Source organism: Nicotiana tomentosiformis, chromosome 11 (assembly GCF_000390325.3).
Source record: "Nicotiana tomentosiformis chromosome 11, ASM39032v3, whole genome shotgun sequence".
In the NCBI taxonomy this organism is placed as follows: domain Eukaryota; kingdom Viridiplantae; phylum Streptophyta; class Magnoliopsida; order Solanales; family Solanaceae; genus Nicotiana; species Nicotiana tomentosiformis.
Genome location: NC_090822.1, coordinates 25,452,852 through 25,505,440, shown reverse-complemented (window position 1 = coordinate 25,505,440; position 52,589 = coordinate 25,452,852). Strand labels below are relative to the sequence as shown.

General features: G+C 37.3%; 1 protein-coding gene and 2 long non-coding RNA genes across 3 annotated transcripts; all 3 read right to left on the bottom strand.

Moving 5' to 3' along the window:
* Positions 1-1,793: 1,793 nt before the first annotated feature.
* Positions 1,794-3,713, bottom strand: LOC138900724 (uncharacterized). The gene is made up of 2 exons (XR_011411946.1): positions 3,287-3,713; positions 1,794-2,168 (listed from the first exon to the last, which is right to left on the bottom strand). It is a non-coding gene; the product is annotated as an uncharacterized lncRNA (long non-coding RNA).
* A 9,612-nt stretch (positions 3,714-13,325) lies between these two features.
* On the bottom strand, positions 13,326-14,357 carry LOC138901161 (uncharacterized). Its single transcript, XM_070188904.1, has one exon. It carries the CDS (start codon positions 14,355-14,357, stop codon positions 13,326-13,328), a length of 1,032 nt encoding a protein of 343 aa, XP_070045005.1.
* Positions 14,358-17,061: 2,704 nt separating this feature from the next.
* On the bottom strand, positions 17,062-19,000 carry LOC138900721 (uncharacterized). The gene is made up of 2 exons (XR_011411922.1): positions 18,553-19,000; positions 17,062-17,437 (listed from the first exon to the last, which is right to left on the bottom strand). It is a non-coding gene; the product is annotated as an uncharacterized lncRNA (long non-coding RNA).
* Between the last annotated feature and the right edge of the window lie 33,589 nt (positions 19,001-52,589).

Below are 52,589 nucleotides of genomic sequence, written 5' to 3'. Positions count from 1 at the left end.
CAATATTAGAAACAACAACAATAATAGAAATAAATTAAATAACTCATTTATAATAATTGAAGCCAACTCAACAGTCATAACCAATTATCATTTCCATCAATTCAGTTGCAGCGTGCAACCCGCTCTCACAATATATTCACATTCAATTCTATTGCAGTGTGCAACCCGCTCTCACAATATATTCATTTTTAATCAAGTCTGTTGCGGCGTGCAACCCGATCCTCCAATATGGACTCTTAATAAGTCTGTTGCGGCGTGCAACCCGATCCTCCAATATAGACTTTTAATAAGTCTGTTGCGGCGTGCAACCCGATTCTCTAATATAGACTTTTAATAAGTCTGTTGCGGCGTGCAACCCGATCCTCCAATATATTCATTATAATCAATTCTGTTGCGGCGTGCAACCCGCTCCTCCAGTATATTCATTTACCAATTCTTATAGAAGAATTTTTTTCAATAAATGCAATAATTAATATGAAATTATAAGACAACAAGCATACAATAATTATGATTTACTCATGAAACAGACAATGTCAAATAGCAAATTATGATAGAAATCAGGGAGAAAATAGGTAGTTTAATATTTAATATGTTAAATATCAAATAACAATTAAGACACATAATTCAAGTAGCATGTAACAATTAATGCAGGAATTAAAAAATTAATATTGTCACACCCCCTTTTCTACCCGCAAGGTAATATTGTGGGGATTAAAGAGTTTTTTCAATTAAAGTGACAAAATTGAGTAGCGATTATTTTATTTACAGAGTCGCCACTTGAAATTGATTTTTGTTGGTGTTCCAAGTCACCTTTTATTTGAATCCCTAATCAAAGGAAGATTTGACTCTATTATTATTGGTCTGCGAAAACAAAGTCCGGGTAAGGAATTCTGTTAACCGGGGAGAAGGTGTAAGGCATTCTCCGAATCCGTGGTTCTAGCACGGTCGCTTTTATTGACTAAAATTTGGCTTGAATTATTTTTGGATAAAGTGTGTATTATTTGCCTTAAGTTACTATTGTCTAGTACCGCTTAATAATTAATAATTTTGGCCTAGGAGCGTGCAAGCACACAAGGTCCTTATTTGATTATATGTATTAAAACAAAGAACGTGTCGGTACACATGGTTTAAATACAATTAATATTGAAGAGTCAAGGAGCGGGAATGCACATATGACTACTTTATTAATATAAAAATTAATAATAACGACCAAGGACCGTGTATGAACACATGGTCTATATCTCAAACGTGCCTAAAATTGCCTATCGCTTAAATTAATTAAAAAAAGCGCTTCTTTTTTATATTTATTACTTGTTCGACTGAAAAAATAATAATATTATTATTAAAAATAATTTTCACTAATGCAAGACTTTAAACCCGGGTAAACTTATGTTAAACTTTTATGGTATTGGGCCACTTATTTTATTTAACAAAAGACAATTTATTGGTTTTAAAGAAAATGCCCATCTTACTTTCTATTGTCATTGGGCCTACAAATTTTAGCTTATTTGGTCCATGTTGCTTAAGAGCCTCGATGACCGAGACAACACAAAATAACAAGTATTCTTCTAAGCCCAAATTGCTTCTTACGTTGATGTCCAAACTAAAAATTATTTTTTTCATAAAAGAAACTTACATGCTAATTATTATCTTTTATCTTCTTAACCAACTTATTTCTTAAAGACTAACATAATATTTCTACTCACCTACACCAACATGGCACTAATCAAACTACACTCATTAACAACATAAAAATCATGACTAAATATAAAAACTACAAAAAACGGTAATACTTCAATGCTAAAGAGAAGAACTATATTAAGTATAACATTATGTTGACTATAATTTAAAGCATCAAAATATTTGAAGTTAGAAGTTTTTCTTAGATAATTATACATGAACCATGAAAGTAACTCACGGAAAAAAAAAGATGCCCAAACTAAACAAACATGGTTAAAAGTGGGGTCTTTATCTTTTCCTTAAACTAAGCAATCTTAACCGAATGCAATTTCAATCACATATATAAAGAAGAAAACGATAATTTAACTAATCTTTAACAGATTTACATAATGATAATACTAATATAACATTCATCTTGAAATAAAATCAGATCCAATATGTTCCATCAACCAAACCGGGATCAAATCCTTCTTATTATCATCAAGAATCTGCAATATAAGAATTTGAAAGTTACCTGGTTTGTAGAATAATAAAATACAGCAGTGCAGCAACAAAAAATTCAGCAGCAAATACAGTAGAAACAGCAGCAACTCAAGTGTTAAGACAACCCAGAAAACTCAACAAAGATGCTTGAAACTGGTAGCTATCAACTTCACAAATTGCCTAAGGGATCTTTTTATTTTTCTCGAGGTTTTTGCACTAAAATAATCCTCACAAAACACTGAAATTTCAGCTTGTTATATGTATTAAGCTGCTGATTTTTCTCAAAGATATATATTTTTTTTGCAACTCTCCAAGATGTGTTTAAGTATAAGATAGAGTGTCCCCCTTTTCAGTGAGTAAGGAACTCTACATTCTAAGTGTAAGACAGTCCCTTTTATAGGAGAAAAATAGCCCTTTCAATAGGCAAATAAAGTTAGATTTTTGGACAGATTTTGGTTCACCAAAAATCTGTCTAAAAGACTGACTTTGTGTGCTAAACACTGTTCAAGGTCTGTCCCAAAGATGAAAGGACAACCTGAAAATCTGCTGTGTCAGAAGCAAGGAGAAAAAATATCCTTTCAGCCACCCTACTAGTAAAAGTAAGCTACTATTACCCTATTTTGTGATAAAATAAACTAAACTCCAGATTTTAAACATCAACAACAAACTACTTGCTCAACACAAATCAAACTTGGACAACTATGAACTGACAAAGCATAGACGAGACTAAAAACGTAATTGAACTAAGTATTAAAACCAACTTGATGGGAATGAATTGGATTTGTGCAAACTAATTACTAAACAAATAACTAAATTCACAAACTAATTCTCAAAACAGAACGAGCATCGTTAATAATCGAACAACGACTAACAACAACTAAATAATCGACTAACTAAGTGAACGATTTAATTAATACACTAAAGATCATATTTAAATCAATAACGAATCTAACAAACCACTAAACTAAATAGAGATAGCTAATTAAATAAACCTAACTTGAAACTCTAATTAACAAGAAATAACCAAAACAGAAAAAATAAATAAATAAATATATAAAAAAATCAGAAACTAATCTACTAAATAAAAAAAATCAGAAATTAATTAAAGAGATGACGATTATACCTAACAAGTATGCTTGAAGCCGAAAAATAGCTAAAATGGGGGTTCGGGGCATTTTGGCGGTGGTGAGGCGGTGGAGCCGTGGCGGCGACGGGGATTTTGGGGGTGAAATGGGTAGGAAAAGATAGGTCTCGTGGAGCTCTATCCATTCATGTATGTGTTGTAGGGTGATGTTGGCCGGAGCTTCAAGAATTTGGACCAAAAAGTGGCGGCTAAAGTTTCTTAGATCTAAAATTCAAGGAGTTTGAGGGTTTTTTGAAGGAATTGGTTTGGAGATATGGGAAGAGGAGGTTGTGGAGATTATATGGTGTTAATTTGGAGGTGTTTGGAGGTGGTCCGCCGTCGGTGGGTGATTTCCGGCGGCGGCGGCGACGGTGGAGAGAAGAGAGAGAAGAGAGAGAGAGAAGAGAGAAAGAGTTATGGGTGAAATGAGGAAAAGTTTCAGATTTTTGAGGCTTTAAATACCTCTTGAGAGATCAAATACGGACCATTAGATCAATGAGTGATCAATGGGTGAGATTTGATCTTGGGTCACTTAATGAAACGACGTAGTTTTGAGGCAAAACTACGTCGTTCCGGACCCTTTCAAAGGCAGCCCCTTATCTTGCACTTTTGGCCACTTTCTCTTTCAAATTTGGCCTAATTTCTTTCTTAATCCTACTTATTAAACTAAATTTACACAAACAAATAAATTAATTAAGTAACTTATTCAAATGATCAATTAACTAGATTAATTCACCAATTGAATAGTTAGTTAATTCCTAAAATGCACAAATAAAGAAAGAACTATTTTTTGGTATTTTTATGATAGGAAATATGCAATCAAAGACACAAAAAATTGGAAAATATAATTAAAGCAACAAAACACTAATGACTTTAGGAGGTGTTAAAATAGTACAAAAATTAGGTATTCACAGCTGCCCTCTTTGCTCGAGAATATGAAGAGTTTTCGTGCAAAGAAAAGTGAATGCCATGGCTAATTTTTGCTCACATATTACTCCAATGAAAGCATTTTTTTAAATGGTGACCGAACCCTGCTTCCGAGGTAGCCTACATATCCTTATTTAGAGGAATCAGGTCAGTGTAGTTCTGGGAAAATTTGGTAGCTGGGACTACCAGACACTAGATTTAAGACTGTTGTTGCTGCTGCTACTGTTACTTGCTGCTTGCATCAAAAGGAAAAGAGAAAGAACTACATATGTTTGGAAACTAAGAGTTACAAAATTCCTAATCTATGTGTCTTGTGGAGTCAAATCTTGATTCTTGACCTGCTCGCTTGTGTTGACCTTAGATTGGATCTTGATGCTCTTTGAGGAAAGGATCATGGCCCATTCTCGATTGCTTGCTTTCCGGATCAGAGTTCGGGAAAATGAAACTCGAGAAGCTGGGCTGCTGACACATTATCCAAGCTAACTCCAACTATCTTGTGACCGAAAACTTCTTTATTATGATGAGAAAGCTGAAACTGCAAGCTTTAATCGTCACAACATGTGCTCTACGGCAGGGCCTGCAAAGCCATCAAAGACAAACAAAACGAACAAAATTTTCTGCCCCAGTTTGGCACTGAGAAAATTTTGCAAGTTATTGGGTAGAACTGCAAGGCATCTTATTTTATTTGAAAAATTCAAAAATGAAACTAAAGGCTCCGAAAAGGATGTTCTTATCTTAGGTATAAAATTGATATAACTTGGATTTAGGAGGTGCGTGCCCAATGGGTATCGTTGGAATGGCTGTGAGATTGAAGGACTCGAACTAGGAATTGCATCTCCTTGGAATAATGACTCATATTAGGGAGTGCATCTCCTATTAAAATGAATACGGTTGACTCAAGCTAGGAAGTGTGTCTCCTACGAGTGAGGTTGAAAGACTCGGACTAGGAAGTGCGTCTCCTAGGATTAATGGTTCAATTCAACCCATACCCTAAAAGTTCGATTCACAAGAACAAATCGTAAACCCTAGATTCTAACTAAACTATTCATGACAATACAAAGTTAATAATTCAATTCTAACTAAACTATTCAAGATAATACAAACTCAAAATTGAAACACTCATCAATTAAAACTAATTCATAACTAATTGACTAATTAACAAAACTAATTAGTTAATAAAATTAATTAACAAAACTAATTAAAATAAAACCTAAACCCTAATCCTCAATAAAGTGTGTCTCCTATTGGAATGACTCAAGCTAGGAAGTGCGTCTCCTACGAGTGAGGTTGAAAGACTTGGAGGGAATGTAACCAGGGGTTGGCGCCCTGTATCACTGAGAACGAATGTAACCAGGGGTTGGCACCCTGTATCACTAACAAAGAATATAACCAGGGGTTGGCGCCCTGTATCACTAAGGGGGAATATAATCAAGGGTTGGCGCCCAAACTAGGAAGTGCATCTCCTACGAGTGAGGTTGAAAGACTTGGAGGGAATGTAACTAGGGGTTGGCACCCTGTATCACTGAGAACGAATGTAACCAGGGGTTGGCGCCGTGTATCACTAACAAAGAATGTAACCAGGGGTTGGCTCCCTGTATCACTAATGGGGAATATAATCAAGGTTTGGCGCCCAAACTAGGAAGTGCGTCTCCTACGAGTGAGGTTGAAAGACTTGGAGGGAATGTAACCAGGGGTTGTCTCCCTGTATCACTGAGAACGAATGTAACCAGGGGTTGGCGCCCTGTATCACTCAAAAAGAATGTAACCAGGGGTTGGCGCCCTGTATCACTAAGGGGGAATATAATCAAGGGTTGGCGCCCAAACTAGGAAGTGCGTCTCCTACGAGTGAGGTTGAAAGACTTGGAGGGAATGTAACCAGGGGTTGGCGCCCTGTGTCACTGAGAAAGAATGTAACTAGAGGTTGGCGCCCTGTATCACTAACAAAGAATGTAACCAGGGTTTGGCGCCCTGTATCACTAAGGAGGAATATAGTCAAGGGTTGGCACCATAACTAGGAAGTGCGTCTCCTACGAGTGAGGTTGAAAGACTTGGAGGGAATGTAACCAGGGGTTGGCGCCCTGTATCACTGAGAACGAATGTAACCAGGGGTTGGCGCCCTGTATCACTAACAAAGAATGTAACCAGGGGTTGGCGCCCTGTATCACTAAGGGGGAATATAATCAAGGGTTGGCGCCCGGTATCACTAGGGGGAATATAATCAAGGGTTGGTGCCCAAACTAGGAAGTGCGTCTCCTACGAGCGAGGTTGAAAGACTTGGAGGGAATGTAACCAGGGGTTGGCGCCCTGTGTCACTAAGAATGAATGTAACCAGGGGTTGGCGCCCTGTATCACTAACAAAGAATGTAACCAGGGGTTGGCGCCCTGTATCACTAAGGAGAAATATAGTCAAGTCCATAACTAGGAAGTGCGTCTCCTACGAGTGAGGTTGAAAGACTTGGAGGGAATGTAACCAGGGGTTGGCGCCCTGTATCACTGAGAACGAATGTAACCAGGGGTTGGCGCCCTGTATCACTAACAAAGAATGTAACCAGGGGTTGGCGCCCTGTATCACTAAAGGGGAATATAATCAAGGTTTGGCGCCCAAACCAGGAAGTGCGTCTCCTACGAGTGAGGTTGAAAGACTTGGAGGGAATGTAACCAGGGGTTGGCACCCTGTATCACTGAGAACGAATGTAACCAGGGGTTGACGCCCTGTATCACTAACAAAGAATGTAACCAGGGGTTGGCGCCCTGTATCACTAAGGGGGAATATAATCAAGGGTTGGCGCCCAAACTAGAAAGTGCGTCTCCTACGAGTGAGGTTGAAAGACTTGGAGGGAATGTAACCAGGGGTTGGCGCCCTGTGTCACTGAGAATGAATGTAACCAGGGGTTGGCGCCCTGTATCACTAACAAAGAATGTAACCAGGGGTTGGCACCCTGTATCACTAAGAAGGAATATAATCAAGGGTTGGCACCCTGTATCAGTGAGAAAGAATGTAATCAGGGGTTGGCACCCTGTATTACCAAGAGAGAATATAGCCAGGGATTGGGCACCCTTTATCGCTGAGAGAATATAACCAAGGGATGGCGCATTGTATCACTTAGAGAGAAAGTAAGCAGGGATAGGATACCTTGTATTAAAGTGGAACCTCACTAAGGATTAATGTACCTTAGGTTGGAAAATACATCTAGGAATTGGTGTACCCTATACTGAACATGCGACTAGGGTGTGGTGTGCCATATATCAAAATGGGACCTCAACTAAGGACTGATGTACCTTATGCTGGAAAATGCAGTGGTTGATGAAGTAGTTATGGGCATGCCTAGAAAGCAGAAGTAGAGTCTTTGAATAACTTACATTTGGTACATTCGTACTTTGAGAACTTCATTTCTACGCTACTTTGTTTCCTGCTTCAAACAAAGAAAGATTTGTGAGTTTAACAGTGGTGGTCGGTTTGTGGCCTTGATGCCCTGAGTAGTTTGAATTTGCGGCTACCTTGCTGAAAAAGAACTGATTCTTTCAGCGCGATATCGAGTTGCTCGGATACTCTGTATTGCTTTCTCGAAATCTTGGTTTTCCATCGTTGCCCTCGACTATTTTCATACCCGAATGTCTAAGGTGATGTTGAACCTTGTCTATAAAGCACGTCTTCACTTTGGAGGTTTTTTCGTTTAAAAATCAAACTTGATTATCTTGCACCCGATATCAGTTTGTGTCTGTGGTGCTATCAGCTTTGCCCATGAAGCAAGTCTTACTTAGTGACTTTTTCGATTTCTTCGAAACACTTTGTTCGGTTTATCAGAGGAAATCAGAGTTGGATTTGTGCCTTTGTCAATACCGTGTATGCCTTACATCATTTATTTTGCACTTACGGGGAACGATGACCAATTTTGTGTCCCTTTCTTTGTTGGCTTCTAAGCAAATAGACCAACAAAGTTTTCTCTTTGGAACTTTCGTCTTCATGAAACCTCAGATATCGTTTAATCTCAACAACTTATTGTGCATGTTGCCTTCTAGATATGTCCTCTTTGATGTGCTAGGATAGAACTCGTTTTGTATAGTTAGAAAGCTGGTAACAGATTTTGAAATCATTTCTCTTTTGTTTTTATAAATACTGACTCAAAATAATAATGCAAATGAATAAAATGACGCGATGTGAAAATGAGAAAAAATAGTATTTAACTGAAAAATGACACTTTACGAGGAGAGAAACATAGAATGGGCTCTTTTGAATATGGTAGTCAAGCTTTAATGATCATGACATGCATTTTGGATTGAGCGGCCAAATCTATCCAGCCAATCTACCCTTTTTACTTATTGTTCCCTTTCGTCTTTGAAGTTGGCCTCTTTGTGCCAATCATTTGCATAAAATCATAGCTCACCTTCGACAGGTAGTGCCCCGGAAGGTTTTCACCAACCGATCTCTCTCATTTATTTATCTCTACTTACCATCACCTTACAGTGCCCATGAGGGTTTTCACTAGTAAAACTCTCTCATTTTTTTTGTTTTTTTTTTGTGAGCAACTTGACATTGTTCTATGTCATGTGACAACTGTTGCTTATAACGCGCTTCACTTGGCATTCTTAGAGATTAATTGGGAGGTCTTTATTTGTATGAATTTTGGATAAGGTTAAAAAGAAAGGGTTGTATGAAGGCTCAAAATAGACTCAAGATGATGGGGTTGTATACTTACAACTCTTGGAATCGACTCTTCATAAAAACATAAATAAAAAATAAAAACTCCCGCCCCAGTTTCAGATACTGGGGAATTTTTATTTTTTGATTTGGTTGGACTGAACCCTAGTATAGAGCTGCCTACGTATCCTTTAAAGGAATCAAGTCAAACGTAGTTCAAACTAACACGAAAGATTTCTTTGTTGTCTTTTTTTTTTCATTTTTTCATTTTTCTTTTCTCCTTTCCTTTTCTTTTCTTCTCTTTTTTTTTAAACAACAAATTGACCTAGCTCCTATTTTCTGGTGGCATTTTTTTTTGTGTTTTTTTTTTCATATTTTTTTTTTGACCTTTGACTCTATAGTTGATTCCAAAAGAGGGGGGTCAAAGAAAAATAAAACAGGTTCAAAAGGAGTGACGAAGGGTATAAGTATTTAGGTAGCAGAAAAATGGTCTCCCGCCTCAAGAATGCCAAACATACTATCTCTTCACAGGTTCGACATTGATAGACATGAATGTCTTCTTGATTTTGTTAGTTGTACAGCTTCGTAGTCAATATCTTGTTCGCAACAAATGATCTTTCACAAATTGGAGCCACATTTTATTGGTCTTTGCCTTGATGTGAAATGATACATTTCAGTACCAACTAATCTATTTTAAATTTCCTGGAATGCACCTTCTTTGGAGATTTGGGTCATCTTTCATGATATGATTAGATTATGGCAGGTCGTGGCCAAAGAGCCCTTCATCGATTACTCCGACTAGGCTTCAAAACTTTCAATTATCCTTAAGCCGGTATTCATGATAGGTTTGAGATAAACATCTTTAATCTCTATGGATATAACTATATTGGTTCCATGTGACACAGGCTTATCATCAAAGTTCTTCAACTTCTTATTTATCCTTCGAGTATTTTTTCTCGATTCAATTCAAGATTAGACAGGCTTTCTAAAATCTAGCCGAAAACTCTGCATGCATGTCATGTCACTAAAATTGGCGTGAAAAAAACTATATATGCAAAAGAACCATACATAGTGGATTAAAATGAGACAAAGCGAAAAGTTGCATTTTATTGATTAAAGGATAGAGAGGTTTGATGACACGACAAACAAACAACATCTGGATCACCACCTCGAAATAATACGGATGATAGAAATTATGACAAAATAAGTTACCAAGACTCCTTCCTGGCAAGGTGGGGAGTGTCTTTCCAATTATCAAGCTCAAACATCTTAGCTACGAATTTGCGCATCAGCATCAAACAGGACCTTCAACAATTTTGATTGCCTTGCATTCAGCGGACAGGTTCTTGACATTTTTCACCAAACCGTACCCATATTCTTTATCATTGTAAATCATATGAACATTGCGTGCTTGTTCATGACGTTTAGGATGCCATTATCTTGAACCACGATCATTACTTCTTGAATTATCATTTCTATTTCCTTTTTCAAAGCCCGACAATCCTCAATGCTATGCCCATATGTTGGCGATTGGATGTCTTGGCATAAGACTGAGCATTGAATGTTGCATACTGTGGAGCAACTGAGTATCGTGGATCCGGGGGTTGAGATGTTCCCCTTTGGCCTCTTTTTGCCCGTGATGCCATCATGGCCTCCTCATCTTTCTTCTTTTGATTAACAAGGTTGTCCGGCCTATTCTGGATTTCTTGGGTGGCTGCTTTGAGAGCTACTTGACTTATAATCCGGCCAGTATTGAGGCCATTCTCGATCATTTCTCCTATCTTGATTGCGTCAGCAAAAGGTCTGCCCATTGCGGACATCATATTTTGAAAATAATCAAGATCCTGAGCCTGAAGGAAGACAGTGATTAACTCATTGTCATACATGGGTGGCTTAACTCTAGATGCTTGCTCTCTCCACCTAACGGCATACTCCATGAAGCTTTCAGTCGGCCTTTTCTTCACATTGGACAGGGAATTGCGATCTGACGCAATGTCAATGTTGTACTGAAATTGTTTGATGAAGGCTTGGGCCATGTCATCCCAAATGTGCCAGTGAGAGACATCTTGGTCAATGAACCATTCAGAGGCTACCCCCACAAGGCTCTCCCCGAAATAAGCCATCAACAACTCTTCTTTTCCTATCGCGCCCCTCAGCTGGTTGCAATACTTTTTCAAGTGGGCGATAGGGTCACCGTGTCCATCATATTTCTCAAATTTTGGGGTCTTGAACCTGGTGGAAATTGGATGTGAGGAAACAAGCATGAATTACTAAATGAGACATTTTTGTGACCACCTAGTCCTTGTATGTTCTTTATGTTCTGCTCAAGACTTTTCATTTTCCTGACCATCTCATCTGGCTCTCCTGTCTTGAGAGCCTTTTGATTTTCTGTAGGTGACTCATACTGTAGGGTCTGATTGTGTGGAGTTGAAACCTTAAAAGCCATATCTGGAGAGTAGCACTGGCCATCATAAGCATGATATAATGGCTCGATGTTTGGTCTCGTCATAGGATTTGGTGGCGGGATTGTATACACTGGCACACCAGACATAACGAGAAGGGTGTTCCTAACCGGTGCGGCAGGAGGTCGTACATTGGAAGTACCAGGGGCGGCAGGGAAATTGTAATTTGGCACATACCCCGGAGGCAGAATGTGATCACTCATTGTGGGGAGCAGTGGTTGAGTATCCTGGGGTAAGTGTAAGTTCCCTCTGAGGGACCCAAGCCTGATACACGTCATACAGTTGTCGTTTCAATCTTCTTACTTCCTCCGACTCTTGCTCAACTGATTGACCTTGAGGGTCGTCACTAACCACCTCGATTTCATCATTGTTAGCCATTGCGACCTTCTTCTTAGATCGGATAAAGTAATGATGTGTTACCAGTTTCACCACAAACCAACCACCTTAAACTTACTAGATAAGTGACAACAAACGTGTTAGGGTTAAGCATTTTACAAATATGAATCAGACGTAATATGCCATGATCCTACCAATATCACCACTTCTAACATGCTTTTGGAAGGCTTCATATTTTATTCCGGCTTATAAGGTTGCTGCATATTATTTTCTCTCTTTCTTCTCTTTTCTTCTTCTTCTTCTCTCTCTTTTTTATTTTTATTTTTTACTCCTTTTATCTTCTTCCCTTTATTTTAGAATTATTGAGAAATATTTCGATCGAACCTTTTGGGGATTGCCTACGTATCATGTCGCCGCATGAATCAGATCGTTACGTAGTTCAGGGACATGCCGATTTTTTTTTTTTACAAAACAAAGTTTTCCTCTCTTCCTTTTTCTTTTTTTTTTAAATGTACAAAAAACAACATTTTTTTGTTTCATTTTCGAATTTTTCTAAAACAAAATCTTTTTCATTGATTTTCGGATTTTTTTTTTTGATACAAGACAAAGGAAAATTACATAAAGATACAACCTAAAAGACAAATATTTAAATAAGACTAGACCCGACTCAAAACAAACTTTTTTTTTAAAAAAAGAAAAGAAATTAATAAAAAAAATAAAAGGCAAAACAACAAGACTCAAAACACCAAAAGACTTTTACAGTTTCGATGACTACAAATGAACAATCAAAGTGGACTGCCAACTAAAAGAAGACTCTAATCTCTGCATGAGAATCCACCGGCATCATTGTAGTCAAAGTGCTTATTCCTACGGCTGATCTCCCATATCATGGTATATGCGCTTCAAGTCTCTGGCAATGTGGCGTGCAAAGTTGGGCGCTACCGTAGCAAATTGCTCTCGGGTCAAACCCTAACAAGTCACACACCCTCGAGCGGTATAAGTAGCCACTTCATAGACCCTCCTTCTAACATGCTCCTGGCTCTGACTTAAAAACTGGATCTGTCGCTCATGGTTATTGGCTATGTCCGATATATCCGCCTCGTGTTGTAATGCTAGATTTAGCTGGTTCTGGACCTTTGCTAGCTCATTCTCTACCTGGTTCTTACCTGGTTCTGCAACCTTGGCCCGAGCCCTTAGATCATGAATGATAGGGATGTGATGCATTTCTTCGTGCTTTGGAATGGCTGGTTTGCCGAAGTTGTTCTTGAAGCGCTTGAACCTCATGTGTCAGTCTGATTTTCACCTCTTCAAACTCAATGCACTGCAAATCCATATTCACGTTGGCGATACTTATATCCTTACGTAGAGCCCGGATGATGGATTCATAATCTCTTGTTATTTCTTCCTTGGCATGCCCTACTCTTGTTCTGATTTCAGCCTCCCATTCTGTCGTGCTCTTCAGAACTGTCTCTTGCCTGGATCTAAAAGCATCTTGGTCATAGAACCACTCAAAATATGCCGGGTCTAACTCTCCTCGATCCTGATCTTCCACCATAGTGTGAGATTCAAGCACCTTAATTTCATCCCAAACCTGTTGAGCATAAGCCTCATGAACAAGATCCTCTGATATTACCTCCCATGTGAATCTTTGCATGTGCTCCACTGTGGGCACTACTTATTTTCGACCTAACTGGCGTAGGGCTCTCATAGGCACATACGGTTGAAAACCCCGAAGACCCATCAAAAACGAATGGTGGTAAGATCTGTATTTGACTTCTTTTGGTGAGAACCAGTGGTAGTTCCATGTGATTTCAGTAGCGGTCAACTTTTGAAGATGCCCTCTCCATGCTTCGACTCCCTTGGGAAAGCTACCGTATTCAGTCAAATCTTCAAACTCATCTCCAAGCTCATTGTAGCTCCAATGAACACTAAAATTTACCCGTGTTCGATGACTGAGAAGGTGCTCTAAAAACCATATTTGGAGTATGATGTTACAGCCTTCAAAGAAATCTTTTCCTTCCTGACACTTGGTCAGGGCAGGGTAAATATCAGACAATACCATAGGAATGATAGTGACGTCCTTTCGATGCAATAAAGTGGTGACTATGCCAGATAATCGAATATCAATATTTTTGTCATGCCTCGGGAAAACCATTATCCCTAGAAATGCCACTAGGAATGCTTTCCGCCCATGGCTTTGCCAAGCTTTGTATCCAATTTTATTATCAAGCTCCTTTCCGTGCTTTGAAAATCCACTTGGACACCCATACCTGTCGTACAAGAAATCCAATCGGACGTGCCCTCGTTCCACACTTGCTATTTTATTTTGGCTGATTGTCATCTGATCAAGGAACTCACTGCCAGTGACATCCCTTGAGGCCAAAGGTCTCTTCTTCCGAAGCTCATCACCTAACCTTGTGTATCCAGCTAACTCCTCCAAAGTGGGAGTCATTTCAAAACCATTAAAACGGAATACGTTGTAATTAGGATCCCAAAAATGCACCAATGCCTCGATTAAGTCCCTCCTTGGGTTGATCTCCATAATGTTCATAAAGTGACCCAGATGGTCCTTTATCTTTTCCTGCCCACAAATGCCCATATTTTCCCACCACTGTCTCAACAACCGGGGTGTTTTATGCACAAGCCAAATCTGTGAGGGCTCGTCATCTTTCGGTCTTTTGTCAGATCTTCTTTTCATTGTATCCATATCGCTCCTAAGTAGTAGAATATGAGGTTAGGACCGATGCAAGCTTAGATAATACAAAATTCTCTGATGCCTTGGGGTTTGACTCATGAAAGTTAGAAATGGCAATGTGGGACTCAAGTAACCGACCCTAACCATGTTTTGAAGTGAGGGTTTACTGAAATTGAGCGGACACTCTCGTTGGGAGATGATACAATTTCGAAAGATCATTCAATTGTGACCATAATGGCAAGACTTGACCAATTTGGACGGGGCACCGAACCATAAAAGGGTTGCTTACATATTTTACATAGGGTCAGGAATCGAGTGCGCGTAGTTCGTACAAGAGACAAAACTGGACTACAAAGCCTTCTTACAAAAATGAACCTTTCGCACTTCCAAAGAAGCTTTTGGGGCAGTCACAGCAAAATAGCCGAACATAGGGACAAAATGATAAAAAGTTGATAAAATAAATAAAATGGTTATTTTTACGAAAACGGCCCAAGCGATACTCCCGAGAGAGGCTTAAAGGTTGTCTCGGCAAATACTACAACCACAGGGACAAAATAATAAAAGGTAGACAAAAATAAAGAAAATGGCTATTTTTTCAAAAATGGCCCTTCGGTACTTCCGTTAAAGGTTTTAAGGGTGTCTCGGCAAAACGTCCAGATACAAGGGCCAAACAGTAAAAGCTGACCAAAAATAGCAAATTTGTTTTTTTGAAAATTTTATGCACATGCGTAATTTTTATGTTTTTTTTTTTTGAAAAATGTGGGCTGAACCCGATGGAGGTTGCCTACGTATCTCACATCCCGTGAGAATCAAACTCGCATAGTTCGGTGATAAAATTTCCAATGAAACTAACTATATTTTCTCTCTTTATGAAAATTTAATCATGGACACCAAACGCACCAAATCACTTCGGGCTTTTTTTTTTTTTTTTTTTAATTTTAAAAAGAACGAACATTTGTATATAAATCGGGAGCATGTTTTTATTTTTTTTTATTTTTCTCTGCTTATTCAACTAATCCACCCTAAAGCCGGTCAACATGCAAGCCTCCCAAATAAAGTAACATGTAGCCTGTCTTATACGGATCCGGCCCCTGTGCCGAGTTTCGCTAAGTCAAATGCACGTGATGCAAATAAAGCGAACCTACTAGGGATATCCGGCATGAGGTATGTTCTTCTAGGTTTAAATCCTGATGGAGAAGGTGTCTAGACTGACTTACTCGAGCGGACAACCCGAGCCGAGGAGCGTCAAGCGTCGCCAGTAGTAGAACAGCACTGACTAGCTAACGGCTCTCCCGCCTAAACACGTGTGAGTAAATCCTTCACCAGAAGCTGGTAGGCTAACTGGCTTTATCTCAAGACAGAAATTTTGTGATGCTGGTAGGCAAACACAACATAACTAATTATCAGAAGACTCAGAGGGATGCGAGAGAAGATACAATTTATATGTACAGTTCAACAATATCAAAACGGTAAAAACTCGACAAGTAACACATTAGGCCCAAATAAATCACAATATATACAAAAATTAATTAAGCCAAATAAAGTCAATGTACAAGCTCGAATTCTTGAATTTTCCAGCAGAGTCACCAGAGCTGTCACACCCCTTTTTCTACCCACAAGGTAATATTGTGGGGATTAAAGAATTTTTCCAATTAAAGTGACAAAATTGAGTAGGGATTATTTTATTTACAGAGTCACCACTTGAAATTGATTTTTATTGGTGTTCCAAGTCACCTTTTATTTGAATCCCTAATCAAAGGAAGATTTGACTCTATTATTATTGGTCTGCGAAAACAAAGTCCAGGTAAGGAATTCTGTTAACCGGGGAGAAGGTGTAAGGCATTCCCCGAATCCGTGGTTCTAGCACGGTCACTTTTATTGACTAAAATTTGGCTTGAATTATTTTTGGATAAAGTGTGTATTATTTGCCTTAAGTTACTATTGTCTAGTACCGCTTAATAATTAATAATTTTGGCCTAGGAGCGTGCAAGCACACAAGGTCCTTCTTTGATTATATGTATTAAAACAAAGAACGTGTCGGTACACATGGTTTAAATACAATTAATATTGAAGAGTCAAGGAGCGGGAATGCACACATGACTACTTTATTAATATAAAAATTAATAATAACGACCAAGGACCGTGTATGAACACATGGTCTACATCTCAAACGTGCCTAAAATTGCCTATCGCTTAAATTAATTAAAAAAGCGCTTCTTTTTTATATTTATTACTTGTTCGACTGAAAAAATAATAATATTATTATTAAAAATAATTTTCACTAATGCAAGACTTTAAACCCGGGTAAACTTATGTTAAACTTTTATGGTATTGGGCCACTTATTTTATTTAACAAAAGATAATTTATTGGTTTTAAAGAAAATGCCCATCTTACTTTCTATTGTCATTGGACCTACAAATTTTAGCTTATTTGGTCCATGTTGCTTAAGAGCCTCGATGACCGAGACAACACAAAATAACAAGTATTCTTCTAAGCCCAAATTGCTTCTTACGTTGATGTCCAAACTAAAAATTATTTTTTTCATAAAAGAAACTTACATGCTAATTATTATCTTTTATCTTCTTAACCAACTTATTTCTTAAAGACTAACATAATATTTCTACTCACCTACACCAACATGGCACTAATCAAACTACACTCATTAACAACATAAAAATCATGACTAAATATAAAAACTACAAAAAACGGTAATACTTCAATGCTAAAGAGAAGAACTATATTAAGTATAACATTATGTTGACTATAATTTAAAGCATCAAAATATTTGAAGTTAGAAGTCTTTCTTAGATAATTATACATGAACCATGAAAGTAACTCACGGAAAAAAAAAAAGAAGCCCAAACTAAACAAACATGGTTAAATTGGGGTCTTTATCTTTTCCTTAAACTAAGCAATCTTAACCGAATGCAATTTCAATCACATATATAAAGAAGAAAACGATAATTTAACTAATCTTTAACAGATTTACATAATGATAATACTAATATAACATTCATCTTGAAACAAAATCAGATCCAATATGTTCCATCAACCAAACCGGGATCAAATCCTTCTTATTATCATCAAGAATCTGCAATATAAGAATTTGAAAGTTACCTGGTTTGTAGAATAATAAAATACAGCAGTGCAGCAACAAAAAACTCAGCAGCAAATACAGTAGAAACATCAGCAACTCAAGTGTTAAGACAACCCAGAAAACTCAACAAAGATGCTTGAAACTGGTAGCTATCAACTTCACAAATTGCCTAAGGGATCTTTTTATTTTTCTCGAGGTTTTTGCACTCCAATAATCCTCACAAAATACTGAAATTTCAGCTTGTTATATGTATTAAGCTGCTGATTTTTCTCAAAGATATATGTCTTTTTTGCAACTCTCCAAGATGTGTTTAAGTATAAGATAGAGTGTCCCCCTTTTCAGTGAGTAAGGAACTCTGCATTCTAAGTGTAAGACAGTCCCTTTTATAGGAGAAAAACAGCCCTTTCAATAGGCAAATAAAGTTAGATTTTTGGACAGATTTTGGTTCACCAAAGATCTGTCCAAAAGACTGACTTTGTGTGCTAAACACTGTTAAGATCTGTCCCAAAGGTGAAAGGACAACCTGAAAATCTGCTGTATCAGAAGCAAGGAGAAAAAATGTCCTTTCAGCCACCCTACTAGTAAAAGTAAGCTACTATACCCTATTTTGTGATAAAATAAACTAAACTTCAGATTTTAAACATCAACAACAAACTACTTGCTCAACACAAATCAAACTTGGACAACTATGAACTGACAAAGCATAGACGAGACTAAAAACGTAATTGAACTAAGTATTAAAACCAACTTGATGGGAATGAATTGGATTTGTGCAAACTAATTACTAAACAAATGACTAAATTCACAAACTAATTCTCAAAACAGAACGAGCATCGTTAATAATCGAACAACGACTAACAACAACTAAATAATAGACTAACTAAGTGAACGATTTAATTAATACACTAAAGATCATATTTAAATTAATAACGAATCTAACAAATCACTAAACTAAATAGAGATAGCTAATTAAATAAACCTAACTTGAAACTCTAATTAACAAGAAATAACCAAAACAGAAAAAAAATAAATAAATATATATAAAAAATCAGAAACTAATCTACTAAATAAAAAAAATCAGAAATTAATTAAAGAGATGACGATTATACCTAACAAGTATGCTTGAAGCCGAAAAATAGCTAAAACGGGGGTTCAGGGCATTTTGGCGGTGGTGAGGCGGTGGAGCCGTGGCGGCGACGGGGATTTTGGGGGTGAAATGGGTAGGAAAAGATAGGTCTCGTGGAGCTCTATCCATTCATGTATGTGTTGTAGGGTGATGTTGGCCGGAGCTTCAAGAATTTGGACCAAAAAGTGGCGGCTAAAGTTTCTTAGATCTAAAATTCAAGGAGTTTGAGGGTTTTTTGAAGGAATTGGTTTGGAGATATGGGAAGAGAAGGTTGTGGAGATTATATGGTGTTAATTTGGAGGTGTTTGGAGGTGGTCCGCCGCCGGTGGGTGATTTCCGGCGGCGGCGGCGGCGGTGGAGAGAAGAGAGAGAAGAGAGAGAAGAGAGAGAGAGAGAGAGAGAGAGAAGAGAGAAAGAGTTATGGGTGAAATGAGGAAAAGTTTCAGATTTTTGAGGCTTTAAATACCTCTTGAGAGATCAAATACGGACCATTAGATCAATGAGTGATCAATGGGTGAGATTTAATCTTGGGTCACTTAATGAAACGACGTAGTTTTGAGGCAAAACTACGTCGTTCCGGACCCTTTCAAAGGCAGCCCCTTATCTTGCACTTTTGGCCACTTTCTCTTTCAAATTTGGCCCAATTTCTTTCTTAATCCTACTTATTAAACTAAATTTACACAAACAAATAAATTAATTAAGTAACTTATTCTAATGATCAATTAACTAGATTAATTCACCAATTGAATAGTTAGTTAATTCCTAAAATGCACAAATAAAGAAAGAACTATTTTTTGGTATTTTTATGATAGGAAATATGCAATCAAAGACACAAAAAATTGGGAAATATAATTAAAGCAACAAAATACTAATGACTTTAGGAGGTGTTAAAATAGTACAAAAATTAGGTATTCACAAATATTTGGCAAAGAATATGGGAGAAATAATTATTATAATAATTAATTTATGATTTAAAATAATTTATGATTTTTCAATTAATTATGCAAATAATTAATTTGACGACGTATAGACACTCGTCACCTCGCCTATACGTCGTTCACACGCATTTCACAGAACAAATAATTTAAGGATTCTATTCCCTCAAGTCAAGATTAACCACGACACTTACCTCGTTTTGTAAATTCCAATCAATTATTCAACCACAACTTTTCCTTTTAAATTTGCCTCCGAAAGCTTCAAATCTATTCACAAACAATTCAATATATTCAATACTAATCATAGGAAATAATTCCATATGAATTTACACATTTTCCGGATAAAAATTCGAAATACATTAAAATATTTGACAATGAGACCCACGTCTCAAATCCCGAAAAAACTCACGAAATCCGAACACCCGTTCCGATACGAGTTCAACCATATAAAATTTGTCCAATTCCGATATCAAATGGACCTTCAAATCTTAAATTTTGGTTTTTGGAAGATTTTTAAAAAATCTGATTTTTCTTCCATAAATTCACGGATTCATGATATAAACGAGTATGGAATCATAAAATATAATCAATATAGGATACGGAATACTTACCCCAATATTTTTCCGTGAACATCGCCCAAAAATCGTCTTACCCGAGCTCAAAAATGGGAAGGAGTTGAAAATGGGTCGAAACCCCATTTCTAGAACTTAAGTTCTGTTTCTAGGATTTTACCCTTTGCGAACGCGGTCAGTGCCTCGCGTTCGCGAAGCACAAATTTGCGCTGTCCAATTTTATTCTTCGCGAATGCGAGGGCTACCTCGCGAACGTGATGCTTGTCTGGCTTGGCCTTCGCAAACGCGAGATGCTCTTCGCGAACGCGAAGGCTAATTTTCCTGGCCAACCTCTTTCCCTTCGCGAACGCGGGGATTCGATCGCGAATGCGAAGCTTTGCACCTCAACCCTTCCCGAACGCGTTCCCTTAGTCGCGAACGCGAAGCACAAAAAGTGCCAGTCCAAATTTCCTCTTTGCGAATGCGAGACTCCCTCGCGAACGCGAAGAAGGAAACCAGAAACAGATTTCTGCAGTTTTCTTAAGTCCAACAATGATCCGTTAACCACCCGAAATCAACCCGAGCCCTCGGGGCTCCAAACCAAACATGCACCCAAGTCCTAAAATATCATACGAACTTGCTCGCACGATCAAATCGCCAAAATAACACATAGAACTATGATTCGGACATCAAATCAAAGGAAGTTTTCAAGAAAACTTTAAAAGTTATATTTTTTTAAAACCGGACGTCCGGATCACGTCAAATCAACTTCGATTCTCACCAAATTCGGCAAACAAGTCATAAATATTATAATGGACCTACACCGGGCTCTGGAACCAAAATACGGACCCGAGGTCAATAAATCCAACATCAATAATTTCTTAGAAATCATTAAACTTTCAAGCTTTTAATTTTTCTTCAAAATTCCATATCTCGAGCTAGGGACTTCGGAATTCGATTCCGGGCATACACCCAAGTCCTAAATCATGATACGGACCTACCGAAATTGTCAAAACACTGATCCGGATCCGTTTGCTCAAAATGTTGACCAAAGTCAACTCAGTTGAGTTTTAAAGCTTTATTTCACATTTTAATCCATTTTTCACATAAAAACTTTCCGGAAAAATTTATGGACTGCGCACGCAAGTCGAGAAATGATAAATGGTGCTTTTCGAGGTCTTAGAACACATAATTACTTATTAAATTTAAAGATGACGTTTTGGGTCATCACATTCTCCACCTCTAAAACAAGCGTTCGTTCTCGAACGGAGTTAGAAAAAGTACCTGAGTTGGAGAAAAGGTGTGGATATATACTCCGCATGTCCGACTCGGACTCCTAGGTAGATGCCTCTACCAGTTGACCTTTTCATTGCACCCGAACCGAAGGATAACTCTTAGACCTCAACTGTCGGACCTGCCGGGCTAGAATAGCCACCGGCTCTTCCTCGTAAGTCAAATCTTTGTCCAATTGGACTGAGCTGAAATCTAACACATGGGACGGATCACCATGATATTTTTAGAGCATAGACACATGGAACACCGGATGAACCGCTGATAAACTAGGTGGTAATGCAATCCTGTAGGCTACTTCACCCACCCTTTCAAGAATTTCAAAGGGTCCGATATACCTAGAGCTCAACTTGCCCTTCTTTCCGAACCTCATTACACCTTTCATAGGTGAAACCCGGAGCAGTATTCTTTCTCCAACCATGAATGCAATATCACGAACTTGACTGTCGGCATAACTCTTTTGCCTAGATTGAACTGTGCGAAGTCGATCCTGAATAATCTTGACCTTATCCAAGGCATCCTGTACCAAATCGATACCCAACAACCGAGCCTCTCCTAGTTCAAACCAACCAACTGGTGATCGGCATCGCCTTCCATATAATGCCTCATATGGAGCCATCTGAATGCTCGATTGGTAGCTATTATTATAAGCAAACTCCGCAAGTGGCAAGAAATGATCCCAAGAACCTCCAAAGTCTATAACACAAGCGCGAAGCATATCTTCCAATATCTGAATAGTGCGCTCTGACTGTCCGTCTGTCTGTGGATGAAATGTTGTACTCAACTCCACCCGTGTGCCTAACTCACGCTGTACAGCCCTCCAGAAATATGAGGTAAACTGCGTACCTCGATCTGAAATAATAGACACGGGCACACCGTGAAGGCGGACAATCTCACGAATGTAAATTTTAGCTAACCTCTCTGAAGAATAGGTAACTGCCACTGGAATAAAATGTGCTGACTTGGTCAACCTGTCCACTATGACCCAAACTGCATCAAATTTTCTCTGAGTCTGTGGGAGCCCAACAACAAAATCCATAGTGATACGCTCCCACTTTCACTCAGGAATTTCTAACTTCTGAAGCAAACCACTAGGTCTCTGATGCTCGTGCTTAACTTGCTGACAATTCAGACACCGAGCTACATATGCAACTATATCCTTTTTCATTCTCCTCTACCAATAATTTTGCCGCAAATCTTGATACATTTTAGCGGTACCTGGATGAATAGAATACCTGGAACTGTGTGCCTCTTCAAGAATTAATTCACGAAGTCCATCCACATTAGGCACACAAATACGGCCCTGCATTCGTAGAACACCATCTTCCCCTATAGTAACCTGTTTGGCATTACTGTGCCACACCGTGTCCTTAAGGACAAGTAAGTGAGGGTCATCATACTGCCTCTCTCTGATGCGCTCATATAAAGAAGACCGAGCGAATGTGCAAGCTAGAACCCGACTGGGTTCTGAAACATCTAACCTCACGAAATGATTAGCCAAAGTCTGAACATCTGCAGCTAATGGCCTCTCACCGACCGGAATATACGCAAGATTGCCCATACTCACAGCCTTTCTACTCAAGGCATCGGCCACCACATTGGCCTTTCCGGGGCGATACAAAATGGTGATATCATAGTCTTTCAACAACTCTAACCATTTTCTCTGCCTCAAATTAAGATCCTTTTGTTTGAACAAATACTGAAGGCTACTATGATCAGTAAATACCTCACACGAGACACCGTAGAGGTAATGCCTCCAAATCTTCAGCGCATGAACAATGGCTGCCAATTCTAAGTCATGAACAGGATAATTCTTCTCGTGAACTTTCAAATGCCGCGACGCATATGTAATTACCTTGCCATCTTGCATTAGTACTGCACCAAGCCCAATGTGGGATGCGTCACAATATACCGTATACGATCCTGAACCTGTGGGTAATACCAAAACTGGCGCCGTAGTCAAAGCGGTCTTGAGCTTCTGAAAGCTCATCTCACACTCGTCTAACCATATGAATGGGACAACTTTCTGGGTCAATCTGGTCAATGGGTTTGCTATGGATGAAAACCCTTCCACGAACCGACGATAATAACTTGCTAAACCTAGGAAACTCCGGATCTCTGTAACTGAAGTAGGTCTAGGCCAATTCTGAATAACCTCAATCTTCTTAGGATCCACCTTTATGCCTTCTGCCGATACAACATGCCCCAAAAAGGCAACTGGGTCTAACCAAAACTCACATTTTGAAAACTTGGCATATAACTGATTATTCTTCAAAGTGTGAAGCACACTTCGAATATGCTGCTCATGCTCCTCTCGACTACTGGAGTAAATTAAGATATCATCAATGAAGACAACCATAAAAGAGTCCAAATAAGGCTTAAACACCCGATTCATCAAATCCATAAATACTACTGGAGCATTTGTCAACCCAAATGACATCACTAGGAACTCGTAATGCCCATACCGAGTCCGAAAAACTGTCTTAGGGACATCAAATGCCATAATCTTCAACTGATGGTAACCAGATCTCAAATCAATCTTCGAAAATGCCTTGACACCCTGAAGCTGATCAAATAAGTCATCAATTCTTGGCAGCAGATATTTGTTTTTGATAGTAGCCTTGTTCAACTGCCGATAGTCTATACACATCCGCATAGAGCCATCTTTCTTCTTTACAAATAATACCAGTGCACCCCAGGGCAAGACACTGGGTCTAATGAATCCCTGATCAAGCAAGTCTTGTAACTGCTCTTTTAATTCTTTCAACTCTGGCGGGGCCATACGGTATGGTGGAATAGAAATGAGCTGGGTGCCCGGAACCAAATCAATATAGAAGTCAATATCTCTGTCGGGTGGCATCCCTGATAGATCTGCAGGAAATACTTCTGAGAATTCACGAACAACTGGTACTGAGTCCATAGAAGGGACATCCGCATTGGGATCGCGAATATAAGCCAAATAGGCTAGACACCCTTTCTCTACCATACGCCGAACTTTCATATAAGAAATAACCCTACTGGCAGAATGGCCAGGAGTTCCTTTCCACTCTAACTGAGGTAACCCCAGCATAGCTAGGGTCACTGTCTTGGCATGACAGTCCAATATAGCATAATAAGGAGACAGCCAATCCATACCCAAGATGACATCAAAATCTACCATATCAAGAAGTAGAAGATCCACACTAGTCTCAAGATTACCAATAGTAACCACACACGAATGATAGACATGATCTACTACAACAGAGTCTCCCACCGGTGTAGATACACACACAGAAGCACTCAGAGAATCACAAGGCACAACCAAATATGAAGAAAAATAGGAGAACACATAGGAATAAGTAGATCCTGGATCAAATAGAACTGAAGCATCTCTATGGCAAACTGGAATAATACCTGTGATCACAGCATCAGATGACTCGGCCTCAGGCCTAGCTGGAAAAGCATAAAATCGAGGCTGGGCCCCACCACTCTGAATTGTATCTCTGGAACGGCCTCTAACTGGCTGGCCTCCACCTCTAACGATCTAACCTCTACCTCTAATGGCCTGACCTCCACCTCTAGCTGCTTGACCCCTACCTCTAGATGGCTGAGCATGCGGTGAAGTAACCGATGCCGGTATGATGGAACGAGAATCCTGCCGAGATCTGTTACTCGCCAATCTAGGGAAATACCTCCTGATGTGACCAATGTTCCCAACCTCGTAACACCCGTCCTGATGCCGTGGCTGCTGAAGCTGAAGCTGACCCAAATGGGCCGGATAACCACTGTAGTAACTCTGGAGTGGTGGTGCTCTGATAGGAGCTAAATGTGCACTGAATACTGGCTGCCCAGAGTAAGGCATAATAGGACAGTGACTCCCTGAAGCACCGGGAGATGCATGAAGTGCTGAATGAAACGGTCTGGGAGGATGACCCCTACCAAAATTACCATTGTCTCCAGACGAGGCACCGCTGAAACCACCGAACTAACGAGGCCTCTTATCAGACCTCTGCCATCTCTCCCGTGCAAGAACCATCTCGATCCTCCTGGCGACATTAGCAGCCGCCTGAAAAGAAATCTCACTTCCGGTTTCCTTGGCCATTTGAAGTCTGAGAGGGTGAGTGAGTTCCTCAATAAACCTACTCTCTCTCTCTCTCTCTCCGTAGGTGGTAAAAGGAGAGCATGACGGGCCAAATCCACAAAACGGGACTCATACTGAGTAACAGTCATACTGCCCTGCTGTAGACACTCAAATTACTTGCGGAATTCCTCTCTCAGTGTGATAGGGAGGAACTTCTCCAGAAATAGCTGAGAGATCTGCTCCCAGGTAAGTGCAGATGATCCGACTGGTCGGGTCAATGTGTAATCTCTCCACCACCTCTTGGCGGACATACCACAAGTACCAACCTTATCCTCTACAAAATCTCAGGCTTTAAGCATGTGTAAATTTTGGGAGAACCTTTCAGTACCACATATATACATTTCAGGCCAAAACTGATATAACACATGACTCGCAATCCATTCATTGATAGTGGACTTCCCCACTCAGCGCGAAGTCATAGTTCACCAGGTCCGATGGTCCACAATATTAACCTTCACAACTCGTATAAATCAACCAGATGCCAAGGTACGTTGCACCCCCCACATTATTCACTGGGTGATCTCTTTATACGTCCGCATCTTCAGTCAGAAACCACACGTTGAGGCAATGTTTGAGTATCTCTGGCTCCCTTGTAGTTCATCTGCGGCATCACGAACCATCGACGCACAACTGATACCGAGTGCGCAATGTCATACACGAGTAGATACAAAGGAATATGAGATATAGGTTTCAAGCAAAATAAATGCTGCACGATAAGGAATGAAAGAGGTGATATTATTCCTAAATTTCATAGCCTCTGAGAGATAAGTACAAACGTCTCTGTATCGATCCTTCAGACTCTACTAAGCTTGCTCGTGACTCGTGAGACCTATGTGACCTAGTGCTCTGATACCAACTGTCACGACCCAAAATTCCCACATTCGGACAGTGATGGTGCCTAACATTTCACTTGTTAGGCAAGCCAATGTTAGAATAATATTAACCATTTTAAAAATAATTTTAAATTTATTAATAACAAGAAAATAAATGCGGAAGCAAAGTTTGAAATATAGTAAAATAATCCATCAAAACAACGGTGACTAAATATCATCCCAGAATTGGTGTCACAAGTGCACGAGCTTTTAGAATAAATATAAATAAAGGTCTGAATAAAATAAAGCTGTCTGGAAACAAACACACAGCTAAAGTAAAGTAGACGGGGACTTCAGAACTGCGAACACCGTGCAGTTATACATCAAGTCTCCTCTGAATAGCTGAAATCCGAGCAAGTCTACGGTACGCCGCTGGGACCAACTCCAAAATCTGCACAAGAAATGCAGAGTGTAGTATCAGTACAACCGATCCCATGTACTGGTAGGTGTTGATCCTAACCTCGACGAAGTAGTGACGAGGCTAAGGTAGGTCACTTACATTACCTGTACACAATATTAGAAATAACAACAATAATAGAAATAAATCAAATAACTCATTTATAATAATTGAAGCCAACTCAGCAGTCATAACCAATTATCATTTCCATCAATTCAGTTGTAGCGTGCAACCCGCTCTCATAATATATTCATATTCAATTCTGTTGCGGCGTGCAACCCGATCCTTCAATATGGACTCTTAATAAGTTTGTTGCAGCGTGCAACCCGATCCTCCAATATAGACTTTTAATAAGTCTGTTGCAGCGTGCAACCCGATCCTCCAATATATTCATTATAATCAATTCTGTTGCGGTGTGCAACCCGCTCCTCCAGTATATTCATTTACCAATTCTTATAGAAGGAATTTCCCCCAATAAATGCAATAATTAACATGAAATTATAAGACAACAAGCATACAATAATTATGATTTATTCATGAAATAGACAATGTCAAATAGCAAATTATTATAGAAATCAGGGAGAAAATAGGTAGTTTAACATTTAATATGCTAAATGTCAAATAACAATTAAGACACATAATTCAAGTAGCATGTAACAATTAATGCAGGAATTCAAGAATTAATATTTAGCAAAGAATAGAGGAGAAACAACTATTATAATAATTAATTCATGATTTAAAATAATTTATGATTTTTTAAGTAATTATGCAAACAATTAATTTGACGACGTATAGACACTCGTCACCTCGCCTATACGTCGTTCACATGCATTTCACATAACAAATAATTTAAGGGTTCTATTCCCTCAAGTCAAGGTTAACCACGACACTTACCTCGCTTTGTAAATTTCAATCAATTATTCAACCACAACTTTTCCTTATAAATTTTCCTCCAAAAGCTTCAAATCTATTCACAAACAATTCAATATATTCAATACTAATCATAGGAATTAATTCCATATGAATTTACATATTTTTCGGAAAAAAATCCGAATTTATTAAAATATTCGACAGTGGGACCCACGTCTCAAATCCTGGAAAAACTCATGAAATCCGAATACCCGTTCCGATACGAGTTCAACCATATAAAATTTGTCCAATTCCGATATCAAATGGACCTTCAAATCTTAAATTTTCGTTTTTGGAAGATTTTTGAAAAATCTGATCTTTCTTCCATAAATTCACGGATTCATGATATAAACGAGTATGGAATCATGAAATATAATCAATATAGGATAAGGAACACTTACCCCAATATTTTTCTGTGAAAATCGCCCAAATATCATCTTACCCGAGCTAAAAAATGGGAAGGAGTTGAAAATGGGTTGAAACCCCATTTCTAGAACTTAAGTTCTGTTTCTAGGATTTTATCCTTCGCGAACGCGGTCAGTGCCTCGCGTTCGCGAAGCACAAATTTGTGTTGTCCAATTTTACTCTACGCGAACGCGAGGGCTACCTCGCGAACGCGATGCTTGCCTAGCTTGGCCTTCGCGAACGCGAGATGCCCTTTGCGAACGCGAAGGCTAATTTTCCTAGCCAACCTCTTTCCGTTCGCGAACGCGGGGATTCGATCACGAACGCGAAACTTTGCACCTCGACCCTTCGCGAACGTGTTCCCTTAGTCGCGAACGCGAAGCACAAAAAGTGTCAGTCCAAATTTCCTCTTCGCGAACGCGAGACTCCCCTCGCGAACGCGAAGAAGGAAACCAGAAGCAGATTTCTGCAGTTTTCTTAAGTCCAACAATGATCCATTAACCACCCGAAATCAACACGAGCCCTCGGGGCTCCAAACCAAACATGCACCCAAGTCCTAAAACATCATACGAACTTGCTCGCGCGATCAAATCGCCAAAATAATACCTAGAACTATGATTCAGATACCAAATTAAAGGAAGTTTTCAAGAAAACTTTAAAACTTATATTTTTTACAACCGGACATCCGAATCACGTCAAATCAACTCCAATTCTCACCAAATTCGGCAGACAAGTTATAAATATTATAGTGGACCTACACCGGGTTCCGAAATCAAAATACGGACCCGAGGTCAATAAATCCAACATCAGTAATTTCTTAAAAATCATTAAGCTTTCAAGCTTTTAATTTTTCTTCAAAATTCCATATCTCGAGCTAGGGACCTCGGAATTCGATTCCGGGCATACGCCCAAGTCCCAAATCACGATACGGACCTACCGGAATTGTCAAAATACTGATCCGGATCCGTTTGCTCAAAATGTTGACCAAAGTCAACTCAGTTGAGTTTTAAAGCTCTATTTCACATTTTAATCCATTTTTCACATAAAAACTTTCCGAAAAAATTTACGGACTGCGCACGCAAGTCGAGAAATGATAAATAATGCTTTTCGAGGTCTTAGAACACAAAATTACTTATTAAATTTAAGGATGACTTTTTAGATCATCATAGAACCTTACAATTTAATGTGCAAGTTAGGTTAATCAAGGTAAAAGTACAGATAAATAATTCTATTTTGCTGTAGGCAGCTAAATATTTTAGAAGAAATAAGACAAAATAATTTTATTCAATTTTTGTCTGCCAAGTACTATATCATCATTTCTTGGAACACGTGGCAGTCTAATGCATAAAAGAGAGCAATGATCCATTCATTTGTCCCATAAACTGGGCCAAGCAGTCTGCAGTGAAAATCTATAGAGCCCAATTCCGACTGTATCCAATTTCTTCTCCGCGAACGCGAGACCCCTCTCGCAAACGCGAAGAAGGATACCGGAAGTAGATTTTTGTAATTTTTCCATGTCCAAAAATGATTCGTTAATCCTCCGAAACTCATCCGAGTTCTCTGGGTTTCTAACCAAACATGCACACAAGTCCAAAAACCTCATACGAACTTGCTCGCCCGATCAAATCCCCAAAATAACACCTAGAACTATGAATCGGATACCAAATCAAAGGAAGTTTTTATGAAAACTTTAAAACTTATATTTTTACAACCGGACGTCCAAATCACGTCAAATCAACTCTGATTCTCACCAAAATCGACAGACAAGTCATAAATATAATAGTGGACCTATACCGGGCTCTGGAACCAAAATACAGACCCGAGGTCAATAAATCCAACATCAGTAATTTCTTAAAAATCATTATGCTTTCAAGCTTTTAATTTTTCATCAAAATTCCATATCTCGGATTAGGGACCTCGGAATTCGATTCCGGGCATACGCCTAAGTCCCAAATCACGATACGGACCTACAAGAATTGTGAGTATTTTAACAAAGTTAAATACATAAGTTGTCCCTGACTTTTTCGTTCAGCTTCTTGTTCAAAAGTTGAAATTTAGGTACTATAAGGATAAAAACTAATGAGTTTTTCACTCGGTTAATATAAGCTAAAAGTGTGATTTATCTTTACGATAGCAAAAATATTTAAATAATAAAATATTTCTTTCGAATTTATATGCAAAAAATAATATAGTTTAAGTAATCATATCTATATTAATGTAAATATTGCGTTCATATTATTTTTTTTTAAATATTCTTGATGTGCACACTAACGGGGAAAAAGATGTTCCCTTTTTATTTGAGTAGAAACGAAATACTTGTTTTATTAGCATGAGTAGAGAACTTAATATATTATAACCATTTAAACTGTATCATAGAATAAGAATATTTATGCTATAAATATAACTATTTAAACTGTATCATAGAATAAGAATATTTATGCTATAAATATATTTGACGTGAATCTACGATCTATACTCAATTTGATTAATTCTAAAGTTAAACAATTTAAATACGATTTTTCTTTCAAATAAAATTATATAATTTTAAAATTTCAGTGAGCAATCATTTTGTGTAATATCAAATGGCAAAATTTGTTTTGAATGTTTTCTTTAATTCTACTTAAATCTGTACAATTTTTTTGCCTAACATATTCCAATTTAGATTTAACAAAATAAACTTATAAGATGAAAGGGGTACACTGGTGTGGCCCGTTAATGGTGAACCTTACAATTTAATGTGCAAGTTAGGTTAATCAAGGTAAAAGTACAGATAAATAATTCTATTTTGCTGTAGGCAGCTAAATATTTTAGAAGAAATAAGACAAAATAATTTTATTCAATTTTTGTCTACCAAGTACTATATCATCATTTCTTGGAACACGTGGCAGTCTAATGCATAAAAGAGAGCAATGATGCATTCATTTGTCCCATCAACTGGGCCAAGTAGTCTGCAGTGAAAATCTATAGAGCCCACAATGGCAAAAGTGTCTTCACAGCCTAAAACTACAGTATCTACACAAGCTAAACCAATCATAATAATTGAATCACTTAAAATTATCAAAGAAGCCCTTGGTCGGCAAGCTAGCATGACGACCTCCAGCTGCTTCCAAGGCGCTTCTATATATATATATATATGATAGTCGAGCATTAAATTTCCTTGTAAGACACATGCATACATTTCCTAGCACATTCTTGAAACTTGTCTAGGAAATAGATGCATGCATGCAAAAATATGTGTGCGTGTATATATATATATATATATATATATCGGGATAATAAATAAGATATTCCCTCAACTTATCCCCAAAAGTCAGTTTCTCATTCAATCTTTACGGATGTTCCTTTACCATCCTATACTTGTCAAAAAAAAAAATTCTTAGCCTCCCTCATATATATATATATATATATATTGGAATAATAAATAAGATGTTCCCTCAACTTATCCCCAAAAGTCAGTTTCCCATTCAATCTTTACGGATGTTCCTTTACCATCCTATACTTGTCAAAAAAAAAAATTCTTAGCCTCCCTCATATATATATATATATATATATTGGAATAATAAATAAGATGTTCCCTCAACTTATCCCCAAAAGTCAGTTTCCCATTCAATCTTTACGGATGTTCCTTTACCATCCTATACTTGTCAAAAAATAAAAATTCTTACCCCCCCAAAAAAAACCCCTCTTTCTTCTCCATCTCAACACCATTTCTTTCTTCTCCATTTTCACTCCACTCTTCTTTTTAAGAGCAGATTTTCTTGCTCTTTTCCCTTTCCTTTTCTTTCTTCAACTTTTCCTCTCTCCTTCTTTTATTTTTCCATCAGCAAAACCTCCATTGCTGCCTATCACCCTTCCTCTTTTCGGCAGAAAATTAAGATGAAAAAATCAAAGGTTGTAAAAATCATCAGTTGTATTCTCACTTTTGACTATTGAAAACCCATGAAAATTCATTAACATGGAAAAACTCAATTAAACTATAAAATCTCACCAGATGTTGGCCGAAAAATTTCTTGCGGTACCGCCGATCCTCTATTTTCTCATGTCAACCTCCAACCACAGTCATATCTTACTTCTCAACTCCTTTTCTATTGGTATTACAATGCCAAAAAACTCAATTAACTTGAAAACTAATTTATCTAAATCTAAATTTTATAATTGGGCCGAAGGATTGCACTGTACGAAGGGAGTCTGAGAGAAGAGATTTTCAGAATAAATATAAGGAAGGAAATGCAAATTTAAAAAAGAGAAATAAGTAAAATGAGTAAAAATTTAAAAACAAAGTCAAAAAAGAAAAGGTAAAATCAACTTGAATATGTTGGGATAATGCGTGGCCAAGACATAGGGAGAGTGTGCAACACCTTCCACCATGAGACTGGTTGTATATGTCTCAGGGAGGTATTAAATTTATTTCGGACAAGTATATGATGGAAAAAGAACACCCGTAAAGGTTGAGTGAGAAACTGACTTTTGGAGACAAGTTGTCACGACCCAATTTCACCTATAGATCGTGATTGCGCCCAACACTACGGCTAGGCAAGCCAACTTAATAAATTAAGCATACATTGACAAAATTTAAAACCAAGAGAAATAATAAAACTCAAATTCTACCAACGGGTGTGCCAAGACCTGGTGTCACAAGTGTATGAGCATCTAGTAGATTATACAAAACCTCAAATTCCGTCTGAAATAAAAATAGACAGAATAAAAAATACAAGGAGAGACACTAGTAGCTGCAGAACGGATCAGAAAGGCAGCTCACCTTTTAAACAAGGAATACAATTTACAAAAGTAATTCATGCTTTGAGTCCTAAACTACCCGGACTTTAACATTAATAGTAGCTACGCACGGACTCTCATCACCTCGTGCGTACGTAACCCCCACAATTATCAACAATTATTCAATTTAATCCCTATGTGGTAATTTTTCCCTCACAAGATTAGACAAGAGACTTACCTTATCTCAAAGTCCACTTTCCGATTACCACGTCACGTTAAATTCATAATTTGGTGTCGAAAAGCCGAAGCTATCCAAATATTATACAAAATAACTAATACATGTGTAATAATTCTAATTTAGGCAATTGAATAAATTACCCTAACCAAAATAGTAAAATTCTTAAAATTTACCCCGGGCCCACTTGCCCGGATTTTGAAATTTTTCGGATGAAAACGTTACCCATAATCTCAAGAACTCAAATATATAATTTCTACCCAATTTCATAACCATTTTCGTGGTTAAAATCTCATTTTTATAAAATTTAGGTTTTTCATCTAAATCTTTGATTTCTAAGATTTACTAGTTATAACTACCTATAATCTATGTATTTAACTCAAAGAGTGTAGAATTAACTTACCTTTCAATTGCTAGTTGAAACCCCGTTCTCAAAAGCTCTGAAATCGTCCAACAATGGATGAAAAATAGAAAGAAATTGTTCTTCCTCCCGAATTTATCTTATAATAAATATACTCTCCTTCCGGAGGTACATAAGAAAATGTCCTCCTTTCTTGTGGAGCGGGCCGAACACCTCGGCAGGATAGATGTATCTATGGATCGCGCCGCACGTCCCTCGACAGAAATCGTGCTTAATAATAATAATTATACGATACCTTAATAGTTTATTTCAGCTTGCGAAGCTAATTGATAAATTGGAGAATCTTTGGAATTTAATGAATTATTATTCCTGCTTGTTAAGGAATTAATTATTATTCCTATAAATGAGATTAATTGATAAATTGAAAATTATTTGAATTGAAGGAATTTAAGTAATATATTGAGAATTGTTGCATTTGAAGGAATTTGATTATTTCTGCTGGTTAAATAAATTATTGTAAATTCTGTGAACCATGCTGATTTAGATATTCTAGTTTTATTTCAAATATTATTATTGACCCATAGTGAGTGTCAAAGTCGGCTATCTCGTCTCTACCACTTCGAGAATAGGCTTGATACTTATTGGGTACACGCTGTTTTCGTACTCATACTGCACTTGCTGCATATTTTATTATGCATGTACATATATGTATAGTGGCCTTGTGGGCACAGAGGTATGGTTAATAATTGTGGGGACATAGGTGAGCTGCATTCTATATTATGATCCGCAACTAATAGAGTCTCCTTCAGGGTTATTATATTTTCCTGTCTAATTTGTATTCTAGACAGATGCTGTATTTTATTTTTAATTCCCTACTAAATGCTCATGCACTTGTGACACCGGATTTTGGGAATGGGTGTGAATTGTTTAGAAATTTAGTGTCACGACCCAAAATCCTAACCTGTCGTGATGGCGCCTAAATCAGTACTGGGCAAGCCGACAATATCAATAACCTACGATTTCCTTTAAATTTAAAAACGTACCGTTTAATACAATACCAAAAATCTAGCAATTTCCGATACAACACTCCCAAAACCTGGTGTCACTGAGTACATGAGCATCTAATATGAGTTCAAGTCTGGAAAATACGGTCTATAATAGTATGAGACCAAATACAGTAAACAAGGAGATAGAGAAGGAGAGACAAGGTTTGCGGAACACGGCAACTACCTCAAAATCTCTTAAAAATCAACTGCGCGAAATGATCAATACCTGCTATATTCAGGAACACCTGGATCTGCACACGAAGTGCAGGGTATAGTATAAGTACAACCAACTCAACAAGTAACAATAATAACTAAGGAACTGAAGATAATGACGAGCTACACAGTCATAGTTCACTTTCAATAGTTCTAGCAAAGAATAGACATGCTTTCAAATCCGGCAGTTTAAGTCAAATCAATTTTATACAGTTCAATTTCAAGTAATCCGGATATAAATTCTTTCAGAGATTTCACAACAATGACAAATAGCAACCAAGTACAACAACTTATTCAAAGCAAGTACAACCTCTTAGGCAACAGTCACTCAGCTCATCACAACAACTCAACCACTCGCTCCTCAGCACTCAGCACTCACACTCAATGGGTACCCGCACTCACTGGGGGTGTGTACAGACTCCGGAGGGGATCTTACAACCCAAGCACCATAATCTGCACGGACAACTCACGTTCTGCACGGATAACTCACGTGCTGCACGGACAACTCACGTGCTGCACGGACAACTCACGTGCTATAATATCCTGCACGGACAACTCATGTGCCATAATATCCTTACCTCACCGACAGGCCCTCGGCCTTACTCAGTCCTCAAACTCTCAAGTCTCTCGGGCTCTCAGAAATCATAAAGATCAACCCAAACAAAGATAACATAGTATATCAACAAATATCCAGAAAGAGTGAGGTATAATACGCAAGAAAAATTATGACTGAGTACAAGACAACAATTAGCAAATAATTCAACAAGTACGTGACCTCTACGGGTCTCAACAGTACTATAACATAGCCTAAGCATGATTTCTAATATGATTTATAGTCAAATTTCTTCAACATATAGAGATCATATAACTAACAATAAATTATTCAACTACAATTTTCCGGGACGGACCAAGTCACAATCCCCTCGGTGCACGCCCACATGCCCGTCACCTCCATGTGCGCCACCTCCAAAATAATCACATGATACTAAAATTTGGGGTTTCATACCCTCATGACCAGATTTATAATTGTTATTTACCTCAACCCATATAATTATTTATTCCGCTATGCCCTTGCCACGAGAATTGATCTCCGAAAGCCTCGTATCTAGCCACAATTAATTCGATTCAGTCAATACAAACTATTTTAATTAATTTCATAAGAAAATACTAATTTTTTCAATAAAATCCGAAATTAACTCAAAAATCGACCGTAGGGCCCACGTCTCGGAACCCGACAAAAGTTACAGAATATGAACGCCCATCCAACCACGAGTCCAACCATATAAATTTTACCAAAATCCGACATCAACTCGACCCTCAAATCTTCATATAAAATCTATAAAGATTTCTACCATTTTCAACCCAATCCTTACCCATTTGAACTTAACAATCCTTCCACAACCTTATTGGTATGTATACATAATAGTCTTACACCCAAGAATCATACTATTAATCACCCATCTTTACTCCAAACCCGAAATTGAAGAATTGAGAAAAGAAATTCTTACCTCTTTGAAGCCCTAGCAAGATCCTTGTGAAATCTTCAAACCTTGAACAAGAATTGATGGATAAATGACTAAGTCTTCACTTTCTCTGTCTAAAATGCTCTCACCTCTCTCTAAAATATCAGATTTTGGCTAAAAAATGAGCTTCAAGGGTTATAAATCGAAGTTGGATCGGGTCAAAAATTAGAAAGAATGGAAGCTCTGACGCAGTTATGCGGTCGCATAACAGGTATGCGGTCCGCATACCGGCCGCATAATTTGGCCTCCAAAGCTGGGCGTTACTGACCCGGTCTGTGGTCATTATGCGGTCCGCATACTTGTTCTGCGGTCGCATAATGCACCACAAAACAGGTCTGCGGTCGCATAGTGCACCGCAGATTTTCCTCAAATCTTGCCCCTCTCCTGATCCACTTTGCGACCATTATGCGGTCCGCAGAGTGATTCTGCGACCGCATAGTGGTCGCAGAAATGACCCTTTTCCGACAAAATTTTTCTTTATACATCGGTGCATTGTTCAACCCAAAAAGTCCGAGCCGCGCTAATTGATCTACCTCGGCACTACCAAACCTTAATTTTCTTAGCAAAATTTCTCCGGGGTCATTACACATAATTCAACATCAGATCAACCTTTTCAACTTAAATTCTAAACCTTGGAACTAAGTGCTCCAAATCATTTCAAAACCTCACTGAACCCAAACCAATTACCCTGGCAAGCCAAATAACAACTGTAATTCATAATTTGAGCAGTAAATGGGGGAACAGGATTGCAATAGTCAAAACGACCGGCCGGGTCGTTACATTTAGTTGCTAAAAATATTTATCATTTACTTTATGAGTTTTATCTTTATTATCTCATTGAAGAAATTTTTATTTCAAAAATACTAAAATGGGTAATTAAGTTAATTGATTTTGGTTGGTTTGCCTGACAGTGGTGTCCAGCGCCATCACGGCCTTTTTGAATTTTGGGTCGTGACACAAGTTCAGGGTACAACTTATGTATTATCCTTATATATATATATATATATATATATATATATATATATATAGAATAAGAGGTATTTCAAAAAAAAAAAACACATACTAACATTCAATTGCTTCTAATTGCTTGAACAATGGGCAAAAGGAAATATCCAAGTTTAGTTCATTTTCTCGTTACTTTGTCTTTACTGCTCCTACTTGCTGAAAAATTAGCCTAAGACTTGCTGTTAAAAACCTTACCAAATATGACTGTTACAAGGAAAAATATTCAAAGTAACTTTTAGGGTGTTCGTCGATCGGTACGATAATTATATATTTCGCTTTGATATTTTCGGTATTCGATTTCTTAAATTGCTATATCAATACCGTATCTAATTTAATTCGATATGGTTTGATTTTTCTTCTTTCGGTTTCGGTTTATTTGGTACTGTAAATTCGGTTTGTTCGGCTTGAAAATTAACATTGACAAAATCTTTGTCCAAAATTAGCAAATATTAATCCATAGAGAGAATAAAGGTTCATAAATAAATTTGATCATTGAAAATGTCTTATTACTTGCTTAGAGATAATTGCTGAACTTAGAGAATACAACTAATCCAATAGATGCAACATCAATACACTAGTAATAAACACCTTAAAATCATAAAAATATTATGCTAACCTGCTTGGCAACCTAAAGAATAAGAGTTAGAATCTGCGGCCTAACTTGTTCCTTTATTTTTCTAAAGAAATTTATGGGTTTTAATGTCAACCGCATCATAATGCCAAAGAAAAGTATTATGTAACTTAGTACGTTATAATCAATAATATGTGTTTATGTAACTTAGTATATATTTCGGTACGGTATCGGTATTTCGGTATTATTTTTTTAAATATCAAATACCATATCTAATACTAAAATTTTTAAAAACTTAAACCAAATACCATACTAAATACTAAAATTTTCGATTTTGGTACAGTAATTCGGTATTTACCAAATTATGCTTAACCCTAGTTACTTTCAAAGCTAGAATGCGAAAATTCTCTATTTGTTTTTAAAATTTTATTGAATATGTATAAATTATTAATTTAGAAGTCATTAACTTAAAATGACTAGAAATCCAACCAAAAAGCTTCAAATTCTGACTCGTATAGAAAAAATTAAGCGGATTAGTCACTTTTGGGTCGAATATCAGAGTTTAATCATATTTTTTTTATTGTAATGATAAAATAGCCGCTAGTCCGATTAAATTGACGCTTTCGTCCCCAACTAAAACACGAAACACATCTCTAGCAATCGGCCTAGAGCAACCTTTTGAATTCTATCTTACTGTAGCTTAGTTGAGTATCAAAGATATTGCCATTATTATTATTCTTCGTAGAGGAGACTTAAACTATTTTCAAGAAGTATATTACGAACTCCAAGCACGGCAAATTAAAATTATTATTGTTGTACTAAAATTTATGGGGTGATTTGGTCTAATAATTGATCAACATATATTTTATTATCATTCCAATGAACGAGTTGAAGTTGTTACTATATCTATTCTAACAATCCTTATATATATATATATATATATATATATATATATATATATATATATATATATATATATATATATATAAAGGTAAGGTGATACCTTTCATAGGCAAAAAAGCTACTTATTTTTTCTAGATTTTTTTGCTTTTTCTCCTATTTTTTATTCCCCTGTTCACTTTTACTTGTCCAATATACTAAAAATACATTTTCATTTTCACTTGTCCATTTTAGTAAATTAAGAGAAAGACAATATTTTTCTTATTTTACCCTTATCATTAATTACTCATTCCCCAATTTATTTCCAAGACTTTATGAAATGCTATCATTACTAGGAGTTATATAGTAAAATACATACTACTATTATTATTTTTTAAGGGGCGTAAAAAGTTCAAAGTGGACGAGTAAAAGTGTACAGGGAGTATTATCTAATTTTTAAAAAGTAAAAAGTATCTAAATACAATACTCAATTAAATAAGGAGAATATTTAAAATGAAACATGAAAATATTATGAAAATAATTATATTGTGGATGTCCATTTATTACTCCGCTATAGATAATCTTCCTGAAGAAGATTATCCATTTAGTACTCTGTTGGAGTTTATCTACAAGCAGCTAATGCAGGCAGGTTGCAAGCAGCTCAATGAAATGATTTGCAGCAGCTTCTTATTAAACAGGCAGGTTGCAAGCAGCTCATGCAGACAACTTACAAGCAGCTAAAGAAAAGCCTTGCAGCTGCTTCCTGAAAAGCCTCGCAGCTACTTCCTTTCTTCTATAAATAGAGGAGTTTTCAGTTCATTATGTACATAAGTTTGAAGTTTGAATAATATATCAGTTTCTCTCTATACTTGTATTTAGTTTACAGTCTTTATTTTATAACACGTTATCAGCACGAGACTCTACCATCTCGAGAAAATACTTTGAAAGTATCACAGGTATGAACTTTTTTTTTCTAAATAATGTCAAATCTTTCTAAACTTGAGTTTGTAGCCCTGGATATATCGGGCAAAAGCTACATGTCTTGGGTGCTTGATGCCGAAATTCATCTTGATGCGATGGGTCTGGCAGACACCATCAAAGATAAAAATCAGGCATCAAACCAAAACCGTACCAAAGCAATGATATTCCTACGCCATCATCTTGATGAGGGCCTGAAAATGGAATATCTTACTGTTAAAGATCTAGTCATACCATGGAATAATTTGAAAGATAGATATGACTACCTGAAGATGGTTGTTCTTCCACAAGCACGTTATGATTGGACTCATCTAAGGCTACAAAATTTTAAATCTATCAGTGAGTATAATTCTGCTATGTTCAGAATTATTTCCCAATTGAAACTATGTGGTGATAATATTACTGATCATGATATGTTGGAGAAAACTTTCACCACTTTTCATGCCTCGAATATGCTCCTGCAGCAGCAATATCGAGAGATGGGATTCAAAAAGTATTCTGAACTTATCTCACATCTTCTTGTAGCCGAGCAACATAATGGGCTATTAATGAAAAAATATGAAAGCTGACCTACTGGTTCTTGTCCATTCCTTGAAGTGAATGAGACGAACTTCCACCAAGCTAAGCGTGGAAGAGGACATGGCCCCAGTCGTAGTCATGGCCGTGGTCGGGGAGGAAACTCTAATCGTGGTAATAACAATGCACCAAAGAACCCTCCTCACCACCAACAATGGAAAAGGAAGGAACAAAAGCATGAAGCGGTGCAAGCAGCAAAGCCAGAAAATGCATGCTATAGATGTGGAGGAAAAGGGCACTGGTCACGTATATGTCGTATGCCAAAGCACCTGGTTGAGCTGTATCAAGCCTCCCTGAAGAAGACAGAGAAAAATGTTGAAGCAAATTTTATTTCTGAAGATAATTTAGACTTCATGCATTTGGATGTAGCTGATTATTTTGCACTCCTAGAAGGAGAAACAAGTCATGTGACCGGTAGTGAATCTGTAGAAATGTAAATATTTTATTTTTTGTTGTTTGTAGTAGATAGTATGGTTATATAATTGTTGTACATAAATAAAAGTTATGCTTTGATAATAATGTTTACTATCATATTTATTTTGTTTATGTCATTTTGAAGAATATGGATAATCCTCAAATTATGTTTGGATCAAAGACCAATGATGAGGATATTTGTGTAATTGATAGTGGAACAACTCATGCCATATTCAAAGATCAGAAATACTTTTCTTATTTGCATAAGGAAAAAGCAAATGTTTCTAAAATTTCTAGTAATATAAGTTTGATTGAAGGCTCCAGAAGAGCTATTGTATTTCTGTCTAAGGGAACAAAACTTATTATAAATAATGCATTATTCTCCTCCAAGTCCCGAAGAAACTTGTTGAGTTTTATAGATATCCGTCGAAATGGGTATCATGTTGAGATAATAGATGAAATGAACGTGGAATATCTTTATATTACAAAGAATATTTCTGGCGAGAAATGCATTGTAGAAAAGTTATCAACTTTATCTTCTGGCTTATACTATTCAAAGATTAGTACAGTTGAAGCACACTCTATCGTAAACCAAAAGTTTACTGATTCAAATACTTTTGTGCTTTGGCATGGCCGTTTGGGCCATCCTGGATCAATAATGATGAGACGGATTATTGAAAATTCGAGTGGGCATCCATTAAAGAACCTGAAGATTCTTACAAATGATGAATTTTCTTGTGATGCTTGTTATCAAGGCAAAATGATCACTAGACCATCACCAATGAAGGTTGGCATTGAGTACCCTGCCTTTTTAGAACGTATACATGGGGATATATGTGGACCTATTCACCCACCAAGTGGGCTGTTTAGATATTTTATGGTCCTAATAGATGCATCTTCAAGATGGTCTCATGTGTACTTACTATCATCTCACAACCTAGCGTTTGCAAAGTTATTAGCCCAAATAATTCGATTAAGGGCACAATTCCCAGATTATCCTATAAAGGCTATTCGCCTTGATAATGCTGGAGAATTCTCATCTCAAGCTTTTGATAATCACTATCTATCAGTTGGAATAAAAGTTGAACATCCTGTAGCTTATGTTCATACTCAAAATGGCCTTGCAGAGTCATTTATTAAATGACTGCAATTGATAGCAAGACCACTACCTATGAAAACAAAATTGTCCACTACTGTTTGGGGCCATGCTATCTTGCACGCAGCATCACTTATCCGTCTCAGACCAACACATTATAATAAATATTCTCCGTCATAATTAGTTTTTGGTCATGAACCAAATATTGCCCATCTACGAATTTTTGGATGTGCTGTATATGTGCCAGTAGCACTACCACAACGCAGTAAGATGGGCCCCCAAAGAAGGTTAGGAATATATATTGGGTTTGAATCACCCTCTATTATTCGCTATCTTGAACCATTGATGGGAGATTTATTTACTGCTCGATTTGCAGATTGTCGATTTGATGAAGCAAATTTCCCACAATTAGGGGGAGAGAAAAAGGAAATCAAAAGAGAAATTATGTGAAAAGTTTCATCATTATCTCACTTTGATCCACGTACCCCTATATGTAATCAGGAGGTCCAGAAGATCATCCATTTACAGAATATAGCAAATCAAATGCCAGACGCATTTACTGATTTGAAAAGGATAACTAAGTCGCATATTCCTGCAGAGAATGTTCCTATCCGAATTGATGTCCCAGCAAGACCATCTACTAGCATGAGAGCTAGTGAACCTAAAGCACGCCTGAAGCGTGGTAGACCTTTGGGTTCTAAGGATCGAAATCTTAGAAAAATAAAATCGACAAATGATCAAAATGATATTATGAAGGGATCTCCTGAATAGACCCAAAATCTGATTAGTTTTGAGATTCCTGAAGAAATCAATGAGCTCGAGACTCAAGTGAGTGAGGAACTTTTAATAAGTTCTACTGGTGATGGGATTAATTTAAATCGATATGAAATAGTGGTGGATAATATTTTTGCATATAATGTTGCACTTAACATTATGCAAGATAGTGAGAATCTTGAACCCCGATCTGTCGAAGAATGTCGACAAAGATCTGATTGGCCAAAATGGTAAGAGTCAATTCAATCGGAATTGAAGTCACTTGCTAAAAGAGAGGTCTTTGGACCAGTAGTCCAAACACCTGTTGGTATAAAGCTAGTTATTCATAAATGGGTTTTTGTGCGAAAAAAGGAATGATAAAAATGAAGTTGAAAGATACAAGGCTCGCCTTGTTGCACAAGGATTCTCACAACGACCTGGAGTCGATTATGAAGAAACATATTCACCAGTTATGGATGCCATAACATTTCAATATCTCATCAGTTTAGCCTTACGTGAAAGACTTGAAATACATCTAATGGATATGGTTACAGCTTATATGTATGGGTCACTTGATAATGAAATTTATATGAAAATCCCCGAAGGATGTAAAATGGCTGAAGCATATTCAAAATCTCGAAAAAAGTACTCAATCAGATTACAAAGATCTTTGTACGGTTTAAAACAATCTGGGCGCATGTGGTATAATCGCCTCAGTGAATATTTGCTAAAAGAGGGTTACATAAATGATGTTATTTGTCCATGTATTTTTATGAAGAAAATGACTTCAGAATTTGTTATACTTGCTGTTTATGTTGATGACATAAATCTTATTGGAACTCCAGAAGAGCTCCAAAAGGCAATTGAATATCTTAAGAAATAATTTGAGATGAAAGATCTTGGAAAGACAAAACTTTGTCTTGGTCTGCAAATTGAACATTTAGCAGACGGGATCTTTATTCATCAATCTTCCTATACAGAAAGGGTATTAAAACGCTTTTACATGGATAAAGTGCACCCATTGAGTACACCAATGGTTGTTCGATCACTTGAAGTGAATAAAGATTTGTTCGGACCTCCAGAAGAGGATGAGGAACTCCTTGGTCCCGAAGTACCCTATCTCAGTGCAATTGGTGCACTAATGTATCTTGCTAATATGTCACGACCCAAAATCCCACCACAGGCGTCGTGATGACACCTAGTCTCTAAGACTAGGTAAGCCGATTTCTATAACATTTTGAAGCCATTTTTTTTTGAATTAAATAAATAATCAAAACTAACAGCGGAATAAATATGAATACATAACCTCCCAAGACTGGTAGTACTGAGTCACGAACTCTAACTAAATATATGAAATGATCACGAGGGCCGAATATACAATACTGTTTGATTACAAGTTAACAGTACAATGGCATGAAAGGACTCCAAGGAACTGCGACGACCAAGAAGCTCTACCTTGAATCCTTACGATCCCGCTTTAATTTTGCTCAAGTCCGTTATCTTCAATACCTGGCTCTGCACAAAAATGTGCAGAAGTGTAGAGTAAGCACACCACAGCGGTGCCCAGTAAGTATCAAGACTAACCTCAATGGAGTAGAGACGAGGTACAGTCAAGACACTCACTAGTCTAATACCCTGTGCAATATAACAGTATACAATAGTACTGGAAAATATCTAACAATGATAACAACAACTCAACCAGTGATATCATAACAAGGCAACATAAAACAACCAATGATATGCACAGTAAGACAATAAGATGACCATTTAATATCGCACAACAATTAATAAATATAATTACACCCAGTTAAATCAAGTTCTTCAATTAAATATCCTTCACATATAATTCTACCAATTAACTCTCTTTCAAATATAATTTTCCTCAAATAATTATCTTTCAAATACAATTCTTTCATATAATACTTTCTAAATAAAAATCCTTCCAAATAAATATTTTGAATATAATTCTTCAGTTAAAAAGTCGCCATGTGATACCTCATTTCATAATCATAAAAATACGGGTCTCAACCCATTTTCATATTTTTCATAAACACGGGTTTCAGCCCATTTTTCATATCTCCACGGCACATCATGCCCATAATTAAATCATTATATTTTCCCGGCACATCGTGCCCTCATTTCATATCTCAACTGCACGGACAACTCACGTGCCAAATATCATTATCATTTAATCACAACACCTCGTGCCCACATTTCATATCACAACCACACGGACAATTCACATGCCAATGTCCTTAATGTATATAAGATCCACATAATCAATTTATTTCCACTAAAGTGAGTTTAAAAGTTTTTAAATCAAGTAAGAAATCAACAAAGAATTGAATTTATTTTTAGAATTCATTAGGGTGAAGAAAATAACTTTGCACTTATATCAAAGCATCAGATAAACTACTGGTTTAGTTGTAAAACTATTTAATTTAAAATATAATAATAATTTTTTTATTTAAATCAACTCAATCATCGAAAATCAGTAGGAAAAAACAGAAATATAGTTCTTCAGAGTCTCGTGCTAAAAAGCCAAAGTCAACACAATACAACTAGGAGCACAAAACACATAATAATAAAGTCAACTAGTATATCGCGGAAGAAGACAAGAATTTACATATTAAATGAAACAAAATCACCCAAGGCAAGAACATGAATAAAGAAATATCAACAGGGCACTCCCGAGGTACCGCCTAGTAGTCCCAAATCATAAATAAATCCACAATATCTCATTTACTTATACTACCGTGGGAGCCTTCACATTAAATTTTAAAGAAATTATTTTCCAAAAATAGCATCCCGCGTTTTAGCCATCCTTATCACACCGCATGGCTTCTAGTAGTTCCCCTATTAGCCACGCATTTCAAGCCACCCTTATCTCACTGCATGTGTTTCAACACCCTGACCTTATATCACCGCATGATTTCTAGTAGTCTCCCTACTAGCCACGTGTTTCAAGCCACCCTTATATCACTGCATGCGTATCAATATCACTATATTTCACAAATCGCACCTCAAGTGCCCAAATATCACAGCATAATATAACTTACACCTCAAGTGCCCAAATATTACAGCATTTCACAAATTGCACATCAAGTGCTCAAATCTTACAACATATCACATATTGCACATCAAGTGCTCAAATCTTACAACATATTACAAATTGCACATCAGGTGCTCAAATCTTACAACATATCACAAATTGCACATCAGGTGCTCAAATCTTACAACATATCACAAATTGCACATCAAGTGCCCAAATATTACAACTTGCTACAGAAATCAACAATACATTATTTTCTACAATAAGGAGCCCATGGCTCGACCATAACGTGCACAAAAATCTTAACAAAATATCTGGAAGTGAACAACTCAACAAAATAATATTTCACATAAAAATCAAAGTGGCAATCACACCAAATCATCATGTAAAAATAATTTCAACAAACAAGGATCTAGGCATGACAAATAGAGGATTTAATAATTGCCAATAATTTCCAATTTAATACATAAGAGCGTCTAAAAATTTTTAATCCATGAAATTTGCACATATAAATAAAGTACATACTCGTCACCTCGCGTACATGGTTTTCAATTACACAATTTAGCACATAAGACTTGATACGTAAGGGGTAATTCCCCTACTCGAGGTTAAGCAAGACACTTACCTCTTTGAAGTCATGCCGATATTCCAAAATTGCCTTCTTGTTTGAATTGACCTCTGGACCGTTCAAATCTATCCAAATTAATTATATAACTTCATTAAAATTCATCGGAAACAATTCCAGATAATAATACGTCGACTTAAAAATTTTATTCCAAAAAGACAAAAGTCAACGCAGGACCCGCCTCTCGGAACCCGGCATAATTTTCATGAAATCCGAACACCCATTCCGATGCGAGTTCAACTATACAAATTTTATCGAATTCCAATAACAACTCGACTTCCAAATCTTTAATTTTCGTTTTTGGAAGATTTTACAAAAATCTTGATTTTTCCTCCATTAAATCCGAATTAAATGATGGATTCAAAGACATAATCATGGAAATTAATCAAAACTGGATGAGAATCACTTACCCCAAGCACCGACGCAAGAATCTCTCCAAAAATCTCCTTCTACCGAGCTCCAAATTAGATTTTGAGTTATGAACTCAAACCCCCGTTTTTGGGACTTTTAAGTCTGCACAGATAGGCCTTCTTCGCGTTCGCGAAGCACAAAAAATATGCTGCTCAGATTCCTTCTTCGCATTCGTGATATCCTCATCACGTTCGCGATGCATTCCGACCTCTGCCCTTCTCGTTCGCGAGACACGAGTCGCGTTCGCGAAGGCTTAATGCCAGGCAAGTCCCCAACTCCCTTTCCTCTACGCGTTCGCATCTGCCCACTCGCGTTCGCGTAGGCTTTCCTCATCTCTTTCTTCGCGTTCGCGGCTTCTTCATCGCGTTCGCGATGGGCAAATCCCAGCCGTCCAAAATCCTTCTTCGCGAACGCGTGAGACCCTTCGCGTTCGCGAAGAACAATATCAGATTTCAGTTCCAGCAGTTGCAAAACAAGGAGAAATGATCCGAAAACATCCCGAAACTCACCCGAGCCCCCTCGGGACCTCAACCAGACATACCATCAAGTCCCAAAACATCATACGAACTTAGTCGAACCTTCAAATCACCACAAACAACTCTAAAACCACGAGTCATACCCTAATTCAAAATTTATGAATCCGGAATGACTTCAAATTTTGCACACAAGTCATAATTGACATTATGGACCTACTCCAACTTCCGGAATCAGATTCCGACCCCTATATCAAAAAGTTCACTTCCGGTCAAATTCTCCAAAAATTCGACCTTCTCCATTTCAAGCCTAAATTGGCTACAGACCTCAGATTCACAGTCCGGACATGCTCCTAAGTCCAAAATCACCCAATGGAGCTAACAGAACCGACTGAACTCTATTCCAGAGTCGTCTTCATACAGTTCCGACTATGGTAAAAATCCTAAGGCTTAAGCTTCTATCTTAGGGACTAAGTGTCCCAATTATCTCCGAATCATCCGTAAATCAAACTCGACCACACACGCGGGTCATAATACATATTGCGAGGCTTCTAGAGACCTTAAGTCACTGAACGGGGCATAAATTCTTAAAACGACAAATCAGGTCGTTACATAAATCAAGTACGTACTCGTCACCTCGCGTACATGATTTTCAATTACACAATTTGGCATATAAGACCTGATACCTAAGGGGTAATTCCCCTACTCAAGGTTAAGCAAGACACTTACCTCTTTGAAGTTATGCCGATATTCCAAAATTGCCCTCTTGCTTGAATTGACCTCCGAGCCATTCAAATCTATCCAAATTAATTATATAACTTCATTAAAATTTATCGGAAATAATTTCAGATAATAATATGTCGACTTAAAAATTTTATTCCAAAAAGTCAACAAAAGTCAACGCGGGACTCGCCTCTCGAAACCCGACATAATTTTCATGAAATCCGAACACCCATTCTGATGCGAGTTCAACCATACTAATTTTATCGAATTCCAATAACAACTCGACTTTCAAATCTTAAATTTTCGTTTTTGGAAGATTTTACAAAAAATCTTAATTTTTCCTCCATTAAATCCGAATTAAATGATGGATTCAAAGACATAATCATGGAAATTAATCAAAACTGGATGAGAATCACTTATCCCAAACACCCACGTAAGAATCTCTCCAAAAATCGCCTTCAACCGAGCTCCAAATTAGATTTTGAGTTATGAATTCAAACCCCCGTTTTTGGGACTTTTAATTTTGCCCAGATAGGCCTTCTTCGCGTTCGCGAAGCACAAAAAAATGTGCTGCCTAGATTCCTTCTTCACGTTCGCGATATCCTCATCGCGTTCGCGATGCATTCCGACCTCTGCCCTTTGCGTTCGCGAGACACGAGTCGCGTTCGCGAAGGCTTAATGCCAGGCATGCCCCCAACTCCCTTTCCTCCACTCGTTCGCGTCTGCCCACTCGCATTCGCGTAGGCTTTCCTCATCTTTTTTTTCGCGTTCGCGGCTTCTTCATCGTGTTCGCGATAGGAAAATCCCAGCCGTCCAAAATCCTTCTTCGCGAACGCGTGAGACCCTTCGCGTTCGCGAAGAACAATACCATATATCAGTTCCAGCAGTTGCAAAACAAGGAGAAATGATCCGAAACCATCCTGGAACTCACCCGAGCCCCCCGGGACCTCAACCAAACATACCATCAAGTCCCAAAACATCATACGAACTTAGTCGAACCTTCAAATCACCACAAACAACTCGTAAACCACGAGTCATATGCCAATTCAAAATTTATGAACTTTGAACTTTCAAATTCTATAACTTGTGCCGAAACACATCAAATCAATCCGGAATGACTTCAAATTTTGCACACAAGTCATAATTGACATTATGGACCTACTCCAACTTCTGGAATCGGATTCCGACCCCGATATCAAAAATTCCACTTCCGGTCAAATTCTCCAAAAATTCGACCTTCTCCATTTCAAGCCTTAATTGGCTACAGACCTCAAATTCACAGTCCGGATATGCTCCCAAGTCCAAAATCACCCAACGGAGCTAACGGAACCGACAAAACTCTATTCCGGAGTCATCTTCATACAATTCCGACTATGGTAAAAATCCTAAGGCTTAAGCTTCCATCTTAGGGACTAGTTGTCCCAATTCTCTTTGAATCATCCGTAAATCAAACTCGACCACACATGCGGATCATAATATATATTGCGAGACTGCTAGAGACCTTAAGTCACTAAACGTGGCGTAAATTCTTAAAAGGATAAATCGGGTCATTACATAATGCTACAAGGCCTGACATAACATTTTCTGTTAATTTACTTGCAAGATATAGCTCTTCTCCTACACAGTGACATTGGAACGAGATTAAGCATATATTGCAATATTTAAAGGGAACTCTTGATATGGATTTATTTTATTCTAACAAAGGTAGTGCAGATCTTGTTGGTTATGCAGATGCAGGTTATTTATCTGATCCCCATAAAGCTAGATCTCAAACCGGGTACGTGTTTACATGTGGAGGTATTATCATATCATGGCGCTCCACAAAGAAATCTATTGGTGCTACTTCTTCAAATCATGCTGAAATAATAGCTATTCATGAAGCAAGTAGGAAATGCGTATAGTTGAGATCAATAATTCATTTTATTCGAGAAAAATATAGTTTGGAATGTGAGAAAAGACCCACAATTTTATACGAAGACAATGCTGCATGCATAACCCAATTTAAGGGAGGATTTATAAAAGGAGATAGAACGAAGAAATTTTACCAGAATTATTCTACACACACGATCTTCAGAAAAATGGTGACATTGATGTACAACAAATTCGTTCAAGTGACAATCCGGCAGATTTATTCACTAAATCTTTACCAACTTCATCTTTTGAGAAGATGGTATACAAGATTGGAATGCGGAGACTCAAATATTTGAAACAAGGTTTTCATCAAGGGGAGTAAAATACGCGATTTACTTTTTTTTTCCTTACTAAGATTTTTTCTCACAGGGTTTTCCTTATAAGGTTTTTACTGAGGCAGCTAGCAATGCGTATTACCAAATATGTGTACTCTTTTTCCTTCACTAGGAGTTTTTCCCACAGGATTTTTTCCTAGTAAGGTTTTAACGAGGCACAATATCTTTTATGAAAATAATTATATTATGGATGTCCATTTATTACTCCGCTATAGATAATCTTCCTAAAGAAGATTATCCATTTAGTACTCTGTTGGAGTTTATCTACAAGCAACTGATGCAGGCAGATTGCAAGAAGCTCAATGAAATAATTTGCAGCAGCTTCTTATTAAACAGGCAGGTTGCAAGCAGCTCATGCAGACAGCTTACAAGCAGCTAAAGAAAAGCTTTGCAGCTGCTTCCTGAAAAGCCTCGCAACTGCTTCCTTTCTTCTATAAATAGAGGAGTTTTCAGTTCATTATGTACATAAGTTTGAAGTTTGAATAATATATCAGTTTCTCTCTATACTTATCTTTACTTTACAGTCTTTATTTTATAACAGAAAAGACTTTTCATTTTCCAAGAACTTCTACCTTTTCTGTCCTACCAAATAAATGAAGGAAAAAAGTGATAGTGCAAACTATATAGTGGAACTTTGAACTATATCTTCCCCTAAACAACCCACATTTTCCCTAAAGTTAATTGCATTAATTCCTTTTATTACTCCCTCCGGTCCACTTTAAGTAATATTTTTGATTGTTTTTATACATATTAAAAAATTTACCTTTTAACATTAATTAACAATGTATTTGACTATACTAACCTTAAATTGTTCATTGAAAATATAACAAATACTCATAGGTTCTTTACTCTAAGGGCAACTTTGAAAAAATAAACTTAATTCTTTTTTGATATTTGAAAAAATCAAATATTATGGAACATAAATAAAAAGGCCAAAAAATAACTTAAAGTGTACCGGAGGAAGTATTATTTTAGGTACACCAAAGGACTTATGAGTTACATAATGCCAATTTTAACTCAGAAAACTAGGAGCCCGTTTGGCTTAGCTGATTCAAAGTGACTAATAAGAATCACGTGCTGAAAAGCACTTTTAAGTGCTGAAACTGATTTAATAAATAAGCAGTTACGTGTTTGGATTTATATAATGACCCATCTTGTCGTTTTGAGTAATTACTCTCCTCTCTACTATTTGAAGTTTCGAATAGCTTCATATGATGTATTATGACTTGTATGCGAAATTTGAGGTCAATCGGACTGGATTTGTTATATTTCGACATCGATTATTCAAGAATACGTGGTATCCCATTAGGAAAATGAGCTCTAAATTCAGTTTTTATTGAAGCATTAGATCCGTATTGAAATTTTGGAGCCATAGCAAAAAGAATCGTCGAATTCGGACATCGTATGAGAGAGTTATGCCCATTTTCGTATCGGAAGAGATTTCCCGTCGCCGCGAGCGCCCAGGGTAGCGTGGGGCGCTAGCCCTGGCACTGGGATATTTAAGGGTACTGGAAATAGCACCACAGGCAGCGCCCCACGCTACCTGTGCCGCTCGAAAATAACAGAGGCTCTATAAATAGGTTTTTTGGCCATTTTTGACATAAAAATAGTTGGGGAGCTCGGTTTGGGCGATTTTCACTGGTAAACATTAGGGTAAGTATTCCTTATCCTATATTGAATATATTTCATGATTCCATACTCATTTACATCATGAATCCGTGAATTTATGGAAGCAAAATCAGATTTTTGTAAAATCTTCCAAAAATGTAAAATGAAGATTTGAAGGTCAATCCGATATCGGAATTTGATAAAATTGGTATGGGTGAACTCGTAATTGAATGGATTGTCGGAATTTGTGACATGGGTCTCACGGGCGATTTTTGAGTTAAATTTCAGATTTTGTTGGAAAATTTGTATTCTCATACAGAATTAATTCCTACGATTCGTGTTGAGTATATTGAATTGTTTGTGACTAGATTTGGAGCTTTCGGACCCCAATTCACGATGAAAAGGTTTATTGGAATCTTGAAATTGGTTGCAAAACGAGGTAAGTGTCTTGCTTAACCTCGAGTGGGGGGAATTACCCCTTAGGCATCGAGTCTTATGTGCCATTTGTAAAATGTGAAAAAGCCGTGTATGCAAGGTGACGAGTACGTACTCGGCTTATATGTGTAAATTTTATTGAGTTAAAGTTTAGACCATATTGTGTGGTAAATTGGGTAATTATTGGTATATATTTAATCATCTATTTGTCGTGCCTAAATCTTTGTTGTTGTTAAATTTGTTGTTATATGACAATTTGATGTGATTGTTACTTGATTATTTATGTAATTCCTGAATTTGTTGGTTTGATAATTATTGGAATTTAATTTCATTATGAATTTTTCCTCTGTAAATAATTAATTAAATGAACTTAAGAAGAGGTGTTTATATAATTATTGAAAATTTAAATTTAATGAAGACTTCGCTTTATGTTGAGTACTTTCTTTCTATTGATTATTTTTGGGTGTTGTACACATTGTGTGGAGCTTTTGGCTATTTGTTGTGAAATTAATTGACTTGGTTGTAGCTTTGGAATTTGGTTGTGGCCATTGGACAAATTGTAATATGAACTGATTTTGTTATGTTGTTGTGATAATTTCCCG

What these genes read in the sequence shown, in the direction of transcription:
- LOC138901161 (XM_070188904.1), bottom strand. Translation starts at nt 14,357, where the DNA reads ATGGATACAATGAAAAGAAGATCTGACAAAAGACCGAAAGATGACGAG.